We start from the raw sequence: 72,089 nt of genomic DNA, 5'->3' as shown, positions 1-72,089 counted from the left end.
ATGTTTAATTACCCTGGAGAAGGTAAGCCAAGTCTGGAATGAGGCCAGGAGCTGAGTGGCCCTGGCAGAACATAAACTGGGCGTCACTGAGCAGGTTATTGCTGAGCAGGTGCTGCCTGCTACCACTGTTGATGACACCTTCCATCACTTTACTGATGATTGAGAGTAAACTGATGGGATGGGGATAATTGGCCAAGTTGGATTTATCCTGCTTTTTGTCTACAGGACATACCTTGGCATCTACCCGACAATGTGGAAAATTGCCCATGTTGTAACTGTACTGGAACAGGTTGGCTCAGGGAGCAGCAAGAACTGGAACAAGTTGGCTGTGCTGCTGAAGACCTCCAGAAGGGACTGAGTGTCACCATCCACTTGGCACTTCTGGCTGAAGTTCATTACAAATACTTTTACACTGATGGGATGGTTGGTTGGTGATATCTTTTGGGAAGAAAGTGAGGTCTGCAGATGCTGGAGATCAAAGTTGAAACTTTATTGCTGGAACAGCACAGCAGGTCAGGCAGCATCCAGGGAACAGGAGATTCGACGTTTCGGGCACAGGCCCTTCTTCAGGAATGAGCAGAGAGTGTTCAGCAGGAGAAGATAAAAGGTAGGGAGGAGGGACTTGGAGGAGGGGCGTTGGAAATGTGATAGGTGGAAAGAGGTCAAGATGAGGGTGATAGGTCGGAGTAGGATGGAGGTGGAGAGGTCAAGAAGAAGACTGCAGGTCAGGAAGGCGGTGCCGGGCTGGAGGGATTCGGCTGAGACAAGGTGGGGGGAGGGGGGATGAAGAAACTGGTGAAGTCCAAGTTCATCCCCTGCGGTTGGAGGGTTCCCAGTCGGAAGATAAGACGCTCCTCCTCCGACCGTTGGGTTGTTGTGGTTTGGCGGTGGATGAGTCCAATGACCTGCATATCCTCGGTGGAGTGGGAGGGGGAGTTGAAATGCTGTGCTACAGGGTGGTTGGGTTGGTTCGTCCGGGTGGCCCAGAGGTGCTCTCTGAATCGCTCCGCAAGTAGGCGGCCTGTCTCCCCAATATAGAGGAGGCCACACCGGCTGCAGCGGATGCAGTAGATGATGTGGGTGGAGGTGCAGGTGAATCTGTGGCGGATATGGAAGTTTCCTTTGGGGCCTTGGAGAGAAGTGAGGGGGGAGGTGTGGGCGCAAGTGTTGCACCTCCTGCGGTTGCAAGGGAAGGTGCCGGGAGTGGAGGTTGGGTCGGTGGGGGGTGTGGATCTGACAAGGGAGTCGCGGAGGGAGTGGTCTCTATGGAAAGCTGATAGGGGAGGGGAGGGAAATATATCCTTGGTGCTGGGGTCTGTTTGGAGGTGGCGGAAGTGACGGCGGATGATGCGCTGTACATGGAGATTGGTGGGGTGGTAGGTGAGGACCAGTGGGTTCTGTCCTGGTGGTGGTTGGAGGGGCGGGGCTCAAGGGCGGAGGAGCGGGAAGTGGAGGAGATGCGGTGGAGGGCATCGTCGATCACGTCGGGGGGGAAATTGCGGTCCTTGAAGAAGGACGCCATCTGTGTTGTACGTATTTTGAACTGGTCCTCCTGGGAGCAGATGCGGCGGAAACGAAGGAATTGGGAGAATGGGATGGCGTTTTTACAGGGGGCAGGATGGGAGGAGGTGTAGTCCAGGTAGCTGTGGGAGTCGGTTGGTTTGTAGTAGATGTCCGTGTTGATTCGGTCGCCTGAGATAGAAACAGAAAGGTCTAGGAAGGGGAGGGAGGAGTCCGAGACTGTCCAGGTGAATTTGAGGTCGGGGTGGAAGGTGTTAGTGTAGTGGATGAACTGTTCAACCTCCTCGTGGGAGCACGAGGTAGCGCCAATACAGTCATCAATGTAGCGAAGGAAAAGATGGGGGGTGGGGCCAGTGTAGTTGCGGAAGATGGATTGTTCCACATATCCTACGAAGAGGCAGGCATAGCTGGGGCCCATGCGGGTGCCCATGGCTACTCCTTTTGTTTGGAGAAAGTGGGAGGATTGGAAAGAAAAGTTGTTCAGGGTGAGGACCAGTTCGGTCAGTCGAAGGAGGGTGTCGGTGGAAGGGTACTGGGTGGTACGGCGGGAAAGGAAGAAGCGGAGTGCTTTGAGTCCTTCGTGATGGGGGATGGAGGTGTACAGGGACTGGATGTCCATGGTGAAGATGAGGCGTTGGGGACCGGGGAAGCGGAAATCCTGGAGGAGGTGGAGGGCGTGGGTGGTGTCACGAACGTAGGTGGGGAGTTCTTGGACTAATGGGGACAGGACCGTGTCGAGGTATGCCGAGATGAGTTCGGTTGGTCAGGAGCAGGCTGAGACGATGGGTCGTCCGGGGCAGTCAGGTTTGTGGATTTTGGGCAGGAGGTAGAAACGGGCGGTGCGGGGTTGTGGGACTATGAGGTTGGAGGCGGTGGATGGGAGGTCCCCTGAGGTGATGAGGTTATGGATGGTCTGGGAGATGATGGTTTGGTGGTAGGGGGTGGGGTCATGGTCAAGGGGGCAGTAGGAGGAGGTATCTGCGAGCTGGCGTTTGGCCTCAGCGGTGTAAAGGTCAGTGCGCCAAACTACTACTGCGCCTCCCTTGTCAGCTGGTTTGATGGTGAGGTTGGGGTTGGAACGGAGGGAGTGGAGGGCTGCGCGTTCCGAGGGTGAGAGGTTGGAGTGGGTGGGAGGGGTGTGGGAGTTCAGGTAGCGGTTAATATCGCGGCGGCAGTTTGCTATGAAGAGGTCGAGGGCAGGTAGGAGGCCAGCACGGGGTGTCCAGGTGGACGGGGTGTGTTGGAGGTGGGAGAAGGGGTCGTCAGAGGGTGGGCGAAAGTCTTGATTGAAGAAGAAGGCACGGAGGCGAAGGCGGCGGAAGAATTGTTCGGTGTCACTCCGTGTATTGAATTCATTGACCCGAGAACGTGTGGGAACGAAGGTGAGACCCCTCCTGAGGACTGATCTTTCATCCTCAGAGAGGGGCAAGTCTGGAGGGATGGTGAACACACGGCAGGGCGGGGAGCTAGGACCTGGTGTGGGACTGGAGCTGGATGTGGGGGCGGGGTTAGGCCTGGGGGCCGGGACAGAGGTCGGCGTGGGGGCGGAGTTGGACATGGTGATGGACACCGGCGGGGGGGGATATCTTTTGGAGCCACTTCCCCCTTCTATTGTTTGTTAATTTGTCTATGGCATAATGTGGCACAACTGCAGAGCATAGGTCTGATCCATTGGTTGTAGGATCTCTAGGTCATATCTATCGCTTGCTGTTTGAGAGAGAAATAATTCTGTGTTGTAAATTCACCAGATTGACATCTCATTTTTAGATGTATCTCAAACTGCTCCTAACTTGCCCTGCTGCACACTTTGTTATTACACAGCCCCTAGAGCCAGTGGGAAGTGAACCTCAGTCTCTTTGCTCAGAGATAGTGACACTACCACTGTACCACACAATAACGTCTATACTTAAAATCATGCAATGATAGAGCAATGTTCCTTCTGATTACTATAACAGGGAGACTATGAAGAACAAACGTTCCTTTCTCACAAACAGGATTTTTGGACAGTAAAAGTTGAGAGATATGATGACAAAATGATCATACCTCTCAATCGCTTTCTTAAAGAGAGGTGGACTTGTCAGAATGAATGATCTTTGCTTCTTCCTAAAGAAAAGCCACATGATTTCAGCAAAATCTCCACACAAAATAAAATACTTAAAGTGCAGATGAGCAGACACATCGAATTCTTTTGTCATGCTGTAGATTATTAATGACCAAAATGGTTTTTGCCAATCTGAAACCAAGTAATTTGCATGAACATTTGAACATTCCTTTTCTGCAGGTCTAGTAACTTTCAGTAAATAAATCACAGCATCAGCTCATCATTTGAGTGCAGTTTCAATCCCTCTCAAGGTTTGACTATTCCTTATGAAATCCCATGTCAGCAGGATGGTGGAGGAAATGGAATCTTTGGATTGTGAGAGGAAATTGTATCAGTTGGATGTGATTTCACTGAAAGAGAGAAGTTTAAACTGCAATCTTGCTGCTCTCCAGAACAGTGCAACCTGTTCAACATTGTTCGTCTATTCAAGTTTTTCCAATGCTAGTTTATAATTTTTTTCTCAGCTTCCACTGACAGGGTATAATATTTCTTATCTTTCCGGATGTCTGCATGCTCTGGTGCGCTGATTTGTGTTGCGCAATATTGACAAGCATGTAATTACTGAGTAGATCAGACAGCAGCAGAAGTGTGTTGCTGATAGATTTTCCAGGATGTTTTATTAGTAAATTGTAGTCTGTAGTCTAGCATATTTTCAGATCATTGCAATTGTCAAATGCTTGCAACTTAGACATGAATTGCTTTCTGCAACCTCTAACTGCATTAAAAAAAATATAAAATCCATGGGGTTAAAATGCTGCTTTGTGAGGGCTGGTACATAAACAATGAAGGTCCCTGGTAACTTCAAACAAAAATACATCAGAAAAGAGAGTTTCAAAATTTGCATGGCAGCCTTTATTAGGGCTAGAATTTCAAAGGTTAATGCTTGGGACAGAGCTTTTGTTCATTTTTCATTTCAAAGTTGTCTTAACCATTTGATACAATTGGATCTCGAAGGTGGGTTAACATTTTGAGGAAGAATCTTTGAGATACTTAGACCTTAATTAAATTGGATCTGAAAGATAGTTTCATGTTTAGAAGGAGACTATTATTCCGTTTGAGATGGCTTATTGCTTGAGAGGGGATTTATCAGAATTGGGTTAATCTTTGAACAGAGATGCCTTTTAATGTTACATTTCCATCGGGGTAGTAACATAGGATGCACGTACCTTTTTCATTTGTTTCCATTTTTACCACAGATTTTCAACATTTTAAAGGTTTTCTTTTTATGGTTGGGATTGTTATTATTCAGTTTCAGAAAGTTTCAAATCTCCCTCGAAAAAGAAATCCTGCAACCATTTCAAGATCAGTAATTTATGATATTTGCAAAACAGCTAATATAGTTAATAGATATCTAATTCTCATTCGGTTTATGTTTGAGAATGTGGTGGCTGGGGACTAAACAGCAAGACACCTAACTGCAACCTTTAGCAAAATGAAACCCAGTGTGCTCTGTAATCAAGCATGACTTGTACGGTCTGTAGAAAAAATATCTAAGTTTTGCTGGTTCTTTACTTGTATCAGTGCAACAGCAACAACAAACTCACTGCTTTATCTCACTCCTTTACTTGCCAGGATGTCCCAGAGTACTTCACAGGAGTATTATCGAATGAAGACTGACACGGAATTACATTAGGAGACTTATGCTGAGGTGACCCTCATCTCTCTCAAAGTAGGAGATGTCAAGGAGTATCTCAAAAGAGGAGAAAGAGAGTTGGAGACATTTTCAGTGGTAATTCCAAGGATTTGGGCCTAGGCATCTCAAGAAAGGCTATTCCTAAAGGAGTGATTTAATGTCAGGGATTCTTACGAGGGGTCAGAACTTGAGAAAAAAAGAGAGATCTCGTGAGTTGTAAATCTGGGGGAGGTTACACAGAAAGGAGGCAGCTATAGAGATTGAGCTGAGGCTTATGAGGGTTGGAAGGCAGTTATCCATGTTTTTAGAAACATAGGATCATATGAAAATTGCAACAGATAGAATGGGCTGAATGGATTCTTCCATCTGCACTGGCTGAATAAACTAGCCACACCCCAAACCTCTCCATTGCCAAACGAATTCTAGACCCATTTCCCCGCCCTTGGTGTAAACGTTTGCAGGTTCCATCAATTCAGCAGCAGACTCAGTTTCCTTTCCAACAAAACAAAGGTTTCCGCCTCAAAATTCTAGACACACACCATCCTTTCGGATGAAAACATTTTCCATCATGTTCCCACTAATCCTCCTGCCAATTGCCTTCAATCTGCGCCCCCTTAATGACCAGTGCTTTTCAGAGATCTTAAATGCCCCTTTAAGATTCTGACATTTCTCTTCACTTTGAACTCTGCCCACGTTTTGTGCATCTATGGAGAAGTCACCATGGCCTTTTCAGATAGGCCCAATTATCTCCTCAGTCATTCTTTTACTTTCAATGTACAGTTAAAACAGCTTGACATTTTCCTGAATGTTACCAGTCATTCCCTTTCCATTTATTCTTTTCACTTTCCTATTTTCCTTTTTCTTTTCACCTCGTACTTCAGATTTTTCCCTCAGCTTCGTAAAGTGTTACTTTGTTTAGACCAATTATAAGCTCTGTTCTTTTGTTTAACCTTACCCTGTCGGTTTCTGGATCACCAGGGGGTCCCATATTTGGCAGAACTAATTACTCTTTATGGAAATATATCTACACTGTGCACACAGAATCTCACTTGTGAGTGCCTCCCTCAGAATTCCTACATAATTTCCTTCAAATAGCTGTAACCAGTCTAATTTTGACAGCTGGTATCTCAGCACCTTTGCCTTAGCTTCCCTCTGCTAAAAACATTTTTCCTGTTTTATCTTTTGTCCCTTTCCATGATGATACTATATATAGCTTTATTGTGATCACTATCTCCAAAATGGTCACCCACTGCTGCTGCTTCCATCTGCCCAGCTTCAGTTTCTAAGACTAAATCTAAAATTGCACTCTCTCCTTGGGGTTTGTCCTTGCTTAAAGAAAAATGTTTCGTTCAATTATTGGGTCCTCTATGCTATTTCACACTTTGTGCCCTAGTTGATATTTGGTTATTATTACTCAACTATTATTGCCTGCTTAGTATTTGCATTCACTCCCCTAATTCTCTCCCACCATTTGGAGGTCCACTGTATGGACCCAGCTGCGTGTGTTCCGTTTCTTCAGCTGAAGGAGGGCCGGTGTGAACTTGTTGGGCCGAAGGGCCTGTTTCCATACTGTAGGGAATCGAATATCATATCACCTCTTCTGATGTTTTGTTTAGTGTAGCTGTAACTAATTGTTTAAACAATAATGACACACCACCACCATTTTTCTATTTCCTTCTCTGTCCTGCCTGAAATCTTTGTATCCAGTGATGAGCTATCATTCTTATGTCTTTTTAAGCTAAATTTTTGTTAAATCAGAAATAAAATGCCGTCATGTGTCCATCAGTGCCCAAAGCTCTTCTTTTTCTATTCACCGCTCATGGGATTTATGCATCGTTGGCTGGGTCAGTATTTATTGCTTGTCCCGAGTTGCCCCTTGAGAAGGTGGGGGTGAGTTGCCTTGAATCTCTGCAGGCCACGTGCTGTAGGTGGACCCACAATGCCCTTAAGGAGGGAATTTCAAGACAGTAACATTATTGAAGGTCAAGGGGCAGTTGTTAGATTTGTCTCTAATAAGAGACAATCATGGCCTAGCATTTGTGTGGTGCGAGTGTTGCTTGCTTCTTGTCAAATGGCTATTGTCCTGATCTTGTTTTATTCTCTATGCTCCTTGCATTTACATATGCACCTTTTAATACTATCAATATTCTACCATTTTAAACACTATTTCATTTGTCTCTCACCATCAATCATCAAATTTCTAACTCCCATTTCCTGCTTTGAATTTGTCCCCAGGATTCCATTCCCTGCCAATCCAGTTTAAACCTTTACCAAAAGCAATAGCAAATTTCCCTGAACAAAAATTGTTATCCCAGTCTTGTAAGGGGCCCTAATTTTCCAAAAACTGGTCCCAATTCAACAGAAATCTGATACCTCCCCCAAAACAAATTTTCCCTCCAGGAGCTCACTTACCGAAGTCTTCTATTTCAATGCATATTAGTACATGGGACTGGAATAATCCTGAGACTACTGCTTCAAGGGTCCTGTCTTTCAATCTCCTACCTAACTCCCTGAAGTAGTTTTGCAGGGCTTCATCCCTATTCTTACCTAATTTGTTGGTATCAATGGGACCCTGACCTCCCTGGAGGTCACACTGCTCCAGAAATATATCCTGCAGTCTCATCATAAAATCCTTTACCCTGGAATCACAAGGGCAACATACTATCTTGGAGTCATGTTGATGGCTGCAGAAACATCTGTCTGTTCTCCTGACTGTGGAATCCCTATCGCTATTGCTTTTCCAATCTTCTTTCTCCCAGCCCCACTCTCTGTACCTGAGCCATCCGTAATGCCACTGACCTGGCTCTTCCTGAGGTACTATTGCCCCCATCAGAAACATAGAACATAGAACATTATAGCGCAGTACAGGCCCTTCAGCCCTCGATGTTGCGCTGCCCTGTCATACTAATCTGAAGCCAATCCCACCTACATTATTCCATGAACGTCCATATGCCTGTCCAATGACGACTTAAAAGAAATACTGATTAACAAGCACAACACATTTAAAAACAATGACTGCAGATGCTGGAAAACAGATTCTGGATCAGTGGTACTGGAAGAGCACAGCAGTTCAGGCAGCATCCGAGGAGCAGCAAAATCGACGTTTCGGGCAAAAGCCCTTCATCAGGAATAAAGGCAGTGAGCCTGAAGCGTGGAGAGATAAGCTAGAGGAGGGTGGGGGTGGAGAGAAAGTAGCATAGAGTACAATAGGTGAGTGGGGGAGGGGATGAAGGTGATAGGTCAGGGAGGAGAGGGTGGAGTGGATAGGTGGAAAAGAAGATAGGCAGGTCTGACAAGTCCGGACAAGTCATGGGGATAGTGCTGAGCTGGAAGTTTGGAACTAGGGTGAGGTGGGGGAAGGGGAAATGAAGAAGCTGTTGAAGTCCACATTGATGCCCTGGGGTTGAAGTGTTCCGAGGCGGAAGATGAGGCGTTCTTCCTCCAGGTGTCTGGTGGTGAGGGAGCGGCGGTGAAGGAGGCCCAGGACCTCCATGTCTTCGGCAGAGTGGGAGGGGGAGTTGAAATGTTGAGCCACTGGGCGATTTGGTTGATTGGTGCGGGTGTCCCGGAGATGTTCCCTAAAGCGCTCTGCTAGGAGCCGTCTAGTCTCCCCAATGTAGAGGAGACCGCATCGGGAGCAACGGATACAATAAATGATATTAGTGGATGTGCAGGTAAAACTTTGATGGATGTGGAAGGCTCCTTTGGGTCCTTGGATAGAGGTGAGGGAGGAGGTGTGGGCGCAGGTTTTGCACTTCCTGCGGTGGCAGGGGAAAGTGCCAGGATGGGAGGGTGGGTTGTAGGGGGGCGTGGAACTGACCAGGTAGTCACGGAGGGAACGGTCTTTGCGGAAAGCGGAAAGGGGTGGGGAGGGAAATATATCCCTGGTGGTGGGGTCTGTTTGGAGGTGGCGGAAATGTCGGCGGATGATTTGGTTTATGCGAAGGTTGGTAGGGTGGAAGGTGATCACCAGGGGTGTTCTGTCCTTGTTATGGTTGGAGGAGTGGGGTCTGAGGGCGGAGATGCGGGATGTGGACGAGATGCGTTGGAGGGTATCTTTAACCACGTGGGAAGGGAAATTGCGGTCTCTAAAGAAGGAGGCCATCTGGTGTGTTCTGTGGTGGAACTGGTCCTCCTGGGAGCAGATACGGCAGAGGCGGAGGAATTGGGAATACGGGATGGCATTTTTCCAAGAGGTAGGGTGGGAAGAGGTGTAATCCAGGTAGCTGTGGGAGTCTGTGGGTTTGTAAAAAATGTCAGTGTCAAGTCAGTAGTCATTAATGGAGATGGAGAGGTCCAGGAAGGGGAGGGAGGTGTCAGAGATGGTCCAGGTAAATTTAAGGTCAGGGTGGAATATGTTGGTGAAGTTGATGAATTGCTCAACCTCCTTGCGGGAGCATGAGGTGGCGCCAATGCAGTCAACACTGTAGCGGAGGAAGAGATGGGGAGTGGTGCCGGTGTAATTACGGAAGATCGACTGTTCTATGTAGCCAAAACACAATACAGTCAGTGGGCTCTGGTTTCTGCTCGCTTGTTTCCCTTAGGTTGCCTGATGGTCTGCATGAACTAGAACTGCATGTATAGTTCTAGCCTGTGATTTAACCACCTCCTCCTGAAACATGTCCTTTGCCTCCTGGATGAGCAGCAATGCCTCAAATCACTGAGCTCAGGCTGGTGCAGTTGGTGACTGTTCCTGCACCTGAGTTCCTGCACCTGAGACACAGAGTCCTTGACTTTACACAGCCACACAGGGGGGCACAGTAGCTCAATGTTAGCACTGCTGTCTCACTGCACCAGGGACCTGGGTTTGATTCCAGCCTCAGGTGACTGTCTGTCTGTCTGTCTGTCTGTCTGTCTGTGTAGAGTTTGCACATTCTCCCCGTGTCTGCGTGGGTTTCCTCCGAGTGCTCTGGTTTCCTCCCACAATCCAAAAAATGATTAGCAGGTCAAGTGAATTAGCCGTGCTAAATTGCCCATAGTGTTAGGTGCATTAGTCAGGGGTAAATTTAGGGAAATGAGTCTGGGTGGATTACTTTTTGGAGGGCTGGTGTGGACTTGTTTCCACGCTGTAGGGAATCTAATCTAATCTACACTCCACTTGGCCCCAGCTGACCTCTCCTCCCATCACACCAAAAACCTTTTGCTACAATGAGAACAATAGCACAGTTTACTATTACTCACCGATAACTACTCCCCTGCTCCCAAACTAAAGGACTATGATAGGATTCGACTCATAAGTCAAAGGTCTTCCCTCATAAAGAGTGACAAAATAACTAACAAACCTGTAATTTCTTAATCTTCCAAAATCTTATACCCAATTAAGTCCTTCAAAATAAACAATTGGTGTTCGCTCCTCTGTTTATTCCTTACAGCACAAGATGTTTGGGAAACTTGCTAATCAACATTAAGAAATGAAATTTGATTTAACTAGAAATTAATTTTAATTAGCATTAATACATCTAGTCTTTGAATCTTTTCTAAATTTCACTTAGCTTAGTGGTTCCTATGGTTATAACTGGACACTATAAAAGAAGGGCTTATGCCCGAAACGTCGATTCTCCTGTTCCCTGGATGCTGCCTGACCTGCTGCGCTTTTCCAGCAACACATTTCCACCACTATAAATATACCCAAACAGTTTCTGAGCTGAGGAGGATTGTGAAGACTGGGACTATATCGAATGCTTTCAATTCTGCACTTTTCAGAAATGGGTGTGATTGGGATTGAGTCCCCTCCACAGGACACACAGGCAAGAGGGAGATCCTCTATCGATTGTCAATCACTTCAATTATTTTTTTTTCCCACTGCAAAGTTGCTGCTGTCTCTGTTTTATTGATGTCAAGTTGCTTACCTATGCATTCCCTTCTTACTCTCTCCTAGAATCATATTGTACAAAGGAAGGCTTTTAGCTGATTGAGTGAGTCAGTATGACCAAAGTACATTCATGATGTACACACGTATCTGATCAGTGCATTCTCCATCCTTAATCTTTACAATGTTCAAGTCACAAAGTTCCTAGCTGTTTCTAGCTCCCAGGCAAAAGGAGTTTGAAATAACCTGAAGCTTCCTGATACTAACAAAGTAAAGATAAAATGAAGGGACTTCACCAAAGCTGCAGGAATAAGTCACTTTTCCTCAGATTTCTTTTCATTCTGAAATTTACAAGCTTTCAAAGCTTAAACTTGATATAACCTTCCTATTGCTTTATAATGAATATTTCCACTTTTCCCAGCCTTTCACTTTATCCATGTTTCATTTAGCTTTCCTGATGGGTATGGATTTAGAATACAATCACGGGATTGGAGAGGAGTGAAGGAGACCTGAAGATCAGGCAACTTACTGTTGACAAGTTGCTGATCACCTCCTCATCCAACCCACTGGTTTTTCTAGTGGTGTGAGCGGTGTTGGGGGTCAATAGCCTTCCCATGGTGCATTTGAAGCCCTTAGGTCCTTTGGCAATTCATTCCCAATTTAGGGCCTTGTCCTATCACCACTCTGATCTAAGATGGAAGAAAACTGTTGTTAGAATACTGAATGGACTCACCAACTCTTAACATTCACCTGTACTTGTGGTTTTTGTTTTGCTGCTGTTTACCTATTATTTACTGTCTATGCTACTTAACTCTGATCCACCTGTATTGCTCGCAAAACAAAGCTTTTCACCATGTCTCAGTACATGTGACAATAAATTCAATTCAATTCCATTCAGTTCAAGGGTATGGCCTGGCAGGTTTTACCCCCAGGGTGTTGGTAACCTCCTACTCTCCTGCCCAGGGCTCATTCAACAATATCTACAACATTGCCCACCTAAAGGACAAGAGCAACAGATCTATGGGAAGAAAACACCCCCTGCAGGTTCCCCTCCAAGCCAGTCACCATCCTTACTTTGACATATATCGCTGTTCCTTCACTGTCGCTGGGTCAAAATCCTGTTATTCCTTCCCTAAGGACATTATTGGTCTACCTACAGTGCACTGACTGCAGTGGTTCAAGAAGGCAGCTCACCGCCACCTTCTCAAAGGGCAACTGGGTGAGAGGGGATCTGATTGAGACGTATAAGATTATTAAAGGATTGGACACTCTGGAGGCAGAAAACATGTTTCCGCTGATGGGTGAGTCCCGAACCAGAAGACATAGCTTAAAAATAAGGGGTAGGCTATTTAGGACAGAGATGAGGAGAAACTTCTTCACCCAGAGAGAGGTGGGTGTATGGAATGCTCTGCCCCAAAGGGCAGTGGAGGCCCAGTCTCTGGATTCGTTTAAGAAAGAGTTGAATAAAGCTCTCAAGGATAGTGGAATCAAGAGTTATGGAGATAAGGCAGGAACAGGATACTGATTGAGGATGATCAGCCATGATCATAATGAATGGTGGTGCAGGCTCGAAGGGCAGAATGGCCAACTCCTGCACCTATTGTCTATTGTCAACTGGGACGGGCAATAAATGCTGGCCTAGCCAGCGATGCACACATCACATAAACTAATACAGGAAATAAGAGAGTGATATCTCAGCCAGAGAATCATAACAGTCAGAAACTCTGCCAGTGACTTGAATGCTAGCTTTAAGACTGGCATTTAAAGTCTGGCTATTTTGCACGAGTTAATTAACAAAATCATGTTACTGGTATATTACCTCCAGATGCAGTTATTCTGGTCCCCTCTCATCAAACATTTTGTATTACAGATCTCCAGAAATGAAGAAACTCTTGCTGATCTTTGTTGCAGGCTTAATGAACAGACTCAATTAATCAAATTAAATGTGAAATTAATTAAGGAACTTAGAACCTTGGTGAAAAAAATAAATGAATGAAATGAATGCAGTCAATCATCTGTTTTTGACTCTGAGAAACAAACATTAACATTAGTTGCTGGCAAATCTGAAACTGCAGCTAAAGTAATCGTGATCGAGCTTGTTCTCTCAATATTTATTAAAAGGCAAGGATGATTTGTGTTTATAGGCATGCCGGATGTAATTTCACACATACATGACTAGGACACTTTGACTAAATTAAAAGATACATTAGCTATAACTCCAACCTTGGAATCCATATCAATAGATTTTGTCTTCATTTACCTTCATTTGTGAGTCATGGAGGTGAACTGTATAGTATTGAGATTGAGAGTAAAATTATTTTAAAATTTTTCTTCTAATTTTATTCCAACCTACCTCATGATTTTGATTCAATCTGAGAGGTAAGTTGATGGGAGCAAAGCATAACACTGTATTAATTTGCTTTTTATTTCTGATGCAAATGATTTTTGACTTCAAAATTTATGAGATATCTTCCATTGCTCATTATTTTTCAAGTATGTCCTTCGATTGGGGGCATTGGCCACGGTGTGTTATTTAATGGTTATGCTACTGATGTTGTCACCTCAGGGACTGAACTCCTAATCCAGGGAAAGAGTTAAAATTCTAAAGAAGTGAGAACCTCAGTAGTTTGAAGAGTTTTTTTTTACAGCATTGGATTCGGATCCCCTGTGCTAGCATTAGGAACTGTGTTATTTGTTTCAATTCAGAACTTTGCATTTCTACTATTCCCACTGCCACAGTATTATTGTCTCTGTGAGACATTAAACAGAGATGTTGGTATCCTTGAGGCAGTGATGGGTTTGTGCTGTTGGTCGGGTGGGTAGTTTAACAGGCCCTTTTTTTCTCTCTGGGGCATCAGTCTAATCTTCTACATTACCAGTAGGTCTCCCACCCCCATCCCCCTCTCATCCATCTGCACACATTTCAGAATAAGGTCATCTGTGAAAATAACATCGAGCCGTAGCCCAAACCCTATCTGTTGATACTGTTGCTAGATGGTCTCATTATGGGTGAAATCCAAGTTTGCCAACTCTGCTTAGTCTGTTTACACAGCTGCAGAAGGGAATGCTAATCTTGTTTGACTGACAACTTTATTTGTCTGTTCTGTATGTCCAGCAGGTTGGCTACTGTTTCTCTGGCATCAACAGATGCCTAAGAGAAAGACAACGGAACGAGGACATGCCGCAACCCAAAGGACTAGCCATACTACCATACATCAGGAGCATTTCAGAACTGACAGCCAGAGTACTGCGACCACTAGGACTTACAACAGCACACAAACCAACAGCCACCCTCAGACAACAACTCACCAGAACGAAGGACCCGATACCCAGCATGAGCAAAACTAATGTAGTGTACAAAATTCCATGCAAGGACTGCACAAAACACTGTACAAGACAAACGGGAAGACAGCTAACGATCCGCATCCATGAACATCAACTAGCCATGAAACGCCACGACCAGCTATCCTTAGTAGCCACACACGCAGACGACAAGCAACATGAATTTGACTGGGACAACACTACCATTATAGGGCAAGCCAAACAAAGAACAGCCAGGGAATTCCTAGAAGCATGGCACTCATCCACAAACTCCATCAACAAACACATCGACCTGGACCCAAAATACTGGCCACTACAGCGGACAGCTGAAACTGACAACCGGAAGCGGCAGGGACAGGCCACTATAAATGCCGGAGGAAACACCACAGAAGCGCTTCAAAGGAGGCTCCCAAGCACTGAGGATGTCACCTAGACAGGGGACGAAACGTTTGCAACAAAAACTTCCAGCTCGGCGAACAGAACCACAACAACGAGCACCCGAGCTACAAATCTTCTCCCAAACTTTGAAGTTGTTTAAAGGATTAAAAATGTTAATAATTGATGTTATGAATAGCTATCATTGATTGACATTTTTATGAAGTTGTTCTACCTGCAGTAGAAATGTTAGGCACTATTATATTGCAAAACCCACGAGAGACAGTAGCACAGAACACGTTTAAAGCAGGGTTGAGTAATTATGGTTAGCCTGAAGTTCCAACTAACTAGAATACTAATAAATGTCTTCTTGTATAATCCTTCATGAAATGGACATTTTATTTCCTCCAGCTTCGTATTCATTATTACAAAGTCTTCATACTTAAGTCTTGTGTATTTAGGAATCTAAATATCTTCAAAGCTGATTTTTTTTATGAATGATAGAATATTAGAGCACTTTGTAGCAAATTATGTCGTGGTAGTCACATGACTTACTTTAACATCTTGCTTTTTGGAGACCCCCCGCCTGAGTTTTAGTCAGATTTTAGCTTTGGTTTGGATAATGTTTGGAGGAGATTGTTACCAGTTTGGTGATGGATACAGCTTTCCAGTTTAGTTCGAACAAAAATAGAAATTGCTGATAAAACTCAGTAGTTCTGGCAGTGTCTGTGGCATGACAGTAGAGTTAACAAATTGAATCCAGTGACTCATCAGAATTGCAGGTGTTTCCAGAATGCCTTAGTTTTGCCAACAACTTCTGTTTTTATTTCTGGATTTCCAGCACCTATTATTCTTTGTATTATCCCAGTTTAGCTCTCCCATTTCTGTAAAAATCCTCATCCTTATTATTGGTTAGCATGATAAAAGCCTTAGTCCAGTTGCTTTTCAAAAAAGAGGTCCCTGGAAGAAAGAGTTGATATTTCCTTAATGACTGTAACTGCAAAGATTCCCATAGATGACTGCAAACACTCGGCAATATCCATCTTTGTGCATCAGATCCTCAGATGTCCAACCACCTGAACCTCGGGAGAGGAGCAGGGGTGGTGAGGATCCTGAGGCAAGCAGTCAGCATTACTGAGAGTAATGGGGGACATGAGACCCCCTTAAGAAGCAGGCAGATTGGCAGCTAATTGGTTGGAATTGGTTCTTGCTATATTATAGAAAAGGAGATAGTTATTTGGTGAGTCTCTGATAAGTGGTTGAGATCTTTTTTATCTTAAATTTGCATCTTTTATATAGCTCAGCTGAATAACCTCGTATTCTTCTCACCTCTAGTGAGTACAGGCAAGTCGTTAATTGAGTTCAGGAATGAGGATGGACTGAGTTACAATCTTGTTATGCAAGACCCAATTAATATTTCTACTGTCCAGTCTTTAAAGTAGAAATTGGTCCTGAATTTCAGGACACTGGTATATACTTAATGTTCTTTAAACTGGAGCAAATCAATGAAACCAAAGTAATTTAAGGAGAAGTCATAGAAGCACAGTTCATTCCAGTGAAATGCACACGTGTGGGAAGTTAGTTCTAATGTATTGGGTGACCACATGTGCAGGAAGTAGAATGGGTGCAGAAGATACTGAAGAAGAATCCAGAGGTTGTGGGCTATGTCCAAGTGGATGGAGGATTAGCTAACCATTGGAAATGAGAGAGTCAGGATAAACGGGTCTTTTTCTGGCTTGCATAATGTAATTAGTAGGGTGCCACAGGGTTCATTCCTTGGTTCATCAATTTATAATCTATATTTATGACTTGGATGCAGGGGTCGAAGCTACTATAGCCAAATTTGCAGATGACTACAATAGGTGTGAAAGTAAGTTTCAATAAAGAAATAAGAACATTTACAAATATATATGGATAGATTTCAGTGAGTGGGCCAAAATTTGGCAGATAGAGTTTATTGTTGATAAGTGTGAGGTTATCCATTTTGATCAGATGAATAACAAGGTAACTTGTGATCTAAATGGAGAGAATGTTCAGAGTGCTTCAGTGCATGAATCTCAGAAAACTAATGTATAGGAACAAGAATTAATAAAGAAGACAACTGGAATTTTGGCATTTATTGCTAAAGGAATTGAGTATAAAAGTTGGGAAGTGTTGCTGTAGCCTGTACTAGGCATTTAGTGAGACTGCATCTGGAGTATTACATGCAGTTTTAGTCTCTTACTTGAGAAGGGATATCATTGTATTGAATGCAGTTCAGAGGAGGTTCACTAGATTGGCTGCAGAGAGATGAGGGACTTGTCTTATGAAGACAGGTTGCACAGTTTAGGTCGATACTCACTCTCTGGAGTTTAAAAGAGCAAGTAGTGATCTGATTGAGGTCTATAAGATGTGAAAGGTGATTGACAAAGTAAATATAGAGAGGATGTTTCGTCATGTGAGGCAATCTAGAACGAGAAGTCACTGTTTCAGGGGAAGAGGGGGCAGACTTAAAACCTTCTCTCAAAGGGTCGTGAATCTGTGGATTTTGCTACCCCAGAGTGCAGTGGATGCTGGGACATTGAGTAAATTTGAAGGAGGAGATAGTCAGGTTGAAGGGTTACAGAGAACAGGTAGGAAAGTGGAGATGAGGCCGTGATGAGAGCAGCCATGATCGTGTTAAATGGTGAAGCAGGCTCAAGAGACTGAATGACCTCCTCCTGTTCCTAGTTCTTATATTCTGAAAGTAAAAAGAAGGATGCAGTCCTGAAATCAGAATATAAAGTACCAGGGAAAAAAAAAATCAAATGGCAGAATGTCAAAGTTAGTGATCATATGATTATCCCCAGTGCCATATGCTTATGAAAAAAAATATAGGAGAACAGGCCAAATGAATGTGTCTCAAAGACTGTAGGAGGGAGAGAACAGGCCTACATCCCTAGACTCCGAGGGGGAGAGATGTAATGATTGTAATGAGGTCAGTCAGGTGGATGTCATAGAATCTGAGTTCCCTGATTTGACTAGATTGACAGCACCAATCAGGGAGTCCTGGCTGACAGATATATACAGGCATGTTGGCGGTTCTGCACACTGAGAGTTAGCTCTGAGGAGGCCAGACTAATGTCTTGTACTATACATATGTAAATAAAGGGTCATATGGTGACCGTATATGGGCCTCTTGAGTTATTTCAGTAACTCCCTCTCAACTGTGTTCTAGAGTGCCACCAACTCAATGGGGCCTCTCCTTCTGATGATGAATAATTGAAATCTGTAGCCCTCTGGTACATAACCTTCCATCCGTTGGTACAATTTCTGTCTTTTGACTCTGGTCAGACCCCTGAAGATTTTCAACACCTTGATCAAACCACCTTTCAGCTTTCATTTCTCCAATCGATCTCCAGGCCTTTGTGTGTGGCTGAGTCCAGTGATTTTAATCACTGAATTCAACTGAGAAGTGGACTTAGACCAATCTCTGAATTATAATTTATACATTGATATAAGTAGGGGGTTTTGGTTGAAAACCTTACACAGTTATACACTAATAAAGCATGGAAACATGCTTTATTTTCAGTCCAAATAGTTCACACCAACCATGTCCCAGTTCCACTTGTTTGTGTTTGCCCCATATCCTCCGAATCTTTCCTATTTATGAACTGACCCAAATGTCCTTTTTAATGTTGTAGCTGGACCTGCATTCATCACTTCTTCTGGCAGTTCATTCAACACAAAACAGTCTGTGCAAAAGAGTTTTGCCTCACGTCATTTTTAAAATTTTCTCCTCTCACCTTAAAAATATGTTGCCTAGTTTTGAAATTCTCCACCAAAGGAGGACGTTGTCTGTAGGTATGTCCTGCACAAACCCAACCTATCCAGTTACCACCCCATCAGTCTACTCTGCACATCAGTAAAGTGACAGAAGATGTCAGTAACAGTGCTATCAAGCAGCACCTGCTCAGCAATCACCTGCTCAGTAACGCCCAGTTTGCATTCCCCCAGGGCCACTCAGTTCTTATTACAGCTTTGGTTCAAATATGGCCAAAAGATCTGAATTCCAGAGGGGAGGTTGGAGTGACAACCCTTGACATCAAGGCTGTATTCTAATGAGTGTGGCATCAAGGAGCCCTAGCAAAACTGGGATCAATGGGAATCTAGGGGCAAACTCTCTTTACTGGTTGGAGTCATACCTTGCACATAGGAAGATGGTTGTGGTTGTTGGAGGTCAGTCATCTCAGCTTCAGGCTAATTCTGTATGAGTTTCTCAGGATAGTGTCCTAGGCCCAAACATCTTCAGTTGCTTCATCAATGACCTTCCCTCCATCATAGGGTCAGAAGTGGGAATGTTCACTGATATTCAGTGCCATTTGTGATTCCTCAGATACTGAAGCAGTCCATGTTCAACTGTAACAAGATCTGGACAATAGCCAGACTGGGGCAGACAAGTGGCAAGTAACAACCCCACCAGGCAATGACCGTCTCCCATGAGAGACCATCTAATCACCATCCTTTGCCATTCAATGGTATTACCATCACTGAATCCGTAACTATCAACATCCTGGGGATTACCATTGACTAGAAACTTAACAGGATGAGTGAAAAAAACACAATGGATACAAGAGTAGGTCAAAGGCTGGGCGTATTATGGTGAGTGACTACTCCATGTTAGTACTCCCCACTTATCTGGATGGGTGCAGCTCCAGCAACATTCCAGAACCTTAACACCATCCAGGGCATAGAAGCCACTTGATTGGAACCACATCCACAAGCATCCTCTCCCTCCACGACTGACACTCCAGAAGAAGCAATGTGTACCATCTAAATTCACCAAAGATCCCATGACAGCATCTTCCAAATCCATGACCACTTCCATCGAGAAGGACAAGAGCAGCAGATATGTGAGAACACCACCCCATTCAAGTTCCCCTCCAAGTCACTCATCACTCTGATTTAGATAAGACCGTCTCTGGTTCAAGATCCTGGAATTCCCTCCCTAAGGGCTCTGGGTCGAGCTACAGCACATGGACTGCAGTGACTCAAGAAGGCAGGTTGCCGCCATCACCTCAAAGGCAACTGAGACAGGCAAAAATGCTGACCCAGCCAGTGACACCCATGTTCCATGAATTCTTTTAAAAATTAAAGCAATGGAGTTGTGGGGGAGATCGTTTGATGCAGAATGTAGTTCAGTTCTGTGTTGTGCTGCCTGAGAAAGAGATGGACAACGATTCAATTGAAGCATTTCAAAGAGAATTGGATTATTACCTGAAAGAAGCTAGGCTCCAGGGAGAAAGTCCAGGGTGGCACGAGAGCTTAATGGCCTCCTCTTCAGCTGTAACCATTCCATTTTGCTCTGAACACAGACAGGAAGTAACCACATAGACTCTGCTGCAGAGAAGTGAATGGCTTGCAATGGAAGGAAGGCACACCATAACCTGAGAACACTGCCACCCCCTTTCCCTCTGTTCATCAGGGCTACTCTCCCCCTCTCTGCTACAGAACATGGGGCTCCAGTCTAGACCAGCCATACCACCTGGTGATGCACATATCACAAAATTACTCCTAGTCAGTCAGTGTTGTTTCAGAGATTGGTGATGACTTGGACATTTATAATGGAAAACATTGAAACACCAGGAAAACATTGAGTTACTGGCTCATTCAAAAATCCTAATTGTTTCCTTGCCATGCTTTAGGGAAGGGTATCTGCTGCCCTGACCTGGTCCTCTGTGATTCCCAAGTCAGTGATGGGTGAGCTCCTAGTTACCTTGGTACATTGACAGAACAAATCTCTCCGAGCTCCCTGTTCTCAAGGGAAATTTGGGATGGACTGTGAACACTGACTTTTTGAGCAACATCGAAACACACCAAAAGACAAAATAACATCAAATGCAAGGGAGACCTGCAAGTTATTTATCCTTCAACTGATGGCAACAAAAGCAGATGACCTGGTCCTTGTGAAATTGCTGTTTATGAAATCTTGCTGTATCCAATCTGACCTCAACTGTGCTTCATTCGCTGTCATGCAGTTTGGCAAACGCTGAGATCCCAAAAGGAGCTACATAAATGCAATATTTTTCTTTTTGCAAATGGACAGGATTATGAATTGACATGGGTTCATGGATTGTTACAAACCCTCTGGATGGGAAAAATGATGTATTATTGACAGAAATAAAGCAGAGACGGAAAAACACAAGAGTATTTCAGTTAAGAATAAAACAGGAATTTAATATGATGCACAGTTTAAGTTCAGTGGATCCTGCTTGATTGAAGACTGTACATATTAACCTCTTCTTTGATCCATTGTGTTGATTGTAAAGTTTTGAAAATGACATGGGCAGAAGGTTTTCGCTCTGCTGAAGTTTGTAATTTTGCCTTGGTATTGATTTTAATTAAAAACTGTGACCTTGTCAGGACACAGTTTGATAAACGTCATCGTTTCACAAACTTTACTGGAAAGCAAAACATGAGCAAACTTATAGAATTCTTTAAAGGGAAGCTCTCTCTGGGTCTGCTATCAGATGCACTGCACTACCTGGTCATAGCCAATGTTGGAAACCTTTGCTTTATTCATTTGTGGGATGTGCACATCGCTGGCTGGCCATGATTCCATCACATTCCTGCCTTGTAGATGGTGGACAGGCTTTGGGGAGTCAGGAGGTGAGTTACTCACTGCAGTATTTCTAGCCCCTAACCTGCCTTTTATGGCCAATGTGTTTATGTGGTGAGTCTAATTGAGTTTCTGGTTGATGGTAACTCCCAGGATATTGATAGTGAAGGATTCAGTGATAATAATGCCATTGAATGTCAAGGGCCAGTGATTAGATTTGTCTCTTACCGATGATAGTCATTGACTGACATTTGCGTGACATGAATGAAATTGCGTGACATTAAGGAAATTGCTTTAATTTGGCCCCATGGCAGAGAGGATTCTGTTGCAAGCTGCTTGTTTTGTAAATATTGACTGCACCAGGGTGATTAACTGACCCTTCCAATGATTTGTAACGCTGAGTACAGTTTGGGGAACATCCTCTTCACCAGGTTGTACCTTGGAGAAAGGGAAGAAACTTGCAGAGATTCAACTCTGCACAAACAATTTAAACGAATCACCTCATCTCTACCTGATTGGTGCAGGAAAGATACATCGCTTCTTGTTTTGTTTCTGTTGTGCAGCCTTGCCCCATGTCAGTATGATTGTTTCTCACAAATTTGAAATAATAATTATTGGTTAACTAATAACTTGGATGATTCAAACCCAGGGTGTTTAAAAATAATATCATGCATTCTGGATCCGCATTGATTATAAGTAAGCTTGTTAAATCTGAAGTCAGGGTTTATGAAATTGAGGAGGGTGATCAGTTTGAAGTCAATGTGGCTGATATTAAGGTCAATCAATTGAAATCTCAGGTGGTTGGAAATGGGGCAGTACAATCTGAGGCCAGTGTACCTGAATTGAAGGCATTTCCATCTGAAACCAGAATGCTTGAAACTGAAACAGTTCACCAGGATGGATCATGGTGAGATGGTTTGATATCAAACCATGTGGTTGAAAACCAGATAGTTCAGCCTGAAAGCAGCATTCCTAAAAAGTGAGATACTTCCTTCTGAAATCAAGGTGATTGACAGCAAAGTCATTCTATCTGAAATCAGGAGACAAGAAATTGTGATAGTTCAGTCTGAAGGCTGGATGATTAGAATTGATGCACTTCAATCTAATACCATAGTCATTGCAAATAAGATACCTCCATCTGAAGCAGGTGCTTGAAAGCAAAATTTTATTTAATTCACTCATGGGACATGGGTGTCACTGACTGGGCCAGCATTTATTGTCCTTCCCCGTTGCGCTTGAGAAGGTGGGGGTAACCTGCCATCTTGAACTGCTGCAGTCCATCTGATTATAGGTAGACCCACAATGCCCTTAGGGAGGAAATTCCAACATTTTGATGCAGTGATACTGATGGAATGGTGATATATTCCCAAATCAGGATGGTGAGTGACTCAGACGGGAATTTGCTGATGGTGGTGTTCCCAGGTATCTGCTGCCCTTGTCCTTCTAGATGGAAGTAGTCATGGATTTGGAAGGTGTTGTCGAAGAATCATTGGTGAATTTCTGCAGTGCATCTTGTAGATGATACACACTGGTGCAATTTAGCATCAATGGTGGAGGGAATGGATGCTTGTGGATGTGGTGCCAATCAAGCGGCTGCTTTGTCCTGGACAGTATAAGCTTCTAGGGTGTTGTTGGAACTGCACCCATCCAGGCAAGTGGGGAGTATTCCATTACACGCTTGACTTGTGTCTTGTAGATAGTGCAAAGAGTCTGGGGAGTCAGGAGGTGAGTTACTCACTGCAGGAATCCTATCATTTAATCCACTCTTGTAAACACAGTATTTATACGGCTAGTCCAGTTGAGTTTTTAGTAAATCCTAGGATGTTGGTCCTATGGGATATGGTGATGATAACAGCATTGGTTATCAAAGGGAAATAATTAGAATCCCCCTTCCTGGGGATGGTCACTGCCTGGAACTTGTGTCATACAAATGTTACTTGCCACTGGATAATGTACTTTAGAGAAAGGAATTGTATTGAACAGTTTGCAATCATTGGTGAATGATTGCACTTCTGGTCTTATGATGAAGGGAAGGTCATTGAAGCAGCTGAAGATGATTGGGCCTAGGACACTACCCTGAGGAATTCCTGCAGAAATGTCCTGGAGATGAGATGACTGACCTCCAACAACCACAACCACCTTCCTCTGTGCCGGTTTGACTTGAACCAGTGAGGAGTTTGTCCCCGATGCCCATTGATTCCAGTTTTGCTGAGGCTGTTTGATGCCACACTTGGAGGAGTGAGGCCTTGATGTCAGAGGCTGTCCTTCTCCCCTCCCCTCTGGAATGCAGCTCTTTTGTCCATGTTTGACCCAAGGCTGTAATGAGGTCAGGAGCTGAGTGGCCCTGACTGAACCCAAACTGGGCGTCACTGAGCAGGTTATTGCTAAGCAGGTGCTGCTTAATAGCCCTGTTGATGACCCCTTCCATCACCTTACTGATGATCAAGAGTTGTCTGATGGGAATGTAATTGGTCAGATTGCATTTGTCCTTGTTTTTATGTACAGGACATATCTGGGTAATTTTCAACATTGTTGGATAGATTCCAATGTTGTAATTGTACTGGAAAACTTGGCTAGGGGAGCTGCAAGTTTTGAAGCACAAGCCTTTAATACTATTGTTACAATATTGTCAGGGCCCATCACCTTTGCAGTATTCAATGCTGTTTCTTGATATCACATGGAACAAAAACTGGCATCTGTGATCACTTAGCTCTGTGTATTGCTTGAAGCATTTGCTGTTTGAGAGACAAGATTATTCAATCTGAAACCAGAGTTAGTTTCAAACTTGCCCAAAAGTATGATAATATGTGGGGAAGTGACAGTAAATGTGATGGTAAATATAGATGATATTTAAGGACATATTACTTTGTTTGTAGTAACCATACACTTCTTCAAGAAACAACCCCCAAAAGACAGCCAGTTGTGGCTAACAGATGAAGTCAAGGCATACATAAAGTTCAAAATACAATCCTATAACGTTGCCAAAAAAAAAGAGTAATCCTGAAAATTTGTAGGATTGCTTCAATACAGCAAAAGAGAACCAAGAAACTGATTAGGAATGGGGGAATAGAATAGGAATGGAAATTGGCTAGAAACATAAAAATGGGTTGCTAATGCTTCTATAGTTATGCAAAATGAAACTGTCTGGCTAAGAGAAATATTGGCTTATTACAAGCAGAGTCAGAAGAAATTCCAATGGAGGCCAGAGACTTGGCAGAGAAGTTAAACAATTGCATCGTGTATGAAGGCACACACAAAGGATTAGGGACAATGAGGAGTTGAAGTCAATTTATACTCATTGGAATTATGCGTTGGAGAATGTAAAACTACTGAGGGGGCTGAGGTCCCATGAGATCTGATTTGTTCTTCCCAGAATGTTGTAAGAGGTTATTATGGAGATTGTGGACATATTGGCAATCACCTTGAATTCTATAGATTCTCAGATGGTTCCTGCTAACTGGAAAGGAACAAATGACTGCTCAGTATTTTAAGAATGAAGAGAGTTCAGAGAACAATAAATCTGCTGGCTTTGCACCAACCATGTGAAAAGTGCTCAAATCTTTCATAAAACTTTCTTAACATGGCCTCTGATATTGATCTGTTTACATATCTTCAGCATAGGGAATTTTGAATCAGAAATTATATTTTTCAACTCAAACATTCTTTGAAAATGTTATTAACTGAACTGATAAAGGGGCATCAGTAAATCTAATATCTATAGACTTTCAAAAGATGTTTGATAAAATCCTCCTACATTAACGGAGCAGAGGTTGAGAGGGTGGACAGCGCCAAGTTCCTTGGAATGACAATAGCTAACAACTCATCCTGGATTTCATACGTACATGCAACGGTCAAGAAGACACAACAACACCGCTTCTTCCTCAGGCAGCTCAGTAAATTCAGCAGGTCCATAAGGACCCTCACCAACTTATACAGATGCACCATTGAGAGCATACTGCCCAGGTGTATAATGGCCTGGTACAGCAACTGCTCAGCCCAGGACAGTAAGAAACTACAGAAGGTGGTGTGCACAGCCCAGACCATTACAGAAGCCATCCTTCCATCCATGGACTCCATTTACACCGCTCACTGCTGCGGAAAGGCTGCCAACATCATCAAAGGTCCTTCCCACCCTGGTAACAATCTCTTACAACCTCTTCCATCAGGCAGACAATACAGAAGCCTGAGCACATGCACCAGCAGGCTCAGGAACAGCTTTTTCCCTGCCATTATTAGACTGATGCATGGACTCTCGAACTTCAAATAATGTTGATCTTGCTAACGTTGAGCTCACCCAATGCACACCTTATGCAATGTACCCTGTATGCCTCTAAGTCTTTTTTACAACCTCTGACCTGTATATCCTTGCTTAGTATGATCTGCCTGTACTACTTGTAAACAAAGCTTTTCACTGTACTTAGGTGCACGTCAGTCAGTCAGTCAGTCAATCTAGACTTGCTGTGTCAGGAAAGCAACCAACTATATCAAAGATTCCCCCCCTCCCCCCAGATATACTCTCTACTACCCTCTTCCATTGGGGAGGAGATATAACATTTTGTATACACGTATGAACAGGTTTAAGAATAGCTTCTTTCCAGATGTTATTAGATTGCTGAATAAGGCATCATTCCTGATGAAGGGCTTATGTTTGAAACGTCAATTTTGCTGCTCCTCAGATGCTGCCTGACCTGCTGCGCTTTTCTAGTGCCGCACTTTTGACTCTGATTTCCAGCATCTGCAGTCCTCACTTTCTCCTCCCTGCTGAATGGCTCTCTCAAATTTTAAATTTAATGTTGATCTCGCTGTCTGTGCACCTTATGTGCAGCCATAACATTGTATTCCTTGCTCTGTTCTGCCCTAATGCAGTGCATATGGTATGATCAGCCTGTAGTGCATGCAAGACAAAACGTTCCACTGCACCAAGGTACATATGGACAATAACAAGTCAAATCAAATTAGGAAGCTGGTTTGGAAAGTTGAGTAGCAATCCTAGCTACAATCAGTTCTGAAGAAGGGTCACTGGATCCAAAGCGTTAACTTTGCTTGGAAAGCCATGCATCACAAACTTGATTGAGTTTTTTTTGAAGAAGTAATGAAGAGGATTAATGAGGACAGATCAGGTAGATGTGATCTATATGGACCTCAGTAAGGTGTTCAACAGGGTTCCCCTGGGAGACTGGTTAGCAAGGTTAGATCTCATGGCATACAAGGAGAATTAACCATTTGGATACAGAACTGGCTCAAAGATAGAAGACAGAGGGTGGTGGTGGAGGGTTGTTTTTTCAGACTGGAGGCCTTTGGCTAGTGGAGTGCCACAAAGATCAGTGTTGGGTCCACTACTTTTCTTCATTTACATAAATGATTTGGATGTGAGAATAAGAGGTACAGTTAGTAAGTTTGCAGATGACACCAAAATTGGAGGTGTAGTGGACAACAAAGAAGGTTACCTCTGATTACAATGGGATCTTGATCAGATGGGCCAATGGACTAAGGAGTGGCTGATGGAGTTTAATTCAGATAAATGCGAGGTGCTGCATTTTGGGAAAGCAAATTTTACCAGGACTTATACACTTAAAGGTAAGGTCCTATGGAGTTTTGCTAAACAAAGAGACTTTGGAGTACAGGTTCATAGTTCCTTGAAAGTAGACTCACAAGTAGATAGGATAGTGAAGAAGGTGTTTGGTATACTTTCCTTTATTGGTCAGAGTATTGAGTACAGGAGTTGGGAGGTCACGTTGCAGCTGTACAGGACATTGGTTAGGCCACTGTTGGAATATTGCGTGCAATTCTGGTCTCCTTTCTTATTAGAAGGATGTTGTGAAACTTGAAAGGGTTCAGAAAAGATTTGCAAGGATGTTGCCAGAGTTGGAGGATTTGAGCTACTGAGAGAGGTTGCATGGGCTGTTTTCCCCCAGAGTGTTGGAGGCTGAGGGGTGACCTTATCGAGGTTTATAAAATCATGAGGTGTATGCATAACATAAATAGACAAGGTCTTTTACCTGGGGTGGAAGAGTCCGGAACTAGAGGGCATAGGTTTAGGGTGAGAGGGGAAAGACAAAAGAGATCTAAAGGGCAACTTTGCAGGTTAATACAATTGCAACGTTTAAAAGGCATCTGGGTGGGCATATTATATGAAGGGTTTAGAAGGGATATAGGCCAAATGCTGGCAAATGGGGCTAGCTTAGGTTGGGATATCTGGTCAGCAAGGATGAGTTGAACTGAAGGGTCTGTTTGTGTGTTGTACATCTCTATGACTCTTTGCTGCCAGATCTGAGGTGATTTGCCCAGCAATTTCTGTTTTTGTTTCCGATTCCTAGCATTCATACTTTTTGGGGTTTTATTTTGGGAAATTTAGTGAGTTCAAGTTTATGGAGCATGACACAGGGCTGTCAGTCTGAGGGTAATTAGAATAATTGGGTATAGAGGCACCAAATCCAAATCTCCCTTTCTTTGAATCCTGTTTGGAGCACTGGGTGAAATATTTTGAGACAATAAGGAATGGGCTGAAGCCCTGCAATGGGAAAGGCAACCAGTCTGTATTTTGTTAAACTGTGCCCACACACGTCTGAATGGTACTAACTTTGACAAATATAAAGACATAACTTGCACTTTATATGGTATTTTTCATTGCCTTTAGATAGACCAAAGCACCTTACACCCAGCAAAGTTTTCATTTGCTGTTTCAGCTCTTAGTGTTCTTTGAATTGGCAGCTATGGGATTGTTTCTGTTCTCAAGAGAGCATAGGTAGTGCCTAAGTTTAGCGATCTCATTTGAAAGATGGTACATCAGACAGTCTGGCACTCCCTCTGTCCTGTGCTGGAGCATTAAACTGCATTCTGCACTCATGTCTAAAACAGTGGAACTTGAGTCACAATGATTTGTCAGGCCAGTTCACTATTAATGAGCGTGGGTTGACTCTTGCTGGACCATGGAGAGCAGTGATATGATTGAACAGGAACCAGTTTCATTAGCACAATTGTGCATCACTGGTCTGCAGGAGCAGAGCCATCATTTCCAAACAAAAGAGTTAATTGAAACATAACGATTCAGGAGTGTATGATTAAATGGCTGCATTCTACAGATGGCAGAACAACACCATTTTAATCAAACAGTAACAAAGATGTATACTCCATAATTTTACAAAGGAACACAGCAATGAAGCAAAAATCCTCCAGTGCTACAGTATTGCATAATTTACAACAGTTATTAGCTACCATCTACTGGTAATAAAGTCATCAATATTGGGGGTTGGTTAGCACTGTTGGGTGGATTTTGATGCAGAGTAATGCCTGAAGCAGGCATCTCCTTCACAACCTCATCCCTTGCCTAAGGTGCAGTGATCCTCAGGTAGAACCACTACCAACTGTCTCTCTATAATGAGAGCGCAGCTCTCTTGTGGTCTGGGATTATGATGACATTACCTTACTGGTAATAACACCACACTCAGCATGCACCATGAAGTGACACTGAAGTTGTTCAGCGGGCGGGAAAGGTATTTTGCTGATGTTAATGTTATAATTGTTTCTTTGAAATCACATCTATCACGTGGTCATTGCCGGATTGACCATTCCAGAACAATAATACTGACACTTGAATTGGCTGATCTTGCCATTTATCAGCCACAATCGAATGAAATTGTTGAGTAGACTTAAGAGACTGAGTGGAAGAGTGTGGTGCTGGAAAAGCACAGCTGGTCAGGCAGCATTCGAGGAGCAGGAGAATCGACATTTCGAGCATAGAGCTCTTTATCAGATGCTGCCCGATTTGCTGAGATTTTTCCAGCAATTCCTGTTTTTGTTTCTGATTTACAGCAATCACACCTTTTTTTTTCAATTCATGCTCATTAATAGTGACCTTACCTGACCTAAGTTCCACTGCTTTAGACCTGAGTGCAGAACTCAGGCTAATGCTCCAGTGCAGGACCGGGGGAGTGCTGTACTGTCTGATGAACCATCTTTCAAATGGGATAGCCAAACTTAGGCACTACCTGCGCTCTCTTGAGAACACAAATTCCTGATGAAGAACTTGTGATCGAAACATATATTCTCCTGCTCCTTGGTTGCTGCCTGACCGGCTGTGCTTTTCCAGGACCACACTTTTCAACTCCGGTCGCCAGCATGTGCCTTCCTCACTTTCTCCTAGTCGAGAGGCTGAGTGACCTACTCCGACTCATATGTTCCTATCCATAGCAAAGATCACCATGTAACAATCAAGAGAATGTTCAAGCTACTGTGAATGCCTCTAGCTCTGTCCCAACTGCATCATGCAATGTAACTGAACACCAGCCTCACTGACAAGTTCAATAAGATTGTGGCTGAGTTGAAGTGTTGTCAATAAAGGAAATTGAGAAAGAGATGGGAAATGTGTGTAAAGTGCGTAGCTCTGATTGGAGGTGACAGAATAACAAGTAACTGGCCAAGTGGCCCCCTTCTGTGCTGTAAGGACTTTGAGATTTATACTTAATGATATTGCCTTCATTGTGACATGGCCTCATTATAGATTCTGGAGTGTATTGGTGTGGGAGTTGTTCAATGCTAAATAAATTGCAGATAAATAGCATTTGTTTCTCATGTAAACTTTGGAATGCTGTTGCAATGCTAAAATCTTAAAAACACTGAAACTGTATTAGCTCATTGTCAGAACGCTCGAGACAGCATTGTTAGTGGTGCATTTGTGTTGTGAGCATATACGTGAAAGTGACTGAATAAATTTGCATTGTTGATCACGTGGAAACTTTGGTTTGTTCTATGATAGCTTAATTTGAATGCTATATAGATAGTAATAGTTTCGCTAAGCTAAAATATTATTTTACAATAAATTTAATTGACAATATTTCATTCGTAAGGTATAAAATTTTTTTACTAGTACATAATAAAAACCATATTTATGAGTATAGAATCTATATACTTTTGAAAAAAGCAATGGGATATATTGGAAAATCTGCATATAGGAACAGATAAATGAAATAGCTCATTGCAATTTGTCAAGATTAGTTTCAAAGGATATCTCTCAAAACACTCAGTCACATATTTTGCTAAATATCTATTCTGAGTCTCAGTTGTGACTCGGTGATGGCAGTCTTTCCTCTGAAACAGAATGTTTTGGGTCCAATTTCCACTCCAGACCTGTGAGTACATGTTATGGAGAGTGACCTTTCTGTCCAGTATTGAAGTGAAGCTGCACTTTGGGAGTCTGTCATTTTGATTAGACATCAAACCAGAGCTTTGTCTGTCCTCCGAGTTGGATCAATGGAAACCCATCAAAGACTGCGTGGCACCATATCAAAGAACATCAAGATGTGGAAGTGCTGGTGTTGGACTGGAATGGACAAAGTCAGCAATCATAAGATCATTGAAGATGTGCATTGAAATATAAATTTCTAAGTCACAACTGGTCCACTCAGTGAGGTCTTGTCCTTAGCCTTTTCATTCCGTTCAGTAAATTATTGCATTTACCTGTTAATCATCAATTAAACTTGTCAAAGAATGTTAATATGAAAACCAATACATTTCACACTAAGCAGTAAATGTAGGAAGTGGGGGATTCCTTTTCACCAGCTTTTGAAGTTTTCAGGGAGATTTTATCAACGTATTCTTTTATTCTTGCTCTGTTATTTTTCCTTTTCTTTTTGTTTAATCCAATATTTCTGTTTATTTCCCTTTCTTCTCCTTGTTGCATATTGAGGTCCCCTACTTCATTTTGCCCATCTTCTACATTCTTGTTAAATTTATTTTCCAGTCTGAAAGCTCATTAGTTGTCGATTAACTCCATTGATTTCTCTGCCAGGTCACAAATGCCCTGTTACCCTTGCTGTATCATTGCCTGCTTGTATGCCAATGTATTGATGAGCAAGAGTTCTATTTGGTGAGAAGCTGAAGGACAAGTGTAAGTAGCAGGAGTAAAGTTGTCCTGCAGTTGTCTAATTCCATAGAGGCATAACTGCACTAATGGCAAATCAGCCTTGTGGGCATTTCACAGAATCACAGAATTGTTACAGTGCAGAGGAGGCCATTCAGCCCACTGTGTCTGCATTGGCTCTTTAAAGGAGATCCTCAAGCATCCTGGATCCTCAGCTTCCTGATCCATCGACTGCAATCAGTAAGAATAAGGGACAGCACCTGCTCCATGATAATCCTCAACACCTGTGTATTCAGCCCCCTGCTATACTCCTTATACACACAACCACGTGGCAAGTTCAGCTGTAACTCCATTCACAAATTTTCTGATGGCACCACTGCAGTGGGTCAGATCTTAAAAAATGATGAGATAGCAATGGAAGGGGATAGATAGTTGAGTGACATGGTGTAGAGACAACAATCTCTCTCTGTGCCAGCAAACGAAGGAGATGGTCATTGACTTCAGGAAGTGGAGTGGAGGACACCCCTGTCTGCATCAATGGTGCTGAGGTAGAGATTGTTGAGTAAATATCACCAACAATCTCTCCTGGTCCATCCACGTTGATGCTACAATAAAGGAAGCACACCAACACCTCTACTTCTTCAGGAGGCTAAGGAAATTCATCATGGCCACAATGACACTTTTGTAGATGCAACATAAAGAGCATCCTATCCAGATGCATCAAGCATGATATGGTAACTGCTGTGTCCATGACCGCAAGAAACTACAGAGAGTTGTGAATGCAATCCAGTCTATCACAAAAACTAACCTTCCATCCATTGACTCTGTTTACACTTCTTCCTGTTGCCTCAGGAAAGCAGCCAACATCATCAAAGACCCAGATTATAATCTCTTCCACTGTCTTCCATCGGGCAGAAGATACAAATGTTTGAAAACTTGTACATGCTGATTCAAGAACAGCTTCTTCTCTGCTGTAATAGTCATAGAGTAGTACAGCACAGAAATAGACCATTCGGTCCAACCAGTCCATGCCAAACATAATCCCAAAGTAAACTAGTCCCAGCTGCCTGCTCCTGGCCCATATCCCTCCAAACCTTTCCTATTGTGTACAAATGTCTTTCAAATGTTGTAATTGTACCCACACCCACCACTTCCTCAGGAAGTTCATTGGACATGGAAACCACCGTCTGTGTTAAAACAAAATTCCATCATGTCTTTTTTATTTAAATCTTGCTCCCCTTGCCTTAAAGTGCCCCCCTAGTCATGAAATCCCCCATCCTTTGGAAAAGACAACTCCCATTAACTATTATCTATACCCCCTCATTATTTTATAAACTTATTTCTGATCCTTCTCAGCCTCCTATGCTCTAGTGAAAGAAGTCCCAACTTATCCAACTTTTTTTAATGAATGGATGTCTCATATTAGACTTGATCTTTCTCTGCAGCTGTAACACTATAATCTCCATTCTATTCTATTATCCTGACACTTATGTTAGGTATGATTTATCTGGATAGCACATAAAACAATACTTTTCACTGTATTTTTGTACACGTGGCAATAAATCAAATCTTTTCCTAGAGCCAATCTCCTGCCTGTTCCCTAAATCCTTGCACATTAGTTTCTAATCAAATAACCATCCAATGCCCCTCTGGAATGCTTCTTGGGAACCGGCCTCTCCCACATTTCCAGGCAGTGCTTTCCAACCTCTAACTGCTGTGTGAAAAAGTTGTTTCCTCATCTCACCCTTGATTTTTTTGCAAATCATTTCAAGTCTGTGTCCTCCCATTCTTGCCCCTTTTGAGTCGGTACAACTTCTCCCTAACTACTCTATCCAGACCATACATGATTTTAAATCCCTTCACCAGATTTTCTTTCATTCTTCTTTTCTCTGGGGAGAACCGTCCCAATTTCTGCAATCCATCACTTTGCTGATGTTACTTATTTCTGGAACCAGGAACTTGATCTTTGGTTTGTTGAAAGAGTCTGGAAGGAAGACACATTTATGAACCAAGGTTTCCTACACTTTATAACATTGGAGAAAACCAGCTCATTGATGGAATTTATTTGAAAATGGATCTTCCTTGACATGATTCCCTTTAGCTCATGATTCTGACACATCAATTGAAAATACTAGTGCCTTTTGTGTAATCACACACACTTCACTGAGCTTGACGTATGTATGATACTAGTTTCAACTTGTCAGAACAGTAACCAACTGCGTGTAGACATCTTGCTATTTTTCAGTTTCATCTTGTAGTTCCAGATTGTTTTGGCTCCTTCCAATCCATGTGAAATGTATAAAACAATTTTTTTAACAGGACAGTAGGTCAATGCTATAGTCAAGAGTGAAAATGGAATACACTCCTGTTAGAATGAGAGAGTTCTTTCTTGGGTTATTGTAGTTGAAATTGAAGTTGCCTGAATCTTTTAAATCATTTATACTATGTGGGCATTGTTGGCTCAGCCAGCAATTAATATCCATCCCTAATTGCCCTGGAAAATGTGGGGAGGTGTCTATTTGAAGCACTGAGGTCCTTGTGCTGCAGGGAGTCCCACAGCAGTAAGGGAGACCTTATTTTGTTTAAATGTCAAGTGCATTGTTGAGATAATGTTGAGTACAGCACTGCCTACCTTAGTTAAAAAAGATCTAAGTAAATCGGAAATATTTCAGAGCCACTCTAATACCTGGAATGGGCACAGTGCTGTGAGGAAGTGCTGGACAGATTCAGCTTGTCTACTGCAGGGACTTCATTCAAGCAATTAATATCCTCAATGTCAAAACAGAGTAGATGAGGACAGGGTGTTTCCTATTGTCAAAGAACTGTTTGGAAAATTAGGGGTCACCCATTGTGGACAAAGATGAGAATCTATTCTATCAGAGGTTTGAGAGTCTTTGGAACTTTATTGATGAAAAGGTGGTAGAAGAGTTTCGAATTTCTCTTTAGCCTGGGATTGATGGATTCTTGATTAGAGGGGTGGAGTGGTGAAGTTGGGGGGAGGGGGGTGTGTGGAGGGTGAGGGGAAGTGAAAACGTGTTGGGATGGCCTGAAATGTGAAACCATTGGATCAGAAATGATCTTATTAAATGGCAAAGTGGGCTCACGTGCTGAATTCACTCCCCCATTGTACGGTGAATGCTGGGACATTGAGCAAATTTAAAGAAGAGATAGACATTTTCAATGAGTAATGAGTTGAAAGATTACAGAGAGCGGGCAGGAAAGTGGAGTTGAGGCTGAGGTGAGATTAGCCATGAGCGTGTTGAATGGTGAAACAGGCTAGATGGGCTGAATGGCCTACTGTTGCTCCTAGTTCTTATGTTTTCATGTAAATACATTGTCACCTCCTGACTTCCCAGAGCCTATCATCCTTCTGCAAGGCACAAGTCAGGAGCGTGATGGAATACTCTCCACTGATCTGGATGAGTGCAGTCCCAAAAACAACACAGAAAGCTCAACACCATCCAGGACAAAGCAGCCACTTGATTGACACCACATCCACAAACATTCACTCCCTGCACCACTGATGTTCATTAGCAGGACTGTGTACCAGCTACAAGATGGCCTACAGAAATTCACCAGTGGCACAGTGGTTAGCACTGCTGCCTCACAGCGCCAGAGACCCGGGTTCAATTCCCGCCTCAGGCGACTGACTGTGTGGAGTTTGCACGTTCTCCCCGTGTCTGTGTGGGTTTCCTCCGGGTGCTCCGGTTTCCTCCCATAGTCCAAAAGATGTGCAGGTCAGGTGAATTGGCCATGCTAAATTGCCCGTAGTGTTAGGTAAGGGGTAAATGTAGGGGTATGGGTGGGTTGTGCTTCGGCGGGTCGGTGTGACTTGTTGAGCCGAAGGGCCTGTTTCCACACTGTAATGTAATGTAATCTAATCTAAAAAACGTAGACAGTATCTTCCAAACCAACAACTGCTTCCATCAAGAAGGACAAGAGCAGCAGGTACATGAGAACGCGAGTTCCCCTCCAAACCATGCTCCACCCTGACTTTGAAATATATCACTGTTCCTTCAGTGTCACTGGGTCAAAATTCTGGAATTTCTTCCCTCGCAGCACATGGACTCCAATGGTTCAAGAAATCAGCTCACCACCACCTTCTCAAAGAACACCCAGGGACAGGCAAGAAATGGCAGCCCAGCCAATGATGCCCACTTTCTGTAACTGATTTTAAAAAACAAAAAGTGTATGGCATAAATAAGCACTTGAAGAAGCTGCATCACCTGAATGCTCATCGCAACTGCTTCCATAGGTTCAGGAGGTAACTGTTTATACGTAGTTGTGTTAAAATGCTACTGACAGGCAGAGTAAACTTCCATCTGAGTTTCTCAGGTGGTATCAGACATTTCACCCACTGCTCTCTTCATGTTTACAAGATGATAGTGATACTTAGGCAGCAATGAATTCCCCATATTGTTTGTCTATTGGTTTTAATCTGAGGAATTCAGACATGGCCATGGAATTGCAGCACCTCTCAAATCATATCAATAGGTCTTTGATTATTCAGATTTAGGTCCAGAAATCTGATTGGAACTTCAATCATCCATCCAAATGTCTGACATCACAAAAAAGTTATGAAAAATTGATTGACCCAGAATTCCTGCTGATTATTGAATAGATTGAGCAGTACATTCTGAAATGGTAACTCAACCCCTGTGAATTCATTGCTTGTTTATTGTACATTCAATAAGTTGTGCATATTTTTTGCCTCTGAGTATTCATACAATCACAGAATGGTACAGCCCAGAAGGATGTCATTCAGACCATTGTGCCACTAACAACTCCAAACAAAGTGTATCCGATTAGTTCCACTCGTCTGCTCTTTCCCTGTCGCTGAGCTTATTTTCATTTTTCAAATATTTATTCAATCCTCTTCTGATTGCTAATGTTAAATTTGTTTCAGCAGTGTTTCCAGCTTAAAATAACTTGATGTCTACATTTCCAAATTTTGCCTTTTATTTTGTCTTTACTGCTCACTCACGTGGAACAATAACTCTTCATTCATCATATCAAACTCATCATGATTTTAATCACCTTTTCCAAATCACCCTTTCAACCTCCTTGCTTTGGAGAAAATGACTCCAGTTTCTCCAATCTGGCTACCATTCTCCCGACTCTCCTTGATCCCGTGTCTAATGGGATACTGCAGCTGGGGCCGAACCAGTCTGCTTCTGCAAGGGGGTAAAAGGTGTGTATCTGGGTGTGCTGCAGTATGTATGGAAAATGTAGACAACAAAGTTACTTATCTGTCAGTGTGTGAGCTGTGTGGCTTACTACAGTGCAATGTATTTGAGAGTGAAGTAAGTATCAGATGATTCGTTGTTGATGGAGGTTGTGGTAATTGAGGCCTGTGGTGTACTGAGCAGGATGTAGGGCTGAATGAAAGCATCTATCCTCTCGTTCCTGCTCTGTCAAACACATATAAAAGAACAAATATATTCTCACACCTCTCCGTTCTCAAGAACAGTCACACTGGACACACAATATTAACTCTTCCTCTCTCTACAGATGCTGCCAGAACTGCTGAGTTTCTGCAGTATTCTCTGTGTAAGGCTGGATGCTGGGATAAGATATTTGAGATTGATTCTGATGCAGACCATTGGTGTGGGGTCATTAAATGTCTCGTGGAACTGAATTTAGGTCCTCAGTTGATTTTTTTTTTTCCCTGCCACCCATACCTATATCCAATACATAATGTACAACTTGCTATCAAGGCCCCCTAAACCCATTTAAAAATCACTCCTTTCCTGTCCAGCTCCTTCATCAAGTCTCTGCTCAGCCACAGGAAAACTTAAAATTCACTCTGTGTCTTGTTGAGACATGTTCATATTTCTCATCCTCATAATATGCTGTGTCGTTAGTTCCAATGTTTGCTTCAGCCTCGGTGCACCTTGCCTGAAAGAGTCCCCTGCAGGAGTGTGCAGTAACTCAGCCATACCTTCAGCAGTCATGCAGAACAGCACAGGCTAGAATGCTGCCTTCATTAGGACAAACATGTACACGTTACTTATACAGAAGCTGCCTCTAATGTTGCGCTGTGTCCAGTCACCAAATCTATAGCCTCTCGAGAGTTCAACATTTGTATGCATTCAGAATTAAAATGAGATTTTACTGTCACGCATACTCAAATATAGGAATACATGAGTACAGAGGAAAATGTACAAATGTACAAATGTATAAAATCATGAGGGGCATAGATAGGATGAATAGTCAAGGTCTTTTTCCAAGGGAGGCAGATTCCAAAACTAGAGGGCATAAGTTTAAGGTGAGAGGGGAAAAACGTAAAAAGGATCTGAGGGTGGTGCATGTATGGAATGAGCTGCCAGAGGAAGCAGTGGAGGCTGGCACAATTACAACATTTTAAAAGGTATCTGGATGGGTATATGAATAGGAAGAGTTTAGTGGGATATGGGCCAAGTGCTGGCAAAACGGTCTAGATCAGATCGGGATGTCTGGTTGGTGCAGAGGAGTTGGACTGGAGGGTCTGTTTCCATGCTGTATCGCTCTATGACTTCATGATTCTCTCTTCAATAGTTTTCTCTTTGAAGGCTACCCATTACTTTTCTCCTATTCATTCCACAAGTCATTTGATTCTAATCCACCTGGGTCAGATCCGTTTGCTAGTTCCTGAAATTAACCCTGTTCAGAATGAGTATTTTCACATTTGCATTTCCCTTGTCCACTTCCATGGACACTCTTAACTCAACTGAAACTGTTACATTTTCTGTCAGTGAAGCATCTTACCCTTGCCCCACTATTTACCCCAGAACCAAACTCAAGCTGGAGTGGGAATGATGGTGTAGTGGTAATGTTACTGAACTAGTTACCCAAAACCTCAAGTTGATGGCCCAGGGAATTAGGTTCAAATCCCACTGTGGCAGTAGGTGAAACTTGAATACAGTAAAAGCTGCCAATTGATGACAATTATTGCTCATCCAGTTCACTAATGTCCCTTAGGCAGGGAAATCTGCCATCTTCACCTGGAATGATCCACATGTGATTTCAAATCCATAGTAATGTGGTTGACCCTAAACTGCCTTAAGGATGGGTGTCATTCTCCTCTACCTCTTCAGTATCTCCTCACCAACTGCTCCTCTCTCTGAAGGCTATGCAGCAGTTAGCTGCTGTTGGACATTGATGTTCTTTCTGGCCTTGTCGTGATTGTTCACCACTTCTATACTGTCTTCACATTTGAACTGATGTGACCAGGACCTTGCTGCAGAGATGACCATGCCAGATACATGGGCAGATAATCTCTGCAAGGTCAAGTTTCTCGTGCAATTTTGTGGAAGGATTAAAATGGATGTCCTCCCACAGTCACAATGAAGGCCCATGTTTTATACTCACACGGGAATAGAGTCTTCCCAAGGAGGTAATTTCATCTGATCATAATCAGCTCTGATGGAGGTGACCTTTAACCAAATATATGCTGCACAATGAAAGATTTCATGCCTGATGGGGCAGTGTAACTTTGCCAGCAAATTAGCATGTGACCGATTCCTCCCATTCCACAAAGAAAACGCATCCTTCCAAATTACAGCCAAGACCCTTCCACACTCACAGCTCAATGTGCAAACATAGCAGCTGCAAAGTATTGACTTTCAGGGTTTGTAACAGAATGTGTTTCTGATCTCGGAAGGTCAGGTGATGCTTTCAAGTGTGTTTGAATGATGACATTCACCGAGCTGATGTGACACAGTTACAGACTTGCACAATGACATGGCCATAATCCATAATGTGATTTGGTGGGCAATGAATGACTTTCCAACAAGCCAGATGGGGGTCATTACTGAATCACTGTGTCATGATTATAATAACTGCCTCGTGTCACGCCTGACATTCCAGTTGTTTCATTCTGCCCAGAAGACAGAAAGTGACACAGTCTGCCCACTTTTCCAGTGGCTCAGCCATTACATGCAGTTATTGCACAGTTGACTTTTGATTTGACTGGGTAAGATCCCAGTTGTGTTTAGAAAGATGGAAATTAGGAGAAGCTGCAGGCCACTCAGCCCTTTGAGCCTGCTCCACCATTTAATATGATCATAGCTGATCATCCAATTCAATCCCACGCATCCGCTCCCCCGCCCCTTTCCACTCTGAGTGAAGAAATTTCTCCTCATCTCTGTCCTAACAGGTCTGGCTGCTGTGATACTTGCTTCTGGGCTCCCTGGTCACTAGGACATCCTTCTCATGTTTACCCTGTTAGAATTTTATAGGTTTTGTGAGATGTCACTTTGTTCTTCCTTACTCCAGTGAATACAGCCCAAACCGATTTAAATCTCTTTTCATACATCATCCCTGCCATCCCGGGAGTCAGTCCGGTAAAACTTTGTTGCAGTCGCTCCATAGCCAGAATATCCTTCCACGATTAAGGAAACCAAAACAACACACGTCTTGCCTAGGATAGTGAAAATGATCTGTAGCAGGCTTCCAATGGATCCTCGATCCTGGGAAAGGCCCAATAGCTGTCATTTAAATCAACAAAAAGTGGAACTGGAAATGTACAGCAGCTGAGACAGCATCCGAGGAGCAGGAGAGTTGATGCTTCAGGCCAGAACCCTTCTTCCAGACTAGGAGGGGAAAAGGGAGTTCAGAAATAAATGGAGCAAGGGGAAAGTAGGTGGGATGGTGATAAGTGGATGCAGGTAGGAAGTTATTGCGATTGGTCAATGGAAAGGGTGGAGAGGATAGGTAAGAAGGAAAATGGACAGGCTAGGTCAAGTCAAGGGAGGAGAGGGAGGGCTGGACGTGGGATAAGGCTGGGAGTGGGGAGTTTGAAGTTGGTGAACTCTATGTTGAGACACTGGGCTGTAAGCTGTGCCTTTCCAACTCCACATTTTATCAACTCTGACTTCCAGTAACTGCAGTCCTTACCATCTTGCAATCATTTAAATGCCTGAGTGGCACTTATAATGAAGGATGTGTGACTTTTATGAATAAATATGATTTTTGTCTCAGGATTTGGATTTCAGTGGCATTTTGGTATTATTTACTTTTCTGAAGGGGAGAGAAAGTTTATTTAGTCAGTCTTTCCAGTACAATGATCAGCGACTGGATGACTGAATGGCCCCCTGGTGTGTTGATGGAAGTTTGTTCACATTGTTGGAGTTTACAACAGAAAAGGGACAACATTAAGCTATTAGCTGTAAGAGAATTATGGATCAGCAAAGTTATTTTTCATTTATTTTAAAATATTTTGGATTTTAATGAGAAGACCTGACCTGAGTCAGAAGCAACCAAAGAACTCCATAGGGAGGGAGATTTTTCAGAACTGTTAATGGAATAACTTAATGAGAAAGAGTTTAGTTTATGAAGCTTCTAAAACAGGCAAGTTTGGATAGAAATAAAAACAGAAGTTGCTGGAAAAGCTCAACAGGTCTAACAGCATCTGTGAAGGGAAATCAGAGTTAACGTTTCACATTCTGTGAGCCTTCCTCAGAACAAGTTTGGGTAGAAACCTGCACTGATTATTGAAAGCTGAGAAAGGCTAAGCTCTTTGCTGAGTGAGTAGAAAAGAGACAAAGCCTCACAGCTCACTGTCCAGGGCCTTGGAAGAAGCAATTATTTCAAGGCTAGGAATTGATAAGGAAGGATGTTTCAGATTAGATTCGATTCCCTACAGTGTGGAAAAAGGCTATTTAGCCCAAGAAGTCCACACCGATTCTCTAAAAGATAACACACCCAGACTCATTACCCTCTAGCTAATCTCATCTAACACTATGGGCAATTTAGCATGGCCAATTCACTTGGCCTGCATGTTTTTGGACTGTGGGAGGAAAGCGAGGCACCCAGAGGAAACCCACACAGACACAGGGAGAATGTGCGGAGTTTGCACAGAGAATCACCCGGGGGCTGGAATCAAACCCAGATCCCTGGCGCTGTGAGGTACTGTGCTAACCACTGAGCCACTGTGCCAGCCCAAGCTCCTTGACATTACATTACCTGGAAAGGGAAGGCACTGGGGTGAATAAGGGACTTTCTTTAGTTATTCTTTTGAAATCTTTCAGAATGTGTTATATTGGGATAACTTGGTTTGTTCCAAATTAGGCCAAGTTTTCCCAAGAGTGGTAATCTCATGCTAGGGGTTAGGATGAAAGTGGGTCAGGGGTGGGGTATTGTTTTGGTAGGGTGCGAGGGAAAGATGTAAGTGATGGAGTATTTCGGGTCAGTGGTTATGGTGGGAGATGCCATGTCTGCCAATCGGGTGGGAGGGTCATATCCGGTTCTGAGTAGTGGGGTGTTGTTTGGGTTTAATATGAAGACAAAGAACTTTGAGTCCTGGGAGCAGCAAAATGGGAGTTTGGGTCCGTGGCCATATATATTTGGTGCCAAACATTTGGCGTGGGGACGGAGGGACATCGGGTCCAGGTGGTTGAGTGGTGACCGAAACGTCGATTTTGCCTGTCCTCGGATGCTGCCTGAATTGCTGTGCTCTTCCAGCACCACTGATCCAGAATCTGGTTTCCAGCATCTGCAGTCATTGTTTTTACCACCTTGGTGAAAGGAGGTGTCAGGCTAGGGTTTGGGGATGTAAGTGGTCTGGGGTGTGTTGTTGAGGTTGTGTGTCGGAAGTTTGAGGTGTCATTTAAATAGTTTTTCAGGAGTTAGATGAGGTATATCCTAACCTAACTTTACCTCAGTAGCTATTGACTTAGGAGGAGTGAAACTTTCCAAACTCTGGTTGAAATGGGGACTTTTGAGAGGTTGCAAGCATAGAGAAAGAAGAATCTTCAATTCCTTGAGCAGTTTGTAAATGTATACCATCCATTAGCTCTGATATCCACGAGCAGGAGGTGTTTTGACAGGTTGATCATAGCCCACACCAACTCTATCCTCCCGGATTGTCTTGATCCACTGCAATTCGCCCACTGTCACAACAGGTCCAGGGCAGATGCCATTTCCTTGACCCTACGCTCATCGTGGAACATCAGGATAACAAGAAAATCTATGCCAAGCGCTAATGGATTGACTTTAGCTCCGCCTTCAACACCATAATTCCAACAAAACTGGCCTCTAAACTCTGATCCCTCAGTCTCTGCTCTGCAACTGGATCCTTGACCTCCTGATTCACAGACCACAATCAGTAAGAATAGGCAACAACACCTTCTCTACGATAATCCTCAACACCAGCGCCCTCCTCATACACTCACAACTGTGTGACCAACTTCTGCTCTAGCCCGATTTGAATTTACAAATTTGCTGATGTCACCATTGTAGTGAGTCAGATCTTAAACAATGACAAGACAGTACGGGGGGTTGGTAGGGAGAGAGAGAGAGGAGGCTAGAGGGTAGAGGGAGTAGAGAGAGAGAGAAACACTGCTTAGCAGCATGGTATAAAGATAACAATCTCTCCCTCAATATCAGCAAAATGAAGGAGCTGGTCATTGACTTCAGGAAACGGAGTGGAGGGCATGTCCCTGTCTGTATCAATGGTGCTGGGGTGGAGGTGGTCGAGGCCTTCAAGTTCCACGGAGTAAATATCAGCAACAATCTGTCCTAGTCCATCCATATCGAAGCTGCAGTCAAGAAAGCACAGCACTGCCTCTACTTCCTCAGGAGGCAAAGGAAATTCAAGATGTACACAGGGATTCTTACCAATTTGTATAGATACATCATAGAAATCATTCTACACAGATGCATCATAATTTGGTACAGCAACTTCTTTGCCCAGGACCATAAAAAACTGCAGAGAGTCGTGAACATAGCTCTGTCCATCACAACCACCAGCTTTCCATCCATTGACTCCATCTTCACTTCCCACTGCCTTGGAAAAGTAGTCAACATCATCAAAGACCCCTCCCAACCCAGTTACACTTTCTTCCACCTTCTTCCATCAGGTAGAAGATACAAAAAATTGAAAATACATACCAACAGATTTAAGAACAGCTTCTTCCCTGCTGTTATCAGATTTATGAATGGACCTCTCACACATTAGAGCTGACCTTTCTCTCCACCAGTCAGTATTCACAATGGAAAAAGATTATGTTGTCAAGGAGAATACAGAGATACAGGCTACTAGACTAGACAGGATTGAGGTTCACAAGAAGGAGGTATTAGCAATTTTGGAAAGTGTGAAAATAGATAAGTCCCCTGGGCCAGATGGGATTTATTCTGGGAAGACAGGGAGGAGATTGCAGAGCCTTTGCTTTGATCTTTGTCATCATTGTCTACAGGAATAGTGCCAGAACACTGGAGGATAGCAAATGTTGTCCCTTTATTCAAAAAGGGGAGTAGAGACAACCCTGGTAATTATAGACCAGTGAGCCTTACTTCAGTTGTGGGTAAAGTGTTGGAAAAGATTATAAGAGATCGGATTTAAAAACATCCAGAGAGGAATAAGTTGATAAGGGATAGTTGACACAGTTTTGTGAAGGGTAGGTCATGCCTCACAAACCTTATTGAGTACTTTGAGATGGTGACCAAACAAGGGTAAAGTGGTTGATGTGGTGTATGTGGATTTCAGTAAGGTGTTTGATAAGGTTCCCCACGGTAGGCTATTGCACAAAATATGGAGGAATGAGATTGAGGATGATTTAGCGGTTTGGATCAGAAATTTGCTAGCTGAAAGAAGGCAGAGGATGGTGGTTGATGGGAAATGTTCATCCTGGAGTTCAGTTATTAGTGATGTACTGCAGCGATCTGTTTGGGTCCACTGCTGTTTGTCTTTTTATAAATGACATGGATGTGGGTGTAGAAGGGCTGGCTAGTAAATTTGTGGATGGTACTAATGTTGGTGGAGTTGTGGATGATGCTGAAAAATGTTGTAGATTATCAAGAGACATAGATAATCTGCAGAGCTGGTCTCCAAGATGGCAAATGGAGTTCAATGCGGAAAAGTGTGAGGTGATTCACTGTGGAAGGAGCAACAGGAATACAGAGTACTGGGCTAATGCTAAGATTCTTGGCAGTGTAGATGAGCATAGATCCCTGAAAGTTGCCACCCAGGTTGATAAGGTTGTTAAGAAGGCATACGGTGTGTTAGATATTATTGGTAGAGGAATTGAGTTTCAGAGCCACGAGGTTATGCTGCAGCTGTACAAAACTCTGGTGCAGCCACACTTGGAGTATTACATACAGTTCTGGTCACCGCATTATAGGAAGGATGTGGAAGCTTTGGAAAGGGATCAGCGGAGGTTTACTAGGACTTTGCCTGGTATGGAGGGACTGTCTTATGAGGAAAGGCTGAGGGACTTGAAACTGTTTTCATTAGAGAGAATAAGGCTGAGAAGTGACTTCATTGAGACATATAAGATTATCAGCAGGTTAGATAGGGTGGACTGTGAGAGTGTTTTTTTTTCTGATGGTGATGCCTGGCATGAGGGGGCATAGCTTTAAATTGAGGGGTGATAGATATAGGACAGATGTCAGAGGTATTTTCTTTACTCAGAATAGTAGGGGCATGGAACACATTGCCTGCAACAGTAGTAGACTCACCAACTTTAAGGGCATTTAAATGGTCGTTGGATAAACATATGGGTGAAAATGTCCTACCCTGCCCCTACAGTGCTCAGCATGTTCGATTCCAGTCCCATCTCGACATTCCCAGAACAGATCACTATCCAGTGAATATCCTGGATTTCACCAGCAGCTCGTGAGGTCACACCATCAATAAAAGACATTCTGCTCTCAGGCAGGCACTGTCAGTTCTCTCACTTTGTATCAGAAGATCATACAGTTAGGTCCCAAATTAGGGACTTGTGTGTATAATCTCGGCTAACATTTCAGTGCAATCATGAGACAGTGCTGCAGTCTGAGGAACTGTCTTTCAGATATGATATTAAGCTGAGATCCACCTGGCTGGATGTGAATGTGGGACAGGCCCAGGCAGTAGAATGGTCTGTAGGGCTCTTACCTTCCTAAACAATAGCCTGGCAATCACCCCACAACAGATGATCCTGCACATTACCCTACAATACAATATCTGACAGTTCCAGAGGCAGGGAAAGGCAGCAGTGAAGGAGAGAAGGACCTAATGTGACAGATCAATGAAGAGGTCAACAATTAAAGAGACAAACAGAAACACCATCAGGCAGCTCAGCAAAACTACTAAAAGAAATGTGTAACAGTTTGCATCAATAACTTGTTAAAATGATGTCCAGGCATCTGCTGGATGACATTTTCTCTTGATTTGACAAGATTGTGTGTGTGTGTGTGTGAGACCACACACACATTTGTAGCATTAGTGTGAAACAGATAATGGGTAGTTGGTAGCCTACATTGTACACCACTTAATTTGCTTCTTCCATGGAAAATAAAACTGACTGAAGTGTAAAAATTTAAGACCATTTTTCTGTTGCTATTTTATGGGACAGTTGATAACTCTGTCTCATGTTCAGAAACTTGCCAGCAGATTGTGATTGGAAATATTTCATGGTTGTCACTTTGTCCCACGGGGCAATTGTCCAACTTCATATTGCACAACATTAAAGAGTTTCCTTCCTGAAACTGCACAGGAGTAAGCTGCTGAAAACTTGCTACAGTCAGCATGTAATGGCTAATTGCCCAGAGGTGATGGACTCTGGGAAATGTCACAGTGTTCAATTTATCTACTAGTTCAACCATCAATTACAAATATTGATAGGAGCTGGATCTGGAGCTATATAGCAAAATCATTTCTAAGTTATGCTGGCAGTCATTAAATCAAACCCATTCACATTCTTATTTCACTACTGATGATCTCCCAAACTCTCTTTAACAGAAATTTACGGGCCTATGTTCACACATGCAGTAATGCAATGGCCTTTTTCAATGCTTTTCTTCTTGTCATCTTTTGAAGCTCATTATTAAGTACCTCTCAGGTGTATAAATTGTTCCCTGCTTGGGAGATAGCAGTTTCCTATTTCCTCCCTTATCAAGCTGTGATGGATATTTTTGAATAAGTTGGCTACTATAGCTTACATTCCGAAACTTGTGGGTACTTCACTTGCAGCAGTATAACACCATTCATAAGTACCATCCTGCTGCACCTTCTACTTTCTGCATCACTACAGCAATGCATTCTAAAGACGTCACGACATTTTCTACACCAACAGACTGCTACGTTGTCAGAGATGCCTGATCAGCTGTTAAACTGAGGCTCCATCAGTCCTCTTGGGCAGACTCCAATGGATCTTGTGACACTGTTCTGAAGAGAAGTTGAAGACCTGGCCAATATTTATCTCTCAACCAACATCATAATAAATAAAAACAGAAATGTGGGTGAAACTCATCTGATCTGATGAGATTTGTGGAAAGAAACGGTTAAGGTTTTGAGTTCCTTCAGTTCTGATGATGTGTAAAAATGTGAAATTCCTTTATTTTGAAAGGGGAAAAAAGGAACAGAATATTATTTAAATAGAGAGAAACAGCAGAAAACTGCAACACAAAGTGGGGGGGGGGGGGCACTTGTGCATGAAACACAGAAAGTCAGCACACAGCAGCAGTAAGTAATCAGGAAGGGCTAATGGAATGTTGACCCTTATTTCAAGGGAGTTGGAGTATAAGAGTAGGGAAGTCTTACTGTAACTGTGTGTGTGGGGGGGGGGGGGGGGGGGGACCATATATGGAGCACTGTGAGCAGTTTTGATCCCCTTATTTAAGATTGTTTCACTGGAGGCAGTTCAGAACACAGAATATAGAAAAGTACAGCACAGAACAGGCCCTTTGGACTATGATGTTGTGCCGAGGAATAACCCTAATGTAAAATAAAATAACCTAACCTATGTACCCCTCAACTCACTGCTATCCATGTGCATGTCCAGCAGTTGCTTAAATGTCCCTAATGACTCTGCCTCCACCACCACAGCTGGCAACGCATTCTATGCATTCACAACTCTCTGCGTAAAGAACCCACCTCTGATGTCTGCTCTTTACCTTCCTCCTAATATCTTTAAAACTATGACCCCTCGTACCAGTCAATCCTGCCCTGGGGATAAGTCTCTGGCTATTGACTCTATCCATTCCTCTCATTATCTTGTATACCTCAATCAGGTCACCTCTCTTCTTCCTTCTCTCCAGAGAGAAAAGTCTAAGCTTATTCGACCTCTCTTCATAAGACAATCCCTCCAGTCCAGACAGCACTCTGGTAAACCTTCTTTGCACCCTCTCCAAAGCCTCTGTATCTTACCTATAATAGGGTGACCAGAACTGGACACAATATTCCAGGTGTGGTGTCACCAGGGTCTTGTAGAGCTGCTACAAAACCTCGCGGCTCTTAAACTCGATCGCCTGTTAATGAAAGTCAAAACACCATATGCTTTCTTAACAACCCTATCCATTTGGGTGGCAACGTTTGAGGGATCTATGTATTTGCATACTAAGATCCCTCTGTTCCTCCACACTGCCAAGAATCTTGTCTTTAATCCTATATTCAACATTTAATTTCGACCTTCCAAAATGCATCACTTTGCATTTATCCAGGTTGAACTCCACCTGCCATTTCTCAGCCCAGCGCTGCAGCCTGCAATAGCCCTCGATACCATCAACAGCACCTCCAATCTTTGTGTTATCTGCAAATTTACTAACCCACCCCTCAACCTCCTCATCCAAGTCATTTATAAAAACTACAAAGAGCAGACGCCCAAGAACAGAGCCCTGCGGGACCCCACTCAACACTGACCTCAAGGCAGAATACTTTCCATCTACAGCCACAGTCTGCCTTCTGCTTTCTGGTCGGTAATTGCCAGGGATTTCCCTATTACCCTTCTTGAAAAGAGGAACAACATTCACCCCCTTCCAATCCTCCGGTACAACTCATGTGGAGAGTGAAGAGGCAAAGATCTTTGCCAGTGGCTTAGCAATCTCCTTTATCACTTCCCAGAGCAGCCTAGGATAAATCTGGTCTGGCCCTAGAGGCTTATCAACCTTAATGTTTTCCAAAATTTTCAGCGCATCAACTTCATCAATCTTGATCTGTTCAAGCCTGTATCCCAGCTCCTCAAAGTTTTCATTCACAACAAGGTCTCTTTCCTTAGTGAAAATGGAAGCAAAAAACTCATTTAGGACTTCCCCTATCTGCTCAGACTCCACACACAAGTTCCCTCCGCTATCTCTGATTGGCCCTAGCTTCTCCCTGATCATTTTCTTATTCCTCACGTTTGAGTAAAATGCCTTTGGGTTCTCCCTAATCCTTCTTTCCAAGCCTTTTCATGCCCCCTCCTGGCTCTCCTCAGCCCATTTCTGAGCTCCTTTCTCGCAAGCCTGTAATCCTCTGAAGCTGTGCTAGATCCTTGCTTCCTCCGCCTTACATAAATTGAAAGTTACCTTACGTAAAGTTCACTCGGTTCATCCCTGGTATGGAGGGATTGTCTTGTGAGGAAAGGTTAAACAAGTTGGGATTTTACTCACTGGAGTTTCAAAGAATGAGAGGCGATCTCATTGAAACAGATCGGATTCTAAAGGGACTTGACAAGATCAGTGCTAAGAGGATTTTTTCCCAGAGGGCATTGTCTCCGAGCAAAGGAGCACCTATTTAAGACTGAGTCTGTCTGGGGATTGAGTGTCTTTGGAACTCCTTGGTACAGAACTGCAGGGCAGAGTGCTTGTGTATACTTCAGGCTGAGACAGAGATTCTTGATCAGTCAGGGAATCAAGGGTTATGGGGAAAGGAAAATGCATGTGAGGAATATTAGATCAGCCATGAGCTGATTGAATGGTAGAGCAGATTCAAGGAACTGAATGGCCTCCTACTCCTATTTCTTATGATGTTCTGAAGAATAGTCATACCAGGCTCGAAAGGTTAACTCTGTTCCTCTCTCCACAGACATTGCCAGATTTATTGATGTTCTCTTGCATTTTGTTTTTATTTCACATTGCCATGGTGCTTTGCTTTTATTGAGCAGTAAGGTAATGGTGGTCTGCTGGTTATTTATGACATTTCTGTTCACAGGAGCCTACTGTATGCCTATGGGCTATCACCTTTCCTACATAATGACAATGGTCAATTGTCAGGAGTATTTCATTATATGTACTTTCAGACTCGCTACCATCCTGTGAGGGGATATATAAATTCCTAGCTATGCCAGCCTTTTCATGGGGTATGCGGAACATTTCTTGTTCCAGGCCTATCTGGGTCCCCTCCCACAACTGCTTTGTCGGTACATCGATGACTATTTCGGTGTGGCTTCATGCTCTCGTCCTGACCTGGAAAAATTCATAAACTTCACTTCCAGTTTCCATCCCTCCATCACCTTCACCTGGTTCATCTCCAACACTTGCCTTCCTTTCCTTGACCTTTCTGTCTCCATTTCCGGCAATAGTCTATCCACCAATATCCATTACAAGCTCACTGACTCCCACAGCTATCGGGACTACAGCTCTTCTCACCCTACGTCCTGTAAGGACTCTATCCCTTTCTCTCAGCTCCTTCACCTCCACTCAGCTTTGACAAAGGGTCAGTTAGACTCGAAACGTCAGCTCTTTTCTCTCCTTACAGATGCTGCCAGACCTGCTGAGATTTTCCAGCATTTTCTCTTTTGGTTTCAGGTTCCAGCATCCTCAGTAATTTGCTTTTATATAAATTTATATTCTCTTTTCTCTTCTCTTTTCTGACTGACCTGCACACTAATGTACAGAGCAGTGCGCAAGCAATACGTAAACGACAAATTTACACAAGTCTTTTTAAAATCTCTCAAGCTGCTGAGAATCGGACAAAAGATTAAATAAAAACATTATAGACCGATTAAATATCAGCTGTGAAGACATTAAGAGCTAGCAGGGATTGATTCTGAAGACATTCATTTATAAAGAACAAACTGTGAATAATAAGCAATTTCCTTTTGAAAGGATATAGAGTCCAGCACTATTATTGATTTTGAGAATAAACTCTAATGTAAAAACCATCCGAATTTCCCACTGAAATGATTGCCTTTTTTTTATTATGACAGACATTATTGGTTTTATACTATAATTGTTTTTCTTTTCACATTTCTTTTGATCAAATCTAAATTTATAAAGCTCAATTACAAGACATTGGCTGTGGTTTTGGACAAATGTATTTGCTAACATCCTGAGAGAAGGCCATGTGTTTGAATTGCATGTCAATGAGAATGCGTGTTGCTGAGGTCTGGAGCAATTTTAGAATAAATGACAGAGACTAATATTCATCCTTCTTTCTGGCTGGCAGGTTCTACTCTTGCTAATTTATGTTTCATTGTTACCCAATAAACCAATTTAATGTACTAATACTCAGCTGAGGAGAACATAAACAGATTATGTTGGAGCTCAGCTTGGAAACCATGATGAATAATTAACCAAAGTAAGTTCTCCTGAAAGAATGGAGTTTAGATCAGAGTGGGGCTGGAAAAGCACAGCAGGTCAGGCAGCATCTGAGGAGCAGGACAATTGACATTTCTGGTTTAAAGCCCTTCGTCAGGAATAGAGGCTGGAAGCCTCCAGGGTGGAGAGATAAATGGGGGGTTGTTGGGCTGGGGAGAAGGTAGCAAAGAGTACAATAGGTGAATGGGGGTGGGGATGGAGGTGATAGACATTCCCTCCTCTCTGACCTATCAACTTAACAGGAGAATGCTGGTGGACAGGCTCCTTACATTCAATACTTCAATCTGATTTGAGTTACATTAAATTAAGTTACGTGTCCACCACAAAAACAGGCCTTTGGGTCTAATATGTCAAAGTCACTTTCATGCTCCACAGGAACCTCTCTCCTCTCCACTCCATCTCCCATCACCAGCATTGCCCTCCATTCCCTACTCCCCCTTACTCCTACATCAATCCCCATTAGGAGCATTAGCATTACTCACCTCAACTATTTCTGTGGAAGCAGGTACTGCAGTCTAAGCACTTTTTGGGGAAAGAATATTTGTTTGAAAGCCCATTGGATTTAGTTATCAATGTGTAACATTTGTGGACTCGAGTTTAGTACTTTACCAACGTAGAGACCGACTCTTCCCAGATTTTGTCCAAGTGTCATTTTCTTCAAGTTTCATGAAGAGTTTGTCTCCAAGAATCCCAGTGAGAATTTCTTGTGGTGTTTTCCGAAACCCATTAACTGAGTTCTCTGTTCTGAAGCAGGGTCACTGGACCAGAAACATTAACTCTGCTTTCTCTCTCCACAGAAGCTGCCATGCCTGCTGAGTTTCCCCAGCAATTTCCTGCTTTTGTTTCACCATATTTACTACTACATGTATGTCTACGGCACTCCTCTCGTCCAATGCCGGCTCAATTCTCCCATTTGCCATTCCAGGAGATTCAGGAACACTTTGGCATTTCTGGTCACTGTATCATTTATCCCTGGCTGCTGTTCACTCAGTCAAGTGCTGGTGATTGGAAGAGTCTTGAATGGATCCAAACATTCACCCCAGACATGGAGTCAAAGGGGAAATTGGCACCCGCTTTGTGGGTCCTGGTGGATGAGATGGTGCAGAGGAGTGCTATCCTCTTCTCACAGGCCCTGCTGAGAAGGTCTGACTCTGGACTCTGCTGGTCTGACTATGGATTCTGCTGGTCTAACACCAAACTCTGCTGGTCTTGTCTGATGTTGCAGGCTACACAGTCCAGAGAAATGGCCCAGCAACACAGAAGGAAGGCAATGACCTTCTCCCCTCCACTCCAGTGTCAGTACCACACACCATTTAACTGCTGCTATCTCACACTCACACTCTCTGTTGGACACTGGCGACGTTTTCACCAAGGCTCATGTCCTATCACTCTCTCTCACTATTGACCACAACATCATCTCTCACTTGCTTTTATCTCACCTATAACCTGCATTCTCTTCACACTGGCTATTCACTCACTCGGGTCACATCAACAGGTTCAAGACCAGCTTCTTCCCCCCGGGACTCTCTAACTTCAAATAACATTGACCTTACTTTGTGCACAGCCTGTGCAGTGTAACCCTGTGTACCTCACTCTGTCAAAGCACCCTATGATCTGTATGTCCTTGTTTGCTATGATCTGCCTTTACTGCTCGCAAAACATGGCTTTTCACCATACATAGGTAAACATGACTACATTACATCAAATCAAAACAAAACAACCTCCCCTCCCCTCACTAACCCCACCTGAGTGTTAATGACCAAATGGCCTGATTTCATCTCTCTCCCTCCCTCTGTATTTGTCACTCCAGGTGCAGGCTGGAAGAGCCAGACCAGGTTCTGGGGTGTCTGACATTAAGCTCCTGAACCACGTATGAGGTAAGGGTTATGACTTGGCTGGTGAGCTCCCAGGTCTGACTGGGTAAGAGACTGGGTAAGTGGGCGGCACGGTAGCACAGTGGTTAGCACTGCTGCTTCACAGCGCCAGAGACGCGGGTTCAATTCCCGCCTCAGGCGACTCTCTGTGTGGAGTTTGCACATTCTCCCCGTGTTTGCGTGGGTTTTCTCCGGGTGCTCCGGTTTCCTCCCACAGTCCAAAAATGTGCAGGGGTTAGGTGAATTGGCCATGCTAAATTGCCCGTAGTGTTAGGTGAAGGGGTAAATGTAGGAGAATGGGTCTGGGTGGGTTACGCTTCGGCGGGTCGGTTGGACTTGTTGGGCCGAAGGGCCTGTTTCCACACTGTAAGTAATCTAATCATTGTTTACTGTCCAGTTCCTCAGTCATCACCCTTATCCTGAGGGTATTGGAATATTAATAAGGAACAGATTCTACCCTCAGTTGTGACCCTCATGCTCTGACCTTCTCCAGCAACCAATAGGGATATCCACAATGTCCGTCATCCAGAGGCTGACCATAAAGGATATCCTCCCCCTTCTCCTCCAACCCCCTTCCTCCCCTCCAACCCCCCTCCTCCCCTCCAACCCTCCCTCCTCCCCTCCTCTCCCCAATCCCCTCCTCTCCCCAATCCCCTCCTCCTCATACTCCTCCAACCCAAGTTCTGAGGAAGGGTCATTCAACCTGAAAGGTCAACTCTCCCTTCTCTCCACAAACGCTGCCAGACCTGCTGACCTTTTTCCAGCAATTTCTTTTTTTTTGTTTCATGAAACTCTTAGTGCCTTTTTTTATTTGCATTTCTATGAATAGAACAGTATAGATGCCTTTTGAAAAACACTCATTTCTGGTATATATATCAGATCTGGAACCTTGCCCTGTCTAATAGGCATCAAGTGTGATGTTGTGAGGCCAACGTTTTAGCCTTGTATGAGATTGAGAGAGATCTGTGAAGCCACATGACTGCAAATGTATCTCTTTAGGATGATGTGACAATGCTTTTGAATGAAGCTCTTGTAAGTTGCTTTAATATGCACTTCTTTCCTGACTCTCCTTCAATTTAGTTTCCAGTTGAGGCCGCTTCATTTGAGTGTTTATTAAATCTGTCTCTCATTCTTTGATCAGGATCCTCTGATTAGATTTCACAGTTCTCGAGTTAATTTGTTAAATGCACAATATGTTTGAATTACCTAATGAGTATTTTGGTTTATTGTCAAAATTGGAGCATTGTTTTTTGAAAAGAAGACTTCCTCACAAACTCGTCTGCAGGGATAAGAAGTAATATCCTTCTTCCAACTGTTAGTAATTGATTTATTTTAACAATACATCTGCAAATGAAATGGGGACAAAGAGACAGGGTCAAAAAGGTTTGCATTGCTACGAATAATTATTCACAAATTCTCCGATGTAACTCAGTAGGGTGCATAGCTTGCTTCAGTGTTGTGATTCAAAAAGGATGGTGAATCATGCAAATTGAATGTTCATTTCAGTGTTATTTGGGATCTTTGTAATTGTGCGACAATAAAACAGTGGAGTAGTGCGCTATGACTCATTTCAAGATTAGTCCATGACGCCATGCAACTTAAATGTTTTCCCCTACATCAGTGATGCCCAGTTTAGGTTCTGTCTGAGCCACTCCGCTCCTGATCTCATTACAGCCTTGGTTCAAACATGGACACAAGAGCTGCATTCCAGAGGGGAGGGGAGGGGAGGAAAACAGCCCATGTCATCAAAGCTGCATTCAACTGAGTGTGGCATTAAGGAGCCCTAGCGAAACAGGAATCAATAGGTATCAAAGGGCAAACTCTCTGCTGGTTGGAGTCAAACCTCGCACATAGGAAGATGGTTGTGATTGTTGGAGGTCAGTCATCTCAGCTCCGGGACAACCTCTGCGGGAGTTCCTCAGGACAGTATCCTATCCCCAACCATCTTCAGCTGCTTCATCCAGGACCTTCCATTAGTAATAAAGTCAGAAGAGGGAATGTTCGCTGATGATTGGACAATGTTCAGTGACTCCTCAAATACTGAAGCCGTCCATATTCAAATGCAGCAAGGTCCGGACAACAACCAGACTCGTGTTGACAAATGGCAAGTAACATTCGCGCCACACAAATCCTAGGCTATGACCATCACTGATAAGGGACAATCTAAATTTTGTCCCTTGAAATTCTATGGTGTTACCATCACTAAATCCCCCATTATCAACATCCTGGTGGTTACTAATGACTAGAAACTCAACTGGATTCATCACAAACACAGTGTCTGCAACAGCATCAGAGGCCAGTAACTCACCTCCTGACTACCTACAGCCCGTCCACCATCTGCAAAGCACAACTCAGGAGTATGATGGAATGCTCCCCACTTGCCTGGCTGGGTGCAGCTCCAACAACACTCAGGAAGCTTGACATTATCCAAGACAAAGCAGCTCACTTGACTGGCACCACATCCACAAACATCCACACCCTCCACCACCGACGCTCAGTAGCAGCAATGTGTAATGGATGTATGTTTGCTCCCTGAGCTGGAAGGTTTGTTTTTCAGACGTTTTGTCACCATACTAGGTAACATCATCAGTGAGCCTCCAGTGAAGCACTGGTGGTAAGGTCCACTTTTTATTTATGTGTTTAGGTTTCTTTGGGTTGGTAATGTCATTTCCTGTTGGAATGTCATTTCCAGTTTGTTGTTTCAGGGGCTAGTAAATGAGATCCAAGTTGATGTGTTTGTTGAGAGGATTCTGGTTGGAATGCCATGCTTCTTGGAATTCTTGCGTGTGTCTCTGTTTGGCTTGTCCTCGGATGAATGTGTTGTCCCAGTTGAAGTGATGCCCTTCCTCATCTGTATGTAAAGATACTAGTGAGAGTGAAACATCTAAAAATGAACCTTCTAGGTCATCGAGCAAACTGACATCCAGAACCTCAACCTGAGCTACAAGTCTTCTCAAAATGCGCTAGTAATGTGTACTATCTGCAAAATGCACTGCAGACATTCACCAAAGATATTTGGACAGCACCTTTCAAACCCATGACCACTTCCATCCAGCAGGATAAGGGCAGAAATACATGGGAACACCATCACTTTCAAGTTCCCTTCCTAACCATTCTGTCTTGAAAATATATCACTGTTCCTTCACTGTCACTGGGGTAAAATCCTGGAATTCCCTCCCTGAGAGCCTTGTTGGTCAATCCACAGCACATGGACTGCAATGGTTCAAAAAGGCAGCTCAGCCCCACCTTCTCAAGGGGTATCTAGGGACAGGCAATAACTGTTGGCCCAGTCAGTGATACCCACATCCCACAGAATTTTTTTTTTTAAATTCCCCTCAGTTTTGTTTACATAATTCCAATACATACATTTTCACTCATTTCACCAACATGGTCATCATTTTATGTATAATAGTACTGGATGCAGCCAACTGAAAAATTATTTACAGTTTTACCACACAAAATATTCAAAGGAATCCATACCACACTGGGGAGTTAAAGAGCTCTAATCTTGAGGCAAAGTTACAAGAAATGAACAGACCCAGAAACCAGGTAAAAGTGAGGACTGCAGATGCTGGAGATCAGAGTCAAGATTAGAGCGGTGCTGCAAAAGCACAGCAGATCAGGCAGCATCCAAGGAGCAGGAAATGACAGTCTTTTGTCCGGAACATCGATTTTCCTGCTCCTCAGATGCTGCCTGACTTGCTGTGCTTTTCCAGTCCCAGAAACCAGTCACTGTCAGTTAATTGTTTGGTGCAAAGTCTGAGCAAAGTTGTGGCCCAAGCTCACAGTATCAGTCAGGAAAATTATATGAGAAGACATGAGAAAGACCAATATTGTATAACAACACTTGGAATTATGGAAGAGAACAATTTTGTTTTGCTTGTACCATCCCCATCCCCTCATTCTAGATGTATTCCTGGCACTTGGATTTTTAATGGTTGTGGAAAAAGCATCTTAAAAGTTATTAAGGAGTTGAACATATTTTCTGATCAACCTGTTAGAGATGTTATTGCACACCTTTTGGAGTAAATGAGGCTTGGACCCCAGCCCTCTAGCTAATAGGTAGCTTCAATGTTACATGGAGACTGTAAGATTTCCTCCTTGTCTTCTTCAATGACCAATTCCCTTTTCAGGATTTAACTGCCTGTTGGATTTTGTTCCCACTGTTTCCTGACACAGGCTAGCTCTTCCCTGAATTCCAATTCTTCATAGCTGGCCAGGATTTTTTTCCTTTTGATATACTGACTGGCTACTCTGATTCTTTAATATAAATCTGTAGGTTATCTTCACTCCTGTAGATATATTGCTGGAGGTGAGAGCTGCTGGATCACAGTAAATCTGCACCGATGGCACAAAACTACACATTACTGTGTATGTGTGGAAGGAATAGAAATAATGTAAACAGGAAGACTCACATGAGGACATGAAGAAGATTGATTCACCCTTAACTAACATAATTATAAGTCAGAGCCTGGTATATTGAAAACAACCATGATCACTCGTGTTCAGTATTAATGTATAACAAAGTCCAAGAGTAAGCTGGAAGACAATTCTTAATTTTGACTTCTCAGCCATCTGCATTGGACAGCTCTCACAACTAGCTCCTAGGTATTTGTAAAAGGGTGGATGCAGCTCTTTTTTTGCATCCTTTCTGGCACCTCAGTTGATGTCCCGTATCTGCTTTAATTCCTCCTTTTTAGGCTTCATAGCAGCTTGATAAAACTTGTGACTTGTTAAACCAGGGAAGGATGTTAGGTTTCCCGCTCTCCCAAGGACATTAATGAACTCTGGGGATTTTAAACAATAATTGACAGTGATTTGACAGCCACAAGTATATTTGCTTTTAATTCCAGATTCATTAATTGAATTTAAATTCCTTCAGCCATCAACTTGGGGGATTTGAACTCCTGTGCTTAGTACATCAACTGGGAATGCAGGATTGCTAACTCAATGACATTGGCACCATCCAATGCCCAGACAATCTCAATTTGCTGATATCATTCTGCCCATGTACAAATATTGCAGAATACTAAATGAGATTTCTGAAGGACAATGGCAGAAATCAAGTTTTTCTTTGAAACTCCTCAAGAACTTCTCTGCATTAAAGGTGCTATCTAAAGGCTAGTGTTGTTGTTGATGCAAATTCATGATCTTCCCAGAAGGCTGTGTTCTCCCAATTTCAACATCTTGATGAACTGCCATTTTAATTGCTTCACGACTGATGATCTGTCTTCCACTGCCCACTTTCCAAAACTTTGTGAACCGCGCGAGTCCGATAACTCCCTTTCTTCCACTAAGACTATCTGTAAACCCTGTCTCTTCAACCAAACTTTTGTTCAACTCAGTAACAACAGGTAATGTGGCTTAGTGTCTAATTTTACTTCATAAACCTCTTTGAAATGCAACTGAGATTTTTAATTATGTCAAAGGCACAAGGTAAATATAAATTGTTGAAATATAAGGGGCTGCAGTGTGGTGTTTCAAATAAAGAGAAATAATAAGTCAATTAGAATCATTAGCAAGAAAACACTGACAGGTCATTACAGAGAACATTAATGAAAATATTAGGATCATTACAGTACAGTGGTATTTTTTATTCACTCACTCATAGCAACATAAGTGTCACTGGCTGAGGCAATATTTAGTGCCTGTCCCTAGTTGCACTTGTAAAGGTGGTGGTGAGCTGCTTTCTTGAACCACAGCAGTGCATGTGCTGTAGGTTGACCCACAATGCTCTTAATCCCCATCTCTGAGCCAGAGGTCCTAGGTTTAACACCCACTTTCTCTTTTTAAAAAAAAAGTGAAGTAACATCTCTCAGCTGGTGGATTTAGAAAGCATCTCAGTGAAAATCTAAGCAGGTCCAACCTTATCAGGGATTGCTTACAGAGAGTTATAAAGTACAGGTCATGCTTAACTAATTTAATCCAACTGAGCAAATCACCAAGCCTGTGGATGAAAGAAATAAAATGCATATGGTATGTTTCAATTCTCAGAGTGTTTGATAAAATGTCACTTGCTGTGAAGATTATAGCTCGAAGTAATGAAAGTAAAATATGGAAATGGATGGTTGAAAGGATAGAAAGCAGAAAGTAGGAATAAATGGACACAATAAAAATGGAAAAAAGCTGGAATGAAATGTTTTGCAGTCTGTGGAGAAAGTGGTCTCTTGGCATTAATGTAGACTGTCCAGTGTTGGAACAATCATACACAGTGCAACACTAAAGGCTGAGGAGCCTATCATTTAATAAATGATATACTTGGCTGACGTACTTTGGGACTTTAAGATCACTGATAGAGGTTTCTAGTCAGACTTGAAGGAACCAAAACACAGGGCAGATGGGACTTAACCCAAGGAAGATTCTGTGACAAGATTAATGGTTCATCAGAATTAATGTTCATAGGTGTGTGTAAAAGCTTGTAAACAGGCAAATCTGTATACAAGTTGAAGTAAGTTGAGACCGGAATTAACAGTGAGGAAGTTGGTTCTGAGGCAGGAAGGAGAGCAGGAGGCAGGATGGGACTGTGGTATGCTGGGACATAAAATAACAGGCTGAGCAGGGAAGGGTTGAACATAGATTGTAAATTATTGATGGAAAATAGTTCTTTAAAAAATCCACAAAAATAAAAAGCAGGGAGGCATTGACATTATGACAGTATCACTATATAATTAATTGAGAAATGGAAATGTAATATTCTGGGGAGCCCAATTAGAATCTCACTAAACAGATGGTGAAGTTTGATTGAAAACAAAAATATCTGGAATTAAAAGTCTAAAACTGACAATGACACCATTGTCAGGGAAAAATTCACCTGGTCCATTCATTTCCTTTAGGGAAGGAAATCTGTCATCCTTACCTGGTCTGGCCAGTATGTGAGTCCAGAACCACCATAATATGGTTGACTCCTAACTGCCCTTTGGGTAATTAGAAATGAACAATAAATGCTGACCTTGCCAGCTACGCCCTCCTCCCATGAATAAATTTCAGAAAAAAATTCCAAAGAAATATCATATTAGGCTCAGAGCACTAACATTGTTTCTGTCTGCACAGAGGTTGCCAGATCTACTGAGTTTCTCCAGCATTTTGTGTTTTTATTTAAATAATAAAAGGTGACAGTTATCAACTGAAGCATAAATACAAAGATGAAAAATGGATACAGATAATACATTTATACAAAGATCAAAGTAAGATCAAAATTTTTGCAGGTCTGATACTTGTTTGAAGATGCACTTTCAAAGTGAAGGAGTTGTAAACTTGAATTCAGAGTTCAGTAGTTGTGGTTGACTCTGTAGATCAGACATTGGAAGTTTCAATCACTGCTGGGCTTACCATTTCCCACAATCTGAACAAGGAGAAAGTGAGGTCTGCAGATGCTGGAGAAGGGCTTATGCCCGAAATGTCGATTCTCCTGTTCCCTGGATGCTGCCTGACCTGCTGCGCTTTTCCAGCAACACATTTTCAGCACAATCTGAACAAGGCTACCATAACAAAACTGTGGCTTAAGGTCATGCCAGAAGCTAGCAATTCCATGGTGAGCTACTTATCTCCTGACGGGCCAAGGTATGTCCACCATTTACAAGACACCAATCAGGAATGTGATGAGTACGGCTTCAACAATGCTCAAGAAGCTTGACACCATCCAGAACAAAGCAGCCCCTTGATTGGCACCACATCCATAAACCTGCATTTCGTCCTCCAGCGATGCTCTGTCACAGCAATGTGCACCATCTGCAAGGTGCACTGCAGAAATTAATCAAAAATCCTGAGATAGCACCTTCCAAACCAATTACCATTTTCATGTAGAGGGACAAGGGCGGCAGATACATGGGAACACCAGCACCTGCAAGTTCCCCTCCAAGCCCCTCACCATCCTGACTTGGAAATATATTGCATTCCTTCACTGCCACTGGGGAAAAATCCTGGAAAACCTCCCTAGGGGTCTACCCACATCACATAGACTGCAACGGTTCAAGAAGGCAGCTCACTAAAACCTTTTCAAGGGACAACCGGGGATGAAAATAAATATTGGCTGAGCCAGCGAGGCCCGCATTCCCTGAGAGAATAAAAAGAGCCCTCAGTGAGTGTAACATTTTAGACAACATTGTAGATAGTGTTGACAACAGCATAGAATTAGAACAAGATATTGATAGATTAATTAAATAGACAAAGTTGTGGCAGATAGATTTTAATATAATCAATGAAAGATGAACAATTTCAGATCAGTGAAGGATCAATCAGGTTATCTTTCTATAAAGCACCAACTTAAATATAACAGATGTCCAATGAGATTTGAGAGCTCAGTGCATATCTCTTTAAAATTCCAGTTGCAGGAAATGGTGCAGAAGGCTAATGAAATGCTGGCCTTAATATCTAAAGGTCTGGATGATATCAATGCAGATGTTGCAGTTCTACAAAACCCTAGTTGGACTCCACTTAAAGTATAGTGAGCAGATCTGGGCAGCACACCTTTGGAAGGATGTGTTGGCCCTGGAGGGAATTCAACACAGGTTTACAAGGCTGAGACCTCAACTTCAGGGGTTATGTTATGCAAAGAGATTAGACCAATTAGACATTTTTTTTCTCTAGAAGGTAAAGATATGATCTAAGCAAGTTTTTCAAGATATTAACAGGGCAAACAATATAGATGAAGATAAACTATTTCTGCTGGTTGAAGATTCTAGAAACAGGTGACATAGCCTCAGAATTAGGATGGTGCCATTCAGGGGAGATGTTAGGAAGCCCTTCTACACAGAGTAGTGGAGGTTTGGAACTCTCTTCCACAAATTGTGGATGATGCTAATTCTATTGTTAAGCTTAAATCTGAGATAGACATTTTTTTTCTTAAGCAAGGGTATTGAGGGATAAGCCCAAGGCAGGCAATGGAGTTTAGCTGCAGATCAGTTTTGATCCTACCGAATGACACAACATGCTCAAGGTGCTGACCGTCTTACTCCTGCTCCTTTATTTCTGTATGCTATGGTCCCATTACCATAATCAAAAAGGCCTTGGTGAGACAGTGGTCTGTGAAGATTTTAAAATGGGTTGCATCATTTTATATCTTGTTGTCAGGTATCTCCATGCACTAAAATCTATTTCTGTTCTGAAAAGGTTCCTATAAAGAGAGGTGGGAGAAGATACATACAGAGTAAAAACACACAAATGGACCATTTGAGCTGAAAGAATTTGAAGCAATATATATATATATTTTTTTTCTTCTGCCAACAAATATAAAGAGAACAGAATGGTCAACATTTCAGACAAAGATTTTTCATCAGTCTGCTCTCGTTGCAATCCTTTAAATAGGTTAGTTCATTAAAGTCTCATCTACAGAGTCAGCGTTACACGATGCTAAAAATATCACCTGAAGGTAGGAGGTCAGTTCCATGAAACAAGTCAAAACGATGCCAGACAAAGATATCAGCAGGTCTTCAAACACAGCTGCTTGACAATGAATGGCAATTGTAGTTCAGCACTTCATCCCGTGGACAGCTCCTGAAAGGCATGAGATTTATAACTAGAAGCAAAAAAAAGACACATACTTGTGAGAAAGCCAAAGTGAGGTACGGAGCTCCGGCTGATGTAGCAAACTGTGTGCATTTCCTAAATGCATGTAACAGAATGGTCTGGATTCTATTAACCTGATAATGTATAACTGATATGTTTCAGGTGGGATTATTTCATGGTTAATGACATTTGATTTTTGAAGAAAAAAACTCAATCAAGTTTTTCAGTTTTCACAGCTCTACCTTTAACTATAACCCACAGAAACATGCAGGTGATTGGCTCTAAAACTCACTAACACATCTGTCTTTAATGCCCTCACTTCTAATTTATTCCAAAATTTATTTATTCTGTGGTTAAATTTTCTATTGATTTTCATTTCAGAATGTTACAACAAGAGTAGGACATTCTAACCCATCAAGGTTGCTGCTCATTAAATATGATCATACTGATACCTTTTGATTGAACTCTTACCCAACACATTTCCATTAATCTTTATGCCACTAGTCAATCTCTACCCATCTCTAATAACTCATGATAGCTAGAGTCATAGAACTGTACAGCACAGAAACAGACCTTTTGGTCCAACTCATTCATGCCCACCAGACATCCTAAATTAATTTTGTTTAATTTGCCAGTATTTGGCCCATATCCCTTGAACCCCTTCCTAGCCAGATGCCTGTTAAATGTTGTAATTGTCTCACCCTCCACCACTTCCTCTGACAGCTTATTCCATACACACACCACCCTCTGTGTGAAAATGTTGCCCCTTAAGTCCCTTTTAAATCTTTCCCCTCTCCCCTTTAAACCTATGTCCTCTCCTTTTGTCCATTTAAAGCCTCAGTTGGTGGCAAGCTGGGAAAACTGTCCACAGGAGTATACCAACAGAACCTTAAACAAGGTGTTGGGAAGGCATTGGACTGGCATCCTCTCTGCCAATTAAATGCCCCTCCCAATGAACTCACCACTGGGGAAAGTACACGATTCCCCCAAAACTTCTTCAGCTCTTTACTCAGAGAGTAATAAGGGTCTGGAATACTTTGCCTGCAACGGTAGTAGATTCGCCAACTTTAAGTACATTTAAGTCGTCATTGGACAAGTATGTGGACGTACATGGAATAGTGTAGGTTAGATGGGCTTCAGATTGGTATGACAGGGCGGCGCAACATCAAGGGCCGAAGGGCCTGTACTGCGCTGTAATGTTCTATGTTCAATCACTTCCTCAGAATTTAAAATAATTTGAAATATTCCAAGTTAGAAATCTTACTCCTTGCAGAAGCAGTGATCTAAAGGTCTTGTCATGAGAATATTAATCCAGAAATCCAGATAACGTTCTGAGGACTGGGATTTGAAACACATCATAGTAGATGGTGGAATCTGAATCCAATAAAAATCTAGAATTAAGAATCTAACAATGACCATGGAACCTTTGTGAATTGATGGGAAACTAATGTCCTTTAGAGAAGGAAATTTGTTGTTCTGATCTGGCCTACATGTGACTCCAGACTCACCGCAACATGATTGACTCTTAACTGCCCTCTGGACAATTAAGGATGAGTAATAAATGCTGTCTTAGTCACCTACGCCCACTATCCCATGAATGAATTTAAAATTAAAGTTGTAAGTAGGAATGGGAGAAGGAGTATAACAAAGGAGAAGCTCAGAGATTGAAGGAAGGCAGGAGAGATCAGTTGACAAGCAGGATGATGGTGCATAGCAAACTGAGATAGCGATGGAAACTATAAAAGAACAAAGTGGCTGGAAAAAGGAAAATCAGAATCATTATTCCATATCAAACTGAAAAGTGTTACGTAGCTAGTAAAAACGATGAATGAGTGAATTTAATACATTGCTTCAGCATAAGACAGTCTAGTCATGACACCAAGCTAGACCTTTCAACATGTTCAAGCATTTATCCACTGAGGATTCCAGGATTTGATTTCTTTTTAGGGACTTGTTTTAATCATCCCACTCATGTTTTTAGTCGATTTCGTAGAATCATACTGTCCAGAAGAGGCCCTTCAGCCTGTTGAGTCTATGTTGTCAATAGTATACAGAAAATATTTAAAAATATTTCACACCTTCAAAACTAAAATTCAGTGAAATGTTCACCAACCACAAACCATTTTCTGCTGTTGTCTTTTCATGAGCAGATGAATGTTCAGCTCATGCCAAGTGGTCAAGGAGAGAATTGTCCTTTCAGAATATTGAGGGGAAGGGGAGGGGCAGTTATGGTAATATTGAGCTGGAAATGTTGGGAGTCATGGAGAAGGAAGGGTGAGTGTGAGGTGAGGACAAAGAGAATCTAACCGAACACTGGAAGAGAGGAGAGAGGCTGAGAGCACAAGTGCAGAGAAAATATGGTTGGAGGAAAATCCTGCCTTTGAGATTGAAAGGTTTGGAATTTCACTCTGACTAACTCACTCTTTATTCCCTCGAGTCAGTATCAACACGACTAAGTCACAAACACGATGCGAAACTTTCCTTCTATTTCAATGTCAGCTTAACAATGGGTGATTGAAACTGCTTTGTTAAAATAATGTGCCTCCACTGTGTGCCAATTTTCAGGTATCAAATGACCGAAACTTCCCTGTGTGAAAAACTATGATGTAACCTGTCTGTGGTGTAGAAGCTACTAACTGCAAGAATGGTTGCATAATGGAAGAGACTGCATTTCTCTCAAAACTGTTTGTTTTTAAGGACAGTACCTTTGCTGAGATACATCACACAGAGAGAGAGAATTTACAAAAGAAGGGAACTTGAAGTGTCATAGTTCCCAACTGGGAAAAAAAAACACTAATTGCAGTTTGAAAGAATCTGTCTTCAAATGAATAATTAGCTTACAATGGTTGCGTCATTACTGGTCTTCCAGGTAACTGAAGAACATTGGAATGTATAATTCTTTCACTGCAGACTTGAACATTTTACCATTCCACCTCATCCCACTCTGGAATATGTTCTGTTTGCTTTCTTGCTAGTGAGCATGTCATATGTCATGAGATTCAGGGTAGAGTTTGCTTTTTATAATGTCGATACTTTTAACTGAGTGAGTTTTTTAAAATTAAAACAAATACTTCATTTACTAACTCAAGGTTTGGCTGGATTGTTTCATGTTAATTTTCTCAGATTGAATTTAAAAAAAAAGAATTTATAAAAGTAAATTCTCTTGAACCAATCTCAGGAGTGAAGATAGAGGATTTAATTTTAAAAGCTTTATCTTGGGATGTTGACGTCAACTGCTTTGATTTAGCCCTAACATGAGTGAGACTTTAATCTAAACTCCACGTATTTTCTCGGGGGTGGGGGGGTTAATTTTTTTCTTTGTGACATGATCCAACGAAGAGTAAGACCTTATCCATCAACTAGCATCAGTCCAATCGGTAACCTGCCCAGTGCCACATTGTCAATGTTGCTGTGGTTCCTGCCATTCGAAACATACTTCATTTACAGTTTGTAGCCTTTTAGAACATCCTGAAATACTATATAAAACCACACGTTTCTTTTCAGATGTGTTATTTAGATGTAAAATCTAATTGAATCATACATATACCCAACTCTGTTCTAGCATGAGGCATGAAATATTTAGGAATTAATTTTCCTGTGAGAATTAAGTTGTTAAAATAGTGTTATTTGAATAGTAGACAATGTGCGACACCATCTTAAACAATGTACTTTTTTGATCGGCAGATCATTCAACATTAAAACAAATTAAATATATCCTTACTCCACCACTGAATTGAACTAGGAGCAGTGTGTGACATTCACAAAATACAATGCACAAGAAGCATCTTCCAGACCCATGATCTTTATCAATTAGAAGGTCAAGGATGGAATGCATGATGACACCTTCATCTTCGATTCCGCTCCAAGCCACTCACCATCCTGACTTGGAAATATATCACCATTCCTTCACTGTCACTGAGTCAACATCATGGAACTCCCTCCTTAATAGTATTGTGGATCAATCTACAGCACATGGACTGTTGTAGTTCAGGAAGGCAGTTCACCACCATCTTCTAAAGGGCAATTAGGGATGGGCAATAAATGGTGGCTCAGTCAATGGTGCCCACGTCCAACAAATGATTTTTTAAAATATCAAATACCATCTCAGATACATTAGTATTGATTTATTTCAGCCCTCAAGCATCTGTTCAAGCTTTAAAGCATTTGAAGACATTACCAATAATCTGGCTACACATGTGTTACATTATACATTAGATATGTCATCTTATATATTACATAATTTTAAAATTCATTATATATATTATATGATACAAATGATATATAATGTATAATCAGTTATATTTTTGCATTTATTTCTTGTTTCTGGTATTGCTTGTCAGAATGTTCCAAAGGTTGCATCACTGGGAGCTGAGCTAATTACAGCAAATATTGCCTATGTTTTTATTATTTGCTTGGCTTCATTTATATTTTCAAAGGTCAAGTCTCAACATGATTGGCATTAAACTTTTGTATAATATGTACAGGAGAGTCTCTGACAGAAGGCAGGTCAGGGAGCTTAAGGGCTAGAATGAGCAGGGTCCTTTTTTTTCACGGATTAATGACTGGGATTGATCAAAGCTGCTCTGTGATGTTTTTGTCTTATGCTTGGCACTAGTCCCAGAAGGCAACAGAATTTATGAAAAGGAAAAGAAGCAAAAGTCTGCACATGCACAAACTCTTGTGAAAATGACATGAGAAGAAAATAAAGGAAGAACAACATGAATATGACAAGCTAACAATAGAAAGGAAAGACCATAAAATACAGTGTTAGAGCAAAGGTCTTTCACAGAGACTCCTTTCTCGTGAAGCCTTTCTGACTGAAAATGCTATTGTTTTATTTCCAGCTTTACCTCCACGTGGATGTTTTTTGCTGTATTATCCATTCTTCATCTCAGTTTCTCAGACTGAATGTCGCACATCTCTGTATTTCACGTTTGAAAAATCAATTGGCAGATAATTAATATCTGATAACTGAGGAGCACAACACCAAAAGAGTTAAAGAGGGAGCAGGTCAGATAATGATAAAAGTTAAATGGAGAAAAAGGGAACAACAAGAACAAAATAAAAAAGATATAATGGAGAGACAGGGTTCACCAAGAGAACTCCAAGTGATCCTCAAAATCTATACAAGACACATTTGGAGAGAGAACACTGATTATGTGCAGCTTTATGCCAAATAAAAGGTTTAAGGAAGGGACAAAAGGAATGATCATCTTTGTTTTGAATTTTCATGCCCTGAAGTAGCCATACAATCACCTGATGAAGGAGCAGCGCTCCGAAAGCTAGTGTGCTTCCAATTAAACCTGTTGGACTATAACCTGGTGTTGTGTGATTTTTAACTTTGTACACCCCAGTCCAACACCGGCATCTCCAAATCATACAAAAAAATAATTAGTGAAGAATAATTTAAATCTGTGGATTGCATCAAACTCAATTCTCTGAGTTAAAAAGAGGTGTTTCTAGATTTTATTATAATAAGTATGACTACCTAAAAATGACAATGTTCAATATTACTTTAAAATGTATAATTTGTTTATTTATGACTCGATGATACTTTATTTAAATGCATGCATTAACCCAATTAAAATATCTGTATTGATATATGAGCCATTGTGCTAATTATATGTAATGAAGCCAATGTTTTTTTTCTGCTCTTCTCTTGCATTTTCTTTTAGTTCTATATCCAGTTCCAACTGAATGCGTTGGTATTGATTTCGATTCCACCTTTAATAAAACATATGCCAACATGTTCCAAATTTGCCTTCTACGTCTTTTGCATTGTTTCTAAAATTGCAGTAATTTGTTATTGTATCATTGAACTGTGGAAAGGTGAGGCAGTGGTATAATGACAATGTGACTAAACTAGTAATCCACAACCCCAGGTTAATATACGTGTGAATCTCACTGTGTGGCAGATGGTGACGTTTGAATCCACTAGAAATATTTTTTAAATGTAAAAACCCATCTGCTTCACTAATGTCCTTTTAGAGAAGGAAATCTGCCATCCTTACCTAGCCTGGCCTCCCTGTGACTCCAGACCCACAACAATATTGCTAATCTTCACTGTCATCTGGGTAATTAGGGACAGGCAGCAGCCAGCAATACCCAATTTCTATGATGAATATTCAAAGAATAGTGGTTTCATAATAGTGTTTACCGTGAGGGTTTATCAACTTTGAAATGGACATTGAAAATTGGGAATTATCCCAAACCCACAATCCTGAACTGTTTTGCGAAAACACCCACCCATGTTCTCTATTTTCATGCTGGGAGGTTGGTTCTCAGACCTTAGAGACACAGCATGGCTAGCAACTGGCCTGATCTACAGAATCAAAGTTGTGAAAGGAATAATACTTAACTTACTTTGGCGCCAGCAATTCGACTGGTGTCACACATGGTCTGTGGGAGAGACAAGGAGTTCTGTCCAGCTTTCAGAGAGAGCAGATGGATCTGAATCAGCCTCACAAGGCCTTAGATATTATGACTGATCAAATGTTGTACTTATTGTTATCATGCAACAAACCTTCTTGTTATCAAAGAGTACTTCAGATACTCCACAGTGGAGTATCCTCAACCACTAATCATCAGGAAGGCCCTAGACTAAGCAATTTTCAAGAAACTGGTGGTAGTGAACTACCTCAAACAAACCTTACCCGGTACCACATCCTGGTACAGATGGAAAATGCCATAAGGTACCAGAGACTGATATGCACTCTGATTTTCTCCCAGGTAACAATGAGAATTCCGTATGATTTTGACCCCTACCTTGTGAAGAATAAATTCACTAGATCCAGGAAAATAGAAAAAACTTTAAACAAGTGAATGTACCACTTTAAGGACATGACTGCTTCAAGCCTACCCAGACAGTGTGTCAGCAGAAATTAGGTTACTGACCGTGTGGGACATCAGACCTCATGGCTGCAACAAACTGTCAATCTCAGCATGCCAGAAGACAAAACCTGATTCAGAAGATGGTGAGAAATGCTGGACAAAGGGAGTGGATGAGGAAAAGAGAGGTGAAGCCAGCAGAAAATACAAAATACAGACAGCTCAGTGAAGGAGACTCTGAGAAATAACTGAATGTTTATTTCTAGTGAACCTGCTTTCCTTTGGCCAAGATGGAGTCTTCCCACCTCTTTCTGGGTAAAATGGGCATTTTCACATCTCACATTCTAAAAGATCAATTTTTTTTCAACATGAGTGGTTCAATGAAGCCTTCTCACTGTGGACTGTGTAAACCTTCCCATCACAGAAGATCCAGAATGTAAAGTTCAAAAGCCCTAAAGGATAAAGGAATAGATTTATGGAAAGTTTGTGCGAAGATTTGTAGCTCGGGTGCTCGTTGTTGTGGTTCTGTTCGCCAAGCTGGAAGTTTTTGTTGCAAACATTTTGTCCCCTGGCTAGGCGACATCATCTCCCTCCCAAGCACTGATGATGTCGCCTAGCCAGGGGACGAAACGTTTGCAACAAAAACTTCCAGCTCGGCGAACAGAACCACAACACAGAGTCACTGAGTCATACAGCACAGAAACAGACTCTTCAGTCCAACCAGTCCATGCAATAATCTCAAACTAAACAAGTCCCACCTGCCTGCTCCTGGCCCATATCTCTCCAAACCTTTCCTGTTCATTGTACTTACCCAAATGTCTTTTAAATGTAAGTGCACCCATATTCCACACTTCCACAGGAAGTTCATTCCACATGTTTAAAAAAATGCCCCTCTTGATTTAAAAAAAATCTTTTTCCTCTCACCTTAAAATATGCCCCTAGTCTTGAAATCCTCCACCCTCGGGAAAATACACCTCCCATTAACCTTATTTATATCCATCCTGATTTTATAAACCTCTCAACCTCCTACACTTCAGTGAAAAAGGTCCCAGCCTATCCAGCCTTTCTTTATAACTCAAACCTTCCTTACCCAGCAACATCCTGGTAAATCTTTTCTGAACCCTCTTTAGTTTAATAACGTCCTTCCAATAATAGGGTGACCTGAACTGGACAGAGTACTCCAGCAGAGGCCTCTTAATGTCCTGTACAACCTCAGTATGTTTAGCCCTTATCCTTTTGACTGGTGGTTCTGGACTCCCCCACTTTCAGAACCTGCTTCCTGCATCTAAACCGTCTGGCATCATTAGAATGTTGTAGGTTTCTTTGAGAATCCCCACTCTCCCACCCCATTCTTTGAAACTCCAGTGAATACAATCTTAATGATTCACATTCTCCTCATATATCAATCCTGCCATCACAGGAATCAACTTGGAAACGTCCATTGCACTCTCTCCATAGTAAGGACATCCTTCCCCAGATAAGGAGATGAAAACTGCACACAGTGTTCCAGGTGTGGTCTCACCAATACCCTGTATAATTGCAGCAAGACTTCCCTGCTCAAATCCTCTTGCTATGATGGACAACATCCAGGTTACCTTCTTCGCTGCCTGCTGTACCCACATATTTCCTTTCGGTGACTGGTGCGCGAGGATACCCAGGTCTCGTTGAACATTTCCCTTCCTCATTTTTACAGATATTTAAATTATAATCTACCTTCCTAGTTTGTCTACAAAAGTGGATGACCTCACACTGATCCATATTAAACTGCATCTGCCATACACTTACCATCTCAGGTATGCTATGTCGTTTTCTAATGCTACCCATTTTTACCCAAATGGGAAAGAACGTTCCACTCGCTGTTATGATGCCATGATTCAGAAATCCGATTCCAATCTAATAGTTACTAGTTTTCAATCCCTCTACAAGTGGAAATACATTCTCTGCCCAATTAAACCCATCAATAAATTATAAACCTTGGCTAGATCATGTTGGCTTGTTTTTTCTGTACAAAGCCTGTTCCATTTTATTCAATCTTTCCTGATGGTTATCACATTCCCAGTAACGTCTTTGCAAATCTTTTATTCATTGTCTGTTGTGTTTCTTTATCCTTTTTTTTGGCAATATCCAGTCTTGCTATTGCCAAGTGGCAGAATGCCAACAGTACTGGCACTGCCATCTGTGTGATTCAGCCTTCATATCCTCAATCATTGCAACTAGCCAATGGGTGTTGAGAAAGTCATTGAATGAACACTGAGTATGAAGCAGAACTGATAAACTTGGGCATCTCCAAAATACCTGATTGTGTCACATTGTTCTTCACTGCATTAATGTTGATAGGAGCAACAATTGTGGAAGAGATTGAATGTTTCATCTTTTTCCAATGGCGGTTTTAAGGCTCTCCCTTAGGCTGTTCTGCCACTCATTAGCAGTTGCTGTCTCTCATCTCTGATTGTCATGTTCACATGGCTGCACGATTTGGGAAACTGTGAACATCCGCACTTAATATATTTAAATTTTAAAAAAAACTTGTGAAAGGAAACAAATGTTATTCAGTTAGACTGACTGTTGCTTTATTTAGACAATGTCCCGTTGTCTGTGTTCAGCTCTCTGCAGGGCTTCCTTTTTGTAAAGAGCTCTTTACTGACAGTACGCTTAGATCCCATTGTGAAGGTGTAATGGAAGTCAGAACAGGGCATGAGCATGGGGGATTATGGTGTCACTAAACAGACGTTGGACGCCCAATTTATTTTTCTTCTTAGCAAAGCTGTCAGTACTTAGCAGAACAATAACTGTGTGTGTTGACATAAAGTCAGTAGGAAACATGGATTTTATATACACCAAACTGCTATTTGCTAAATAAGGAACCAGTCAGAACTATTTTAATAGAGTGAAGTGTATTATTTTACAAATTACCCGCACCCTCAAACTCTAACTAATGCCTATAGCCTTAAAGTTATGTTTTATGTTCCTGCAGCAACCTAATGATTGTAATTTCTTTCTCGGAGATATTTTATCAGAAGCATTGATCATTCATTTATTGTCATTTAACTTGCATTTCCCTCACTTTAATGAAGAAACATTTTTTATAGAAATGTAGTGTTTTGAAAAAAGAAATAGATTCAAACCAAATAATTAAAAATAGGAATGCAGAGTTTGACAATCAGATTTGTCAAATGATGTATTTTAAGGAGGAACTTGATGACAGAGGTGGAGATACAAAGGGAGCTCTAGAGTGGAGAATTATTTCACCTGAAAGCATCCCTGCAGAAGGTTAGATAAAAAAGGAGGGGAGATGCACAAGAGGCTGGACTGAGAGGAATCAAGAGATGAACTGGACAGTTTGATGGCCTGAAGAAACTTTTTTGTACTGGATGTTTCTGTGATTTTAAGGCTGGAAGATGTTTCTGAGATTGGGAGGTGTGAGGCTGTG

Source organism: Chiloscyllium plagiosum, unplaced genomic scaffold, assembly GCF_037043375.1.
Source record: "Chiloscyllium plagiosum isolate Xiang-an unplaced genomic scaffold, Cpla_swu_hap1 HiC_scaffold_16, whole genome shotgun sequence".
Taxonomy (NCBI): domain Eukaryota; kingdom Metazoa; phylum Chordata; class Chondrichthyes; order Orectolobiformes; family Hemiscylliidae; genus Chiloscyllium; species Chiloscyllium plagiosum.
Note: the sequence above shows the minus strand (reverse complement) of the source record.